This window comes from Cupressus sempervirens, chromosome 5 (genome assembly GCF_028749045.1).
Source record: "Cupressus sempervirens isolate cs-2001-9-10 chromosome 5, ASM2874904v1, whole genome shotgun sequence".
Taxonomy (NCBI): Eukaryota; Viridiplantae; Streptophyta; class Pinopsida; order Cupressales; family Cupressaceae; genus Cupressus; species Cupressus sempervirens.
Genome location: NC_143122.1, coordinates 10,627,976 through 10,700,064, shown reverse-complemented (window position 1 = coordinate 10,700,064; position 72,089 = coordinate 10,627,976). Strand labels below are relative to the sequence as shown.

The window sequence follows — 72,089 nt, the reverse complement described above, 5'->3', positions numbered from 1 at the left end:
CTCTAAAATTAGCTCCTATGAAGCAAGACAATTATGTTTTGAATCTTGCATTAAGAAGTTCGTTCTAATCCCATATTTGGTGGCTACTTCATAGTGAATTCAACTCTTCCTTGAATACTATTATGCCAAAACAATAGGGTGCAACATAGCTTCAGATCTTTTCATTCATGACCATCCATAACTAATTGAATGCTTATGTATATAAACTAAAAATTACTTTAACAAGGTCTCCATGTCATTCATTCTCCAACATTGATGTCTTATTCTTTATTGGTTGATGCTTTAACTTGCACTACCTTGAGTACTTCCATGTAGTCATTGATCCATTTGGAGATTTGTGCTTGTATGGGCCATGTGAATCTGGAAATAATAGGAAAAAACTTATGTATATCTTGCCACTTTTTTCCTATAGCAACTCCAACATTAGTTTAACATTTAACAAACTTGCTCTCCAAAATAATGACCTTATCTAGTAGGATGTGGAAATCATTTATCTATAAGCTTTCTTTTTCCTTAAAATAATTCACAGTCCTTTATGGCAATGTCATCATTTCACCCTTCCATTCCTCCAAGCTTTTGGTCCTCCCATCATTATCCTTCAAAGCAGGTATAACAAAATGCTCAACAGAGGAAATGAATAGTACCTTTTGTTCAATTTTTTTATGTTCTTGCTCCATATAGGCCAAGTTATTTGGTATAGCTTCCAACACATCAATTATACTCTTAAGCAGTCGAGGAGCATTTGGATATCTCTTGGTTATTTTATACAACCAGCCCAATTCATATTGCAAAGGTTTCTAACTCCATCAATTTAGTCTTGTTTTCCTTGAAGAAATCAAGCATGTTATCTAGACATTGAAAAGCTTCATACACTTCATTACATTTTCCTATAATCATTTTTATCCTAAATTTTGGGATATCCTCAAGGTTCTTATTGTTGGAAATTACTATTGGAACAATTATTATGTTGTCATTAATGTCAAACCTTATTGGTAAGACATTTGCTACCATTGTGGAGTGTCATATCAATTGATTAATGAAGAGGATTTGAAAGGAGAGATAACTACATGAACTAGTGGCTAGTTATTGAGTAAAGAGGAGTAAGTATGATAGAATTACAATGGGCACTTGATCAATTAGTCTTTGACAAGAAAATGTGTTGTTTAATCATTATATAAAGTGAGGAAGATAGATGAGTTGAAGTATGGAAGAGATGTTGTTAGATGATAAGAAGTTGAGTAAAACATTAAGCTTGACTAAGTAACAATTTTACTAGGTCAATGAAGAAGTTAAAGTAGAAGATAAAAGAAATGAAGAGGTACCATGTAAATAGTATTAGCTGAGTGATATTTATAGTTTAGCAAGATGAAGAAGAAAATTGAAGTAGTAACCGAGGGTAGTGAAGGTCGAGAAAGTCAGTGTAAGTCGAGCGAGATAGAATACTAGAGACCAAGATACCCAATGATGACCAAGATGAATAACATAGTGATGATCGAGTGTCAACATTTTAACAATTTGTGAAAGAATCAAGTTTTGAGGCTGAGATAATTGTGGATTGGTCAAAATACATAAATGATCAGAATTTCTAAATTGGCATATTTAATTCATGAATTGAGTTTGTTAAGAAATCTAAGGCAAGTATTTAAAGAGAATTTTGTAGAAGTTTCAAGAAAGGAGAAGTAGGATGAAATGATGGATAGATTCATTGAATTTGATCTAACCTTATGATCTACATTGATGTTTAAGAAACAAAAGATCAAAGCTACCTATTTAAGGAGACATAAGAGATGTTTTATGGTTTTTATTGGCAAATTTATGGAGAACTTATGAAGAATAGAGTAGTAGAGAAAAAGTGAGAAGTTGGTGTGTAATGCCCTACCCAGAGATCCTTGGAACACAAGGATAAAACATGCACTAAATAATTTTTTCCTTAAGATAAGTTACTTAACAACAACATAAAAGTAACCAAGTGCAATAACGAAACACCAGGACAAGGTGATGAGAATAGGGAACATGGCAAGAATCACATGTTCATCTACACCAGCAGAAGTCTTACATCTACTTCCAAAGATCTCCAAGCTCAAAACCATAACTCACAAACCAAAGATCACACAAATCATGAGAATATACCAAGGGGATGTTCTTGTCAAACCTAAAGTAAAAGCTCCTAGCATGGTTAGACATACAATTAGTAAATCGCATCAAAGCATAGATAATCCAACTAGTAGTGAATCACATCATCTAACCATATGCCAAACATCATAATAAAGGAATGCATAAAATAAAACTAACATCATCTAAACATGATATCCAAGCATTCCAATTAACGCATAAATTACAAGGAAATGTACTCCAAAAACCCAAAATACCAAGTGAAACATTAAGCATCAGTGTCAACTGGAAATAGACTATCTCTATACATTGGTCCCCAGTAGTGATGTAGGTAGCTATGCCTCCCAACCACATGGAATTGGTAGGCCCACTCCCACTGTGCTAATGGAGATAGTGATCCAACCACAAACACACACAAAGCAAACATCCATGACTAACACTCACGCTAGATAGTAAAGAGAACTGAAACCAAGATCATGAAATAATGCAAGTACAACATGTCTTGGTTAGACACTCTACGGGTCAACCATGTAGGGACTCGATGGAGGGTAAGTTGCTTGGCATCAAGTAGCCCAAACTGAATATTGCACGAAATCAACTCCCCCGGGGAGCCTCATGTACTATGTCCTCGAACCAAACTGAGTGCTCACATTTTAAGTATCCTTGAACCAAATCAGGTGCTCACTTTTTTTATTATCTTATATTTATTACCTAGTAATTTATTTAGTTATCACCTATTTAGAAACTTCTTCATGCCAACCTAGAAAATAGTCACCAAGGTTGCGAGAGAAGCTCCTCCAAGTTGCTACCATACATACCAATGCTCATCACATGATGGGTACTTGTAGGCAATGCATATTCCCAACCCAACCCCAATGAACATAATTCCACCAATAACAGTTGGGAGATCAAGCCTCACAAACACCCAATAAATGCATGTGCATATGCTTGTGTGTGGGTGCACCAACATCACAAAGAACATAAAACAAGGGTTGGATGGGAGCACAAGAAAAATAAAAAATCACTCAACCGACCTATATCTAGGAGCACAGATTCTACATGAATCCTAAAGCATAATAAAACACCAAGCATCATAAACTCACTCAACTAGCCTCAATTCGGGAGTATGGATTCTATACGAATCTCAATGGTGCCACAAAACCAAACATCATGAACTCACTCAACCAACCTAAATCCAAGAGTACAGATTTTACACGAATCCTAGTGTCTACAAAATAACAACAATGATTGGATCAGAAACAATATCACCAGATACAAATTCACTCAATTGAACACAAAGTCGGGAGTGCAGATTCAACATGAATCTCAATGCAAACATAAAGATGTAACAATAGTTAGATTGACATCCTACAGATAATCTAAATTCATGAGCAAAACTATGCCAAGAAAACTTGAGAAAAACTAGGCAACATGCAAATCGAGGTGAAAACATCAAAACTTTAAAAACTTCAAAATTAAACCCTTTTTTTCTTAGGGCACAAAAGCCATGAATATCAAATAAAATCTAGGTTTGGATTCCATATGAAAAAATAACCAACATAACAGTGCAAAACTCTAAACCCCCATCCTAAAAAATAGGGAAATGCTCATACCTACCCAACCAGGTAGAGCTAGCATACAAAAATAGAGGGGAACACTAGTTCTCAACCTCTTAACAAATGGCTACCAAAGATAGATGTAGAAACAAAGCTGAAATAATAAAATGGGAGAGCCCTACCTCATAGCCAAAAGGGAAAATACAAAAACATGAGCAACAAAATAAAAAACTCAGCTGAAACTGCTGAAAGTCACGACAATCCAAGGTCTCCCTGAGATGGATCCAATGAGAGCGATCTCGTGATGATCCCACACCTACAACTCCTATAGCAAATAGAACAATAATTCCTCTTGAAAGGATTTGGAATTTTCTCTCAAATTTCTTATTTCAAAAAGTGAGAAGTAAGGAATAAATTTCTTTTTTGGATACTTATTCACTTTTCAGGTGGATAACGAATTAGGGTAAATAACCAGGTGACCTAGTTAAACCCTAATTCAACTCAAATGAGTAATTGGAATTCATCTACGACAAAGATGTCGAGAATCAAATTAAATTGAATAAAGCTCAAAAATTCCCTTAAACCAAAATCATAGAATTCCTTAATAACTTTCAGAACAAATGTGAACCTCTAAATGCCTAGACACGCTCATGGGTATAATCACATAATACAAATGAGTATTAATTTATTAATCATCGAAGGGTTTAATTTAAACAATTAAATAGGATACACCGACCATACAAGGATGACATTGGTTAAATATGAAGAACTGAATCACTAACTCCATGTGCCACTACATAGACATAAATCCTGCACACTAAACAACACAATAAAATGTAATTACATATTATAACATAGCTGAAGTGATAAATGCATTAAATCACATTGAAATCATCTATTTAAATAACAAATTTTGCATAAATTATCAAAATGAGCAAGGTAAATATCCATAGCACAAAACTAATGAATCCAACATGGACAATTCATTTCTAATTATTTAAGCATTTAATAATGGTTGTTAAACAAAATTAAAGGCACTTAAAACACATAAGTGAACATGGTTAGATGCATGACTAACCACTACTACAGGAACCTAGTTCAGTGTAGCAAGATAATAATACATAGTGCAGTCTCTGCACACATCTTAGGGTAATAACGAAACAATATCATGATACCACATTGGCTTCCTAACTGTTCTTGTAGCTCATTCATTACATTTAGCTAAAATATTAATGTGTTCTATGTCCACATATACATCTCAAACAATAATTTTGTCTAGCTCAAGTTTCCAAGCATTACCCCTAGGTTCCTTTTCATCCTTATTTGCATTAAAGTACTAGAAGAAGGACCTACCATAAATTGGGAAAGTTGCATCCTTACACCCTCTAATTCATCATAGAATATAGGCATAATATTAGTAGTTGAAGTGTCAAGAAATAACTCTAAGATTGCCTTCTGTATGTTTTTTTTTATTTTTTCACCTTTTTCTTTCTTAACTGTTATTTCCTACTTAGCAGTAGCTTCTTCCTTAGGTGTTTTTTGGATATGAGTTCAAATTCAAAGAGAGAGTTCAACTTATTATGTTTCAAAGCTTGATAATGCAGTTTTCACAACACACTCACTTGTTCTCCAAATCCTTCTATAGCTTGAAGTGGTACTTCACAGAGAATGGCTTCTTTATTTAAATAACTTATTGCTTTTATTCATCTTTTAATTCTCATTTATGACTTTAGACATTTCACATAAGTGGCCACTTCTCTATCTTGCACATTCATAATTTCAGACATTTTGCCATTAATGTCTCATACTTTAAGGTACATAAAATGACTTATTTTACCTTTTGAAGTTTTCATTAATCCTTTTTCACAACTTCACTATGTGGTTCATCTTCCTATTCCAAAATGACAAAAATATCCACTTCACACTCCCCTCTCAAGTGTATCTCTAAAACAATGAAGGGTAAAAGTACAAAGTTGTGTCACCTTTCAGGCTAACTTATCAGAATGATTGAATTTGAGCATTTCTATATGAAAATCAATTTTATTCAAACATGCGACCTAGACAAATTCACTCTAGCTAAGTTATATATGGTCTCAAATTTTTTCAATTGGAAATGTCTATTAAATGCATGTTTTATACTAGTTTGTATCCAATTGCTAAAGAAAAAATAATATTTTAGAAAATTGATGTTTCAATAACTTTTACTATTTTTTATGATTTTTTTTTAATAACATATAAACACCATTTTATAAATTTCAAAGTTAAGATATTCTCATATAGAGTTCATAGTGTTTTAATTAGATATAGTATATTGTAATTAAAAAAATCTACAAGTACGTATTTTAACACTTGAGAAGATGTCAAGTTTGACAAACGAAAAAATATTAAATCATATCACAAAAATCTAAAAATCACATGACGTTCTAGAGGAGAGAGTCCTCTTAAAGAATGTATGATTTTTCTTTTAGTTAGAAAATATTTGTTTTCAAAAAATGTGGTGGAGATGAAAACTATTGATTTCAGATGAGTTAATTTTGAATCGTTATAAAAGATAAAATATAGGTCTAAAGCCAACTTATATTTTTTATTGTTCTAGCTATATATGTTATCTATAACATAATCTAAGATTGAAGGGAAATAATTTTATTTCCACTTTATTTTGTGGTGGGAACTAGACCCCTAATTTTTAGCATTTTGCAGCAAGTAAAGAACCATCTTTAAATTTAGGAAAATATATCAATTCTGATTCCAAATAATTATTAAAATTTGTAATCCTAAAATTCATCCATTTCTACACATTTCATTAGTTTACTTCATTATCAAATTCTAAATAATACTACCATTTTTATGTCATTGAAGATGAACAGTTATACTTTTGTTAGCCTTTTCCTTTATAAAAGGATGATACAGGTTTGTGCTTTTACCCCAAAATTCACTATTTTGTGGTCAAATTGTGTCAGTATGTATAATCTAACAAAAAATTCTATATTGTGAGCCTTTCATCCTTAGTTGTCCTATATAGAAATAAATTTCTACTTCACAAGTGCTTTCCTTGTGTCACCTGAAATAGTGAAAATTTTCTATTTTGTGGGTACTCCTAATTTCTTCCTCTAAATGTCAAAAACATATTTATCAAGGTATTATTTTAGGAGAAATTAAAAATTTATGTTATACTTTGGCATGAAAATTTTCAAGGCTTACCAACCTCTGTCCTCTTCTTTCAACCTATAAACTCATTTATAATTTAAAACCATTTTACCTACATGTAACTTACATAAATCCTAAGTTTGGTTTTTCTAGCAAGGAGTCCATTTCTTCTGCCATTGCAGACTCCCACTGAATCTTTGAACCCACTAGCTCAACTTCATCACAACATTCAGGCTCAACAACATTTGTTAATAAAATAGAATATAAAGAGGGAGAAAATATTTTTGGAGGTCTACTTAGCCTTGTTGACCATCTAACATTCACTGGGGTGTGCAATATTTTTTGTTGCAGTTGTTGTGGGGCATAGGGGACTGTTGAAATGTCATCCTTTTGAGTATCATCCAACACTGCATGATCATTTTCTTTCTTCTCATGCTGTTGCTACAATAGATCTTTGTACAATACTTTCTCATTGAATATGACATCGCTGCTTCTTACAAATTTATGATTTTTAAAATCCCAAAGCCTATAACCAAATTCATTAACACCATACCAAAAAAAATACATTTCTTTGACTTAGCTTCCAACTTGGTTCTATTCTCATAATCTATAAGTGCAAGCTTCATAACCAAAAGTTCTAAGAAAAGGATAACTCACTCTCTTACCAGTCTATGCTTCTTTTGGAATACCACAACATAAAAGAGTAGAGGGACCTCTATTGATCAAATACACAATAGTATTGACAACCTCTGCCCACATATTTAAGGGAAGCCCAACATGCAACCTCATGCTCCTTCTACACTCCATTATTGTCATGTTCATGCAATTAACCACTTCATTTTCTTGTAGAGTCCTTGGAATAGTTTTTTACCTATGAATACCATTTGTGGAACAATAATCTTCAAATTCATTGTTACAATGCTCACCACCATTATCAGATCTGAGACCTTTTAGCCTTTTACCAGTCTCATTTTCAACCAAGTTTTTCTATTTCTTAAAAGTTACAAATACATCATATTTCTATTTGAGAAAATAAACCCATGCTTTTTTAGTTGCATCATCAATAAATGTAGCATAATAATGAGATCTACCAAGGGAAGATACCTGAGCTAGTCCTCATACATCTATATGCACAATCTCTAATTTATCATTTTTCTTTTCCTTCCCACTCTTCACAAAACTAACTCTCTTTTGTTTTCCACACACACAAGTTTTACAGAAATCCATATCGACAAATTTTAGGGCCTGGTAAAAATTTCTTTAAATGAAGTAAATTCATACCTTTCTCACTCATATACCCAAGTCTATTGTGCCATAGTGCTATTTAGAATTTATGGAAATTGTTTGTTCTCTCTACTCAACTGCAACAACTATTCTTGCACATTCATTTTTTTCTAAAACAATTAAAGTAGAAGAAACAATATGATATGTACAAATATATAACGTTCCTACTTTCACACCTTTTTCTACTACTAATGAACCTTTTGAAACCTTCCAATTTTTATCATTAAAAGTAACCGTACAACCCTCATCACCCAGTGAAATTAAATTCCTACTAAGTCTTGGAATATGTCTTACCTCTTTTAATAGCCAATGATTCTCATTCTACAGCTTAATCTTAATTATTCCCTTTCAAACAACCAAACAAGGTTCATTATCTCCTAGATAAACTATCCCAAAATCCCCTTGGACATAATCAATAAAATAAACACAATGGGGAATAACATGAAATGAAACCCCTAAATCTAAAACCCATGAATCATCAACATTTTCTAAGGAAAGAAGCAAATAATCCTTTTTGGATTTATTACTTACCACATTTGCCTCCTTGTTTCCTTCTTGCTTATCTCCTTCATTGTTCTTTTGAGTCCAACAATCTTTCTTCATATGCCCTAGTTTCCTATAGTATCAACAATCTCTTGGTCCTATGGATTGAGACCTCTTTCTCTTTGATTTTCCTCTTGGTTTTCCATGATTTCATGAATTGTTTCCTCTCTCTTTCATTCTACCTTTTCTTTGTGTGTTCAAATCACTTCCTGATGTGGATCCACTTGAGCTTTTCCTACGAGTTTTCTCACTCATAATAACACCAATCATGTAATCAAATTATAGGGTATTAGATCCAGAAATAGAATTACTCACAACCATTACCAATTCATTCAAACTTTCAGGAAAAGAACACAAAATCAAGAGAGCCCTAGTTTCTTCATCAAAATTAACATTCATAGAAGATAATTGATTGGTAACCATCTTAAACTCATTTAAATGATCAATAATTGATCCAAATTATGCTATCTTCATATTAAACAAATGCTTCATAAGTAACACCTTATTTGAAGTGGAGGGTTTTCATACAACTTCACTAAGGTTTGCATCAACTCTTCTATTGTCTTAGCTTTTGTAATATTAAATGTCATTGATTGTGCCAAGCATAAATGAATACTTCTAAGTGGCCTTCTATCCAAAATATCACAATCCTTATCTATCATAGGCATCAATTTCTTGGATTTTCCTTACAATGCCCAAACAAATCCTTCTAATAAAGAAAGTCCTCCATTCGCATTTTCTATAAACTACAAGTTCTACACATTAAACTTCTCAACCTTTAGCTTGCCCTCATCCGTCATAACTCCCATTTACCTATAGAGGATAATTGAAACAACTATACTATGATACCACTTGTAAGGATTAATGAGACATAAATAACAATTACATGCAAATATAACTAATATCAAAAAATAATAAATCACACATTAGAAAATACAAGACACAAAGATTTAATGTGGTTCACCCAATTCCTGGGCTACGCTCACCAAACAACGAGTCCAATATTCTTATTATCTAGTGATTACAAACTTATTACAATTTAAAACCCCTTACAACTCAATACTGCTGCAAGAAGCTATAATTTCATCATACATAATGAAATCCCTAACCCTAAGCCATTTTATACAACCTTTTTTTCCACTTACAAATTAGATCTAGAATATGTCAACCAATAGAAACAAATATAACTTCTGACACCCCCTCTTAGGATGATGTCCTAGGATCCCAGAAGAGGTGTTGCCCCTTGACCCCTAGAGCACGAGGCATTGCCCCAAAATCCCCATAGTAAAATCTAGGGGAAACCATGCCAAATGAAGTGGAACAAATTAACCTTTGAGCTTGATTAGGCTCTATATCAAAAAATCATCAACAACAATTCTCCAATGATTAACAACATGAAATATCTTGTTCCTCCCTTAAATAGCTAGCTCCTACCTTTCCAAAATCTTCTAGATTTTCTCGCTTAATTACAATTGTAGATCTTAGATTCATTGCATTTAGTTACTTGAAAAATAGAATGTCTTTTTAAACTTTGTGCCCCATTTTAGATTGTTAAATATTCTCCATTAGATCTTCTTTGAATTATTCCAACCATTGATCTCATGAAAAACTTTGTCCTTATCTTTTAGATTTTTGGAACATTCTTGATTTTCATCAAACTTTGGCTTCAACTTAAACCTTTTCTTAACTTGTTCTTCATGTTCAAGCTTGGTGAACACTACAACCTTACTCAGGCAATAAACACTTGGTTAATACTAAACTAATTTGGTTAACACTAACACTTATTTTCCAGGTTCTTAGTGAAAACTATAGTAACTTTGTTAATACCACATTCCTTCATTCACTATGCAATTCAATCAATGTAACTTGAACATACATGATTTTCTTGTTAGAATGGGGTTGTCGTTGCACCAAAAGACTGATCTGTCAATGCCTAATACAACCACTCAACTTATGGTACTCATGAGGTGGTTAAGCCCTTGTCATGAATCCTTAGGGGAGCACTAAACATTTTTCCAACAATCTCCCCCTTAACATTACCCGAGGGTTTGAGGATTTGAACTTGTGACCAAGCTTTGATACCACTTGTTAGAGTGGACTTGTCATTGCACCAAAAGACTATTATGTTAATGCCTAATACAACCACTCAACTTATAGTACACAAGAGCTAATTAAGCCCTTGTCACAAATCCCAAGGGGAGTGTTGAACATTTTTCCAACACTTCAATACTTAATCACAAACATTACATGATTGTAAAACAATCAAGCCAACATTACACCATCAGAGTCTAACTCATTCAAGTGCCCATTAAATATCATACTTATCAACACACTTTCTTCAAATCCTCTTCATTAATCAAATGATATGACACTCTACTGAATTAGCATGATGTCTTACCAATTAAGGCTTGACATCAATGGCAATATAACAAATTATATGAATCTTTCACATACATTAACAACATTATCAGTTGGGGATAAAATGACCCATAGATTGAAAATACTTTGAGAATCATATATAAGGGAATCATTCATATTTCATTTGAAATTCTCATCTCTACACAATCTACCATTGCAATTCACGATAACATATTTTCTCTCAATCTAGAGAATTTGAGTACAAGGAGTACTTACCTACAATAGTTTATACTCAAATACGTTTGCATTATAGATTTTGATAAGTAGGAAATACTTTCCATAGTATGTCAAATTTGGATATTGTTATTAGGATGCAATTGTGTAGTTTCTTTTAGTCAAAATCACTAACTTATGTTTCATGAGTAGTTCATAAGAACCAATCTCTCATGAAAAGGGATCACTTTTGATATATCAACTTGTTAGTAAAGTTTATTTGCAACAAGGTATAAAATATTTGAACTTAATTTTGAAGGCTTTAGAGGCTTTGCAAAGGGATCAAACCTCTGCTGGCTCGAGCTTGCACGAGTCAAGAATTGTAAAGCTATTTGTGGCATTTCCTAAATGGGGCCATTATAACCAATCATAGTAATTGGCAATGAGCTATGGTTTCTAGAAGCTACACTACTTGAAATGGATGAAAATTAAATTCTATTAAAGTTTATTTTGACCTTCAAAAGTTATTGGGGCCTACTCTGATGTAATAAAATATGGATAATAATTTCTTAGGATTGGTCAACCTTAAGGTTTAGGGTTAAAACTTCTAGAACCTTCTTGGGTAGTGGAAAATTGCCTATATAAAGAAGGTCAATAGGGTTATTTATGAAAATAATGAGGGATGCATATGGTTTCTATGGCATATAGAGAATTGTAACAAAAATTTCCCATGGGGATTTACATATCATATTTTGAATATTGTAATTCCATTTTCATGGAGATTATAAGAAGCCAATTTCTTGTTATTTCTCTATTTTGTTGTATGTGTTTGTGTTAATAAGGGGAGTTCACTTCATCAAGTGTTATTTGGAAAGAAGTTCTTGAGTGCGTGGACATATCATCAAATGTGAGGTGATTTATACCAAGTCTCTAGTTGTGGGATTGAGTGAGAAGTGTAAAAATGTATCGATGAGCGAACTATAGTAGAAAAGCCAGAGGTGTGACAAAAGAGGATTTTAGAGCCCTCTAAAGAAAAGTGTAAGCATTGCAAGAGGTGTTGTGTAGATGAATGAATAATATAGAAAGAGACAAAAGTGAGGACAAATTTTTAGGAGGACATGTTGAACATGAAGGAGCAAAAGCACCTAGGGATCCTTAGGAAGATATATTTTTTCAGGGTCATTTTTAGGATTGGAAAAAAGACCCAAGGTTGAAGTCACCACTTCTTTGAGAAATCTTAGCCTAGAAGAACTAATTGAATGTATCAATGAATCAGAAGAACACTTTTATTATAAAGATATTGAAGATCTCAAGAGGGTCAAATTTGCGAAGGCCAAACTGAAGGGTCATGCAAAACTTTGGGGGAAAGAGATTTAGTTGGAGTTCAAAATAGAAGATGAAAGGAGAAAATCACAAGATGGGATCACATAGTGAACAAATTAAACATATAATTCATCCCTATCAATTATGAGCTTGATCTACTCAAGAAAATGTAACGGTTGAAGGAAGTGAAAAGATCTATTTGGAAGTGTACAAAAGAGTTTTGCCAAGTCCTCATCAAAACATGCCATGCAAAAGAGGACATGAAGAAAGTTTCTCGAATTTGTAATAGGTTAAGACCAAGTATTAATGAGGAGTTGAGTTTAGTTAGAATGCCTAGTATTGAAGAGCCATACCAGTTTTCCTCAGGGTGGAAGTTGAAAAGTTGAACAACAAGTTTGAAAGAAAGCAAGATGGAAATATGGAGGCTAAATGAAAATAAGAAAAAGAACAATGAGGCAAGTAGTAGTCTGAATAAGTGGAGAAATAATTTAAGTCTTTCAAATAATCAAAATAACATAGATCAGAGAAGAAGAGGACGAGGGCAAGAACCAAGAAGATGAGGTTTATGTGGGACATGTTTACATTATGGAGAAGGTCATAGAGCTTACGAGCATCATCAATATCAAGGGAGAACCAACAAAAGACCATAAGATAATGCATGAGTTACATATGTAGACAAAGATGCCAAATCATCTCATTTTGAAGATGTTAAAAGAGGTGAAGTCATAGTTACTAGAAGAGCCTTATTGAGTGATGAGAATGAACCCAAGCAAAGGAAGAATTTATTTCACACCAAGTAAAAGTCTAATGGTAAGGTATGAGATGCCATTATTGATAGTGGTAGCATAGATAATCTTATTTTCAAGTAAATGGTTAATTAGTTGAACTTAGAAAGAAATAAGCATATGAATCCCTACCAAACCTAGGTTGCAAAAGACTCATAAGGCCTTGGTTAATGAACAATGTTTGGTAAAGTTTAAGGTTGGGCTTCAACTATGAAGCTTCAATTTGAGAAGGAAATTGAGAATGAAAAAACTAGATAAAAAAGCTAAAAGCAAAGGTGGATTAGTTAGTTGATCTCGTCCAATAAATTGTCAGTTGTAGACTTTTTGGTAGAACGCATACTATATATCATAGGGAGAGATTCTTGAGTTTTCAATCTATGGAGATAAATTGTGATTTGCCCTATTCTGTGGTTACTCCTAGGGAGTGTTTTGCTACATTTCAAAATTCTAAAATTGAACTACAAGATGTAATGTGTGAATTTCATTTGCATAGCCTATCGTTTCTTATAACTCAAGTTGAAATCCTTTATTTTGCCAGTGACCTTCGAGTATGCTTATTAGTGCTAGACTATTTCCCAAAATCATATCTCCATTGGTATATAGATTCTAGGGTTCCATGACCTTATAAACAAATTTATAACCTTATAGACAAAACCATGCCTCCTTCAGACTAAATCACATGAAGTCACATCTTAATATATGATCCACATAAAAAATAAAAATAGAAATCTAATAATCAAACACAATACAAGATTATATTTACCACATCAACGAATCTAATTTTTTAAAAACTATAACAATATTAAGTCTTTGCTTAATTATATCAATATCAATCTAAACTCAATTATATTTTCTACTTTTTACTATTTAAATTATAAATATTTATAAAATTATACACCAAACTTCAATCTTATTCAACACTCACATATAATGATATCCCTTTATCTCAAGTCTTACCATACCCATTTTTATTGTTTTGTCGGGTGATTGAAAGATTCACTTCACTTTGATATGACCTAAAAAAAATGTAGAGTGGGGGGACAAAATTAACCTTTGGCTTGAGTGCAACCTCAAAAAACGTTTCCACCTTTATGTTAACCTTAAAAAGGTGGCATCTCTTAGTCAAGACTTCATTTTTACTATCATTGGAGGGATACCAACTACCATTGAAAGATCTCACTTAAATGATTCAAATTAGATTGCATAATCCTCAAGTCCTACCGACAATTTGCACCTAAAATTCCCCACAAAGTTTAATTTCGAAAAAAGGAAAACAAAAAACGCAAATGAATGAAAAAGTTTAAATTAAATAGGTTGAAAAATGTGATTATTGGGTAATTAAAAAAGTGGGTAATTAGGGCCTAGGATGCCATTCACGTTGAGCTAAAGCAATCTAACGCCCCACAAAAAACAAGAAGAATACAGGTCTGGCGTGGGACCCATGGCATTGAAGCTCATGCAAAAAGGGGGAGCCCACATTCCATTTTCAAATCTGGGTCCCACACGCTTACAACTATGATTGGCCACGTCTGGAAAGGCCAGAGGACACACATAATAGAACAAAACCTAGGTGGGAAGGAACAATTACAATTAACACAAGCGCCCCTAAAACCCAACTGAAGTTAAGCAAAAGCAAAAGCATTCCTGATAATTAAAGGAAGGATACCCTACGTTGGCCCAAGAATTTACATCTGGATTTATACAGTCAATCAATCCCCACCTCGTGAAACTTACACTTTCCTAAAAATCTACATCTGGATTCATACATTCGATCAATCCCCACCTTGTGAAACTTACGCTCGCCTAAAAATTTACGTCTGGACTGATTCAATCAATACCCCACATAGTGAATTTCCAAGGATGTATATTATATTTTTCATTAAAATTAAAAAATAAGTAGCTAGTGGGAACAAGCTGCAATGGGAAGATATCTAGTTGGAAAGACACAGAGAGACAAGAATTTTATTGAGATCCACCCCCGTTAGCTTCATCTGTACTACACGAGCTTATTAGCAAAGTCCAGGAATATATACATTGAGTATATATAATATATGTTTTCATATTATATGGTTTTTTTGGTGTTCAGACACAGAACAAGATTGTTTTTACCTGGAGATACTACTCCTCCTGGGATTTCAGGTAGATTGGTTATCTTCTTCTTAATAGGATTGTTTGTTGTTCTTGATTTGCAATGTGTGCTTGTACATCTTATGGAATCAATCTGCGTTGATGCTGTGTGTAATCGAGAGTGTTCGCTTGCTCAGTATGCTGACTTGGTTTAATAGAATTTTATTATGTTTTGATTCTGGACTGTAGGAGTTTGCATTCTCTATATGGGAAAACCGTAATATCTCATAATGGTCTGCAATGTGGGTTGAAGGTTTGTTTGGCTGTTTTTGCATTTTTTTTGTGTGCTATATCTGTTTAGGATTTTGGGTATAGCTTTAATTGCCTTGTTTTGTTGTAGGAATTTATATGGTATTCTTTTTGGGTTTATTGGGTTTCATCGAGTGTCTTGCAAGTATTACTCCATTCTGAAGATTTTTGCATCTAGCCCAATAATCAATGCAAGCAGGCGTGTCTTGCAAGAGAGGAGGAATCCGGAATTGTTACCGGAACTCGGTATTTGACATTCTTATTTTATATTGATTTCTGTATGCAGTCAAGATAAAAAAGCCGTCTTTCTGACTTCTCATTCTGATCTCAGGAATGAATTCGTTCTAAAATATTGAAAGACAAACTCGAAACTGTATGCCTTACCATGCTTTTCCTTTGAAGCATGTTGACTCGGGCTTCTTTGGCATTATTCTGAGGTCACGGCTCTCAGAATCATCGTATTGATTCTCGCCTCTTTGTCCAGTAGTCTCAGTTTATTTCTACTCCGATTGCAATTTTTTAATTCTGGTAAAAGCATTTGCTCTTTGTCCTTTAGATGCAGAGTGGAGCACTGTTATTTATTGACCTAACAAGAATGCCCTGTCAATATTAGCCTTTTTACGTCAAATCATGTGCGGAAGTGGCAAATCAAGCATCCAATTGCTGATATGCATTCTAGTCGGTATTAAAACATGCCAGATAAATATGCTTTTCGGGCTGAAAACGTTCACATCCGGAAGTAAATCATTGTACATATTCAAAGGTCAATTTACAACTGCATTACAAGCTCTTTATTTGCCGGAGGAAGTCACGTTATATATGGCCATAATGTGCTACTTGAAAGAGAGCAATTTAATCATTTTAGCCATTTGCTAAATTGTTTGAATTATAACATGAAACAAGAGCTAGCCTAATCGTTTGTGCCGTGCACTGCGGAAAGATTTTTGAATTGTGACACATATTCGATCCAGTTTGGCCGCTATTTCTGCACACATCTTTAATTGCATCTATCAGTGCTATCTGTTGGTTGCTGCTACTTATGTTTCCTATTATCTTCCTCATTGAGCTTGCGAAGAGTTAAGTTCTGTTAAATTTCTTTCATGCAGTGCATGCTGAATTTCAGGAGTAGTTTCATTATTTCATAGACCTGTATATTATTATTTCACGTTATTTCAGATCAATTTATTCCCGTATTTAAATATCATTCTACTTGTCTCGTTCATGACAAATGTTGGCTTAGGCTTTAGTCTTTTAGTCCTAAAATTAAAAATTTTGGAAAACTTGATCTGGAAGCGTTTCTTTAACACGATAGCAGCAAACTCTGAAAATAGTCAGGAGTCGTAGTTGTCCTTGAGAAATGGGATACTCAAATAATTACTATACATGGCTTTCAGGTACTGCATCTACTGATTTTCTAATGTTTGAATGAGACCAAATTATTACTGTGTTATTTTGCGAGATTTAATAAGACTCCATGGATTAAATGTTTATCTCTCTAACCAGTAAACCTTTTTAAAATTGTGCATTCCTCTTCTGAAGCTCTTCTCAGCATTGAAGCTTGTGACGCTGGTAAACAGATTAAAGTCCTCATTCTAAATCGGGCCTCATTAAGTGCCTCATTGTTATTAACATATCAAAGCACTCTATTGACACCAGATTTTCCTCTATATGATTAGATTCAGGTAGGCTATTTGAATTATATATGTGGCCCTATTTTCTCTCTGGTTCGGAAATCGAGACACTGGCAGGGAAAACAATTGCACTGAAACTTGATCTGCAGAGATGACGTTAATGCAGATTTTCTGGGAAAACACAAGGCTGGCTGTAATCTTCACAAGTAAACTGTAAACATGTCACAATGCTTCAACTTTATTATCACAAATTTTATAGCCGAAATTCAAAAGTTTTCTTCCAGGCTCAAAAGAGGCAAAAATGAATAACAACTGCTTCTTGAAAAATGTGAAGAGTATAATGTTTTTGCAAATCATGTTAGCTTCTACAATGTGTTGAGTCATAGAGGAAAGACTGCTTTTTAATTTTAATTTTTAGATCAAATTTAATTTGTACATTTCTTTGGAGATGCTTATCTGGGATTTCTCATGCTATGGCATTGTTTGACGATGAGTTTCTCCCCGGAGACTAAGAACTTAGCTCCAATCAATCTTCTGCTCTGTAATTGTTGACATCATAACATCAGGGCAAACAAACCTTCAAGATAAATTTGACCAAGGAATGCTATTGTGGATATCATTAAAACTTCCTTTTGAAAATTCCTTGATGGAAGTTTGTTTCTGCAATTAATCAGATCATTATCTTCTGTTTCAAGCAGTGGTGGTGCTTCTCTATTGAGCTTTGGCCTTTAGCTCTTGACATTCTGAAGATTTTACAAATTACAACATTGGCTAACCTTTCTTGATAGAAATATCAATTCTGAACCCAAATATTCTAGAGGTGATCATGGAGGTAATCTTGCAAAGTAAACTAATTATTCTTTTAGAATAGCCAATCACCAAAGAGATTCTGGCAAAGGCTCAAAAGATATAAGAATCATTTCAAACTTCAAAGAGTTGACCCAATTGCTCTTTTAGATTAGGCAATAGCCTATCTTTTAGAATAGACAATAACCTTAAAGACCTGGCAAAGGATCAAACGATGTAATCTTTGTATGCAAAGTTTATCTGATGGAAAGGTAGTACGGGCTGGAGCAAGAGTGCAATGCAGAAGGAATGAGTCTTAACTCAAAAATTGAAAATAAAAGTATATCATTAAAGATATTTATGTATCGTTTCTCAAGATACAGTTGCATTGCCAGGAAGATTTATGAAATATTCTGCTCACCAAATACTTAGACAGTTTGAAGCAAGCTTCATGGTACATAACCCCAGGTTGTCCTGTTGTGGCCTGCTATTTCCCACTAATATCATTAAATGGTTTATGCCAATCTTTGTGGGTACACCCTTAGGTCTGTATCATGTTGAAACTCTCTTAATTGGGAACTGCTGATCTAAGTATTGAAATTTTTTCCACATAAATATCTTCTTTGTTTGTTGGTGTATGTGGTACTCTCATATTGATAGCAATTATAGTTAAGGATGTCTTGTGAGGTTTCACACCATTGCTCCATTGCAAATGGCAGGCCCCCTCTTTTCACTTAGCGGAAGGGTAGTTTAATTGTCTTAGGTTTAGTAGTAGTTTGAGTTTAAGTTTAGAGAGTCTAGTTTGGGTGTTATGATCTATTCAGGGAGTCAAGCCTCAAAATGTGACGGAGAATAAGAACGAGTAAGCTCTTGGAGTTGAAAATGAAAATCACCACCAAAGAGTGATGGGAATGGAGGCTGTGATGAGATAAACCTAAGTGGTATTGATGTTAAAATGAGATCCAAGTCAGATCTTAAGTCAAGAAAGGGAAAAATGAATAAGAAAGAGACTGAAATTTGAAATCTGAGCAAAGTTTGAGAACTCATGGGTAAAACTACAGAAAGAAGGAATTGACTTGATGCAACCATGAGAAGTGAAAATGTGAGGCTTTGGGAGAATTGTTACTAATATCTGCCAAATTCGCTCTACCACTCATTCTTGTGTATCACATGGTGAATAATTATGACCCTTTATGGCAGTAATGCACAGTGATCTATATTTCACACTTTGAATGGATTTGATTTCAAGTTATTAAGTAGAAGTTTATTTGAGTAATTTAGATGGATAAGAGTAATTTTGAATGCATCCTTTCTTGACTTGATCATAGACCATACCACTAGCTGCTTACTGATTGTGAGTCTTTCCTTGCATGGTCGAATGGCATTTGAATGCACCTATTCAATCCATACTTGATCTTTGATTTGCATCCATAATTGGGATCAACTAAATGGTAGTGATTTGAAATTCATTTGAACACATTTTAGAAGCTTGCACTAGGTGAGTGGAGTTGACGACAAGACTACATCTAGTAGAGTCCAAGGGTATTCCCTCTTTCTTGCATCCTTAGGTAGAAGTAGAAATAGCCTGAATTTTCAACTTAAAGTTCAAGTTACATTTCATAAGCTGGAAATCAAAATATGTTTTCATTGCACATTGTGAAGCCTTATTGATTGAATCAATTTGACAAACTTTAGTGAACACCGTAAGTCCCCTGGTGATACCATCAAATCACATTAATATCACAGAGTGAGTATCCACATTTAAGAAGGAACCTTGAAGTCACCTTATGATCTTCTGTTGCAGTCTTAGCATGAGAAGTGTCTTTCTTCAAGAGAGGATACAATATTTGGTATTCATCCTAAAACATTAAGTGTCCTATCCTGTACATTATAGTTAGTGGAATAAGAATCACATCAACAGGTGGTATACAAAGCATTGCAGGCGTAAGAATCTTTGCTAATATAGAAACAAAACTATGAGGGTGCAGATCCCTAACTTGTGTTAGTGAGCTTCTTTTCTCTGGTGCTAACAATGTTCATGGATTTGAGTTTCTAATAGCTCTTCCTAATAATTGTTCTCATTGTGATGCTCTCTTAAGTGCAAGCTGGGGGCACACATCTTTTTAATCCCTATGATATAATTTTATTCCACAGTAAGTCCTCCTTTATTGCATTTGTGTCTTCTTCATCCATCTTTTGATATTTTGATCCACCCTCAAACTTGCATTCATTTAGTTTATGGCAGCAGCATTTGAAGGCTCCATTTTCAGCATTCTATAATGACTTTAATCACATTGTTCTAGTGTATGTAGTTCTCCCATGCTTCACTATTGCTATTTGTCTTTCAACATCTCACGGTGGGTCCTGAATATTAGAAGGCTCTTCCACAAACCAAATTGTAGTTTCCTGCAACATTAATGCATATTTTCTGACAATATTAGAAACTCTGGGAAGATAGTAGAATTATTGAAAAATTCACTGTTCCAATGGTAATGACCAAAGTGTGAAAAAAGTAAAAAGGTTCTCACAATGACTATATAAATTTCTATTTTTGAGCCATCTATTCAACTGTGTAGTGTAAGTCAACCAATCCACTGTCAAAAGGAACAGCTAGTCTTCCAATATCCAGCACACTCATATATGATGGTGGACATGCTATTATATTGTCAGATTTTAAATGGAAGCTATTGCCTCAAAGATGACATTGAAGCTGGCTTCAGTAGCATTTTAACTACTATACAATACCATTTGATACGACATGCTCAACACATCTTGGCAGTATTGGTCCTGTTATTTCTACCCATGAGATGTATTATTCTGTATTGCTTGAAAATGCATGTTAGGGCACGTGGAATTAAATGTGTTTGCTTTGTTGGAATATCCATTACTTAGATCCAATAAATTGCTTTATGAAAATCTAGAGTTAATATTTATGCTACACTGTCATTTCATTTTTCATTGTTTGAAATGCATTTTGACAGATCATACAGCTAGCAGATCAATGGATATTACCATTTGTCTTTCTGATTTGTTATGCTTATGGAACTTATTAAAATCCTAAGCAATTGTGCATGTTGTTTGTATTTACAGGTAGTAAAATATGGACCGCTGGGTTTGGTCTCGGAAGAAAAAAAACTCTGAGAAAAATGCGGCAGCATCAGATCCAGTAGATCCATCAGTTGCTCGGTCAGCATCCTATAACGAGGAACAGGTTTATTGAATTTACTTCCTACTTCCTCTCCTATCTTGAAATTTCTGAACGAAATTTAGCCCAGAATTTCTAGCTATTGATTCCTAACAGTCCACCATTTGTTTCTCATTATTGATCTTTCCTTATCATTCTCTTATCATTCTCACCTGCGATTGGGCATTTGTGCAACCCATCTGATTGCAACCAAAGTGTTTTACAAATACAGAAAATAGTATCAGAAGTTAAGGAATAAGGATAGTTGTTCAATTGTAATTCCATGAAATATCTTTAGTTTTATTTGTCAATTTAAACTATTAATCATGATACCTAATTAATATAATGTGTTGAATTATACTTTAATGTTTGCATAAATTCTCTCATGTTGCTTTCTCCTTTATTGCCTGAACCCCTTGTTTGTATTAAGCTTAGTTGCCAAATTATAGGGACATGTACGCCATTGATAAAATCCAGGGACATTTCAGTTTGCCTTAGCATATAGAGTACGACCATAATATTTTGGAAACCAAATTTGAATGTAGGACATTACTTTTTATCTACTTGTGTACAAGGTTTTTCTGTGTGCCAACTTTAAGATGAACTCTCCATGATTTAATACTTTGTCTGCTAGGTAATAACTGCAGAAATGTATAATGGGCCCGAATGATTATATAGCATGCAATTTAAAAGACACTGAGTTTTATCCTCTACTGGATATACGTCGCACACCTTACAATTTATTTGTTTCAAGGGCATCTTTGCCAAGTCCATCAATAAGTTTCTAGTTTGTATGAATTGGCTTTTGTTTTGCAGTTATGGCTTTCTTGCGAAGGCTCATTACCTCATGCAAGTACATTGGATGCCCTAGTTTAGGGTTGATGATATTCTTATGAATACCAAGTGTTTTCTTGTTTTCAATTTGTCATTGTTTCAGAGGTTTCCATTGATATTAGTTTGGATGTTTGATTTCAGGCTATACAAATCTTTTAATGTTAAATCTAAATAATTGTCCCAACTCCCAACCATTTAATTAAATCTTTGGGTGACCTCTTACAACTCATAGATGCATTAAACTAGATTATTGTGCGATGTCGGGAAGCCTATTATGTCTTATCTTGGTCAGCATATGTTCATACGAGTTACAAACATTTTAAGAATTCCTTTCAATGAGTAGGGTAACTGCCTTCATAGAGACTTAAAAAAGGTATCTATCACCCTGATCTTATATTAAAGTTATTTTTTCCACCAATTAATTTTAGTTTGAAGTTTTTATCGACAAATCGTATCTAAATTTGCAGTCTTTTTTCATAGTTTCAGAAATATACTTATGCCCTGTACTTCACACCATTTATATGGCATAGTGAACCATAAATACATTAATACTATGTGTTATTTTCTGTTATAGTGTGTTTGGATCATGATAGAAGGGATTTTACATACAATTATGTTTCTTTTGTACTGTTTAAATTAACTATGTGTCTGTATATTCAACATGGATCTCTGTAACATTCAATCTCGTCCAAACTTCCATCCCACTTGAAAGTGCATCCTAGGGCATTATTACCTTGAGCTTTTAACAGTGAAAATGAGCATACCACTAAATGAGGAATTATTGCTTAAATACAGACAAGTATGCAATTGAGAAACCAATAAACTATTATATTATAATAAGTTAAGTTTCAGAAATTAAAATGAATAATTGTTAATACACTACTAAAATTTATGGCTAGAATGTTCATTGGCAATGGTGATCATGTGCAGAAAGATCTAGATAGTAGCATGCACCATGATATGATTTGCTTTTCAGTGTTCCTGGATGTGTGAATAAGTGGAAATTCATATTACGGGGGGCAATAATAACCAATCTTCCATTCCCATTTCATGCCAAAATGACTAAAGTCAAGGGCAGCTTCCAGTGGCAGTAGTGGTTATCTATGCTAATTGAGATTGAGTGGCAATGATCAATAACCGTGACTACAATTAAGAACATTGTGTTCTTATAGAATGTGTTTTTCAGATTTATGATATGTATGTTGATTTCTATATGACTTCCCTGATGTACAAGCATAGTGGTGAACAAAAGTGCCACAGTAAGTCAGTTCACGGATCTTGTTCACAGCCAGGTTTGTGGGAGGATCCAAAAAACCACATGAGGTAGACAATTGATGGCTTCTTGTTCAAGGTTTGTGGTAAACTTGTGTGAAGACCATGAATGGTTGACTATTATTAAGAACATTGTGTTCTTATAGAATGTGTTTTTCAGATTTATGATATGATGTTGATTTCTATATGACTTCCATGATGTACAAACATAGTGGTGAACAAAAGCACTAGACTAAGTCAGTTCACGGATCTTGTTCACAACCAGGTTTGTGGGAGGATCCAAAAAACCACACGAGGTAGACAATTGATGGTTTCTTGTTCATGTCCAGGTTTGTGGTAAACTTGTGTAGAGCCATATTTTTAGCTAAATGTGATCCAAAAAGTGGACTATTTTAGGCAGACCAGTGGGGTCAAGTGGCATGTCATCTGCAGAAAGCTGCATGGACACCTGTGGTGATGCTGCAAGTGCACTTTCAGAAAGAGACAAAAGCATTTCAGTCTGCTACAAGTTCACTTTAAGCAACATTGAGAGTGATATGTTTCACTCGAGCAATAAGTTGACTATTTTCTAGCACTGCCATTGCTCCAATTTAGTCTGTTAGGACCATCAACAATTTGAATTGCTTCAATTGGGGTGATTTTCTTGTTTGCAATGGTAGTTTGCAAACTTAGACTTAGCTTGGAGTTGGTAAATCCCAAGTATAAAAACTCTAAAATTGTGGAAACATTTAACAAAATTCGACAACTTAAAAAATAAATAAAAAATAAACAAAATGGAAGTTGTCTAGCTTTAATCATATTTTGAACTTAAGTTTAAAATTGTGTTTTGGGGCACGATTTTAAGATATGTAGGCATTTTCAGAGCATGCTTTTATGTATGCAGGTGCCTTTCAGTCTATAGTTGCATTTTAGGGCATATTTTCAGATTTTCAGCATACTAGTGTTTTTGGAGAGCTTTGGCCTGAGTGTTCATTATTCAATCTATAGTCACATTAATAGTAGCCATATTTTTAAACTAAGAATAAACCACTAAAAACAACAGCAATGGCCCAAACAAGGTCCCAAATGCAATGGTAAAATGTCTCACAACCTTCACGTGCGTGGAGTCATCTTGGAGTAAAAACCATATTTCGCACAAGCATATTTGACTTTTACCACTCAAGTTGGAACATGTAATTCCCAATTACCCCCACATGAAGCCCCAATTATACTTCATGCCCACTGAATAAGGAAAATTATTACAAATCTACTACATAACCCCCTCATTAGTACTTTAATATGATTTCCAAATCTTAAAAGAATAAGAAATTAATTACACATGTACCTGTCCTCACATCATTTTATTTTGCCCACTTCATGATTCTTGGAGATACATAACTATCCATCTTTCAACAATAAGGTACTTTGGGCCTTAGGACATGCATGATGAATTTTACATGTACTGATCCCCTTTTTCCCACTGGATAGCCTCTGTTTCTATTTTGGCTAGTGTGGATGTTGAAAGGACAGCATGGAAGGTGAAGTGTTGAAGAGAAGCCTCCTTTTATGGTGCGGGAACCTATTGTTTTTGGCGTTGGTTGCAATGTTTGCTGAAGTCATGTAGGTTGACCGGTTTGTTGAGGCCAATTACTTGAGGGTGTTTTGAGGAGGAACTATGCTGCTGCAAGTGTGGTCAACGCATGTAGTTGACAGGCCACTATTGTCCTGTATTAGTAGTGGTAAATAAGTCATTTAAACAGTTTGCATTCTTAATTAGTGGTGTTAATGGAACCAGTTTTAGTCTACTATAACCGTGAAGTATCATATTCATCATATAGTTGAAGATAGATGTTCATCTCTCTTTTCTATGGATGTTGCAGCACTTCATTATGACTATAACCGAGTTCCTGGAGACCCATGCGATTGCCAGGATAGTATATGGGTGTAATGGAGCTTGATTATGAGAAACAGAGCTTCAGTAAAGCCCAAGAGGCATTGCTTACACATGTACAACTGTGTATAGTGTCATGAGGTGTACTGCTTACTTTTCTTAGAGTTTTATTCCCATTTGATAATCTCTTCAGAGTTAACCAGGGTTTTGTAAGTGCGTATGATAGAGATAGAATCCGCATTCACAAACAAAAGCAACACATTCCTGAATTCTGAGTGCTAGGAACTTAAACAGCATAAGAGCCACTACTGTAGCAACATATCCTCAATGACAAGAACTTCAGAAATTAGAGAAAGAACATTGCTACACAATGAACCTTCCATTAACAAGTCAAATGTCAGTACAGAAAAATGGAGATGCAGAGACTCTGCTTACAAATGGAGACTTATTGACACTAAGAAGATTGAACAACATTCTAATTATTCCTATAACATAACAAGTGTCAACCAGACAATGGCCACCTGCTTCTGCACCTCTTTCCTTGCTCTGCACACAGATTCAATGCAGCCACTTATCTTTCTCTTTTCATTCACTACCCTGCCTTTGCACTTCTTTCTAAGAGGCATCACATCCATTTTCATTCCCTTCGATGCTCCCCTCTCTCTGTCACTTTACTTTCTCTGACTGCACACTTTTTCCCTTCTTTTACCTCCTGTGCAGATCTACTATGTGCGTCTCATCTGCTTGTGTCTTGTCCAAAGGATGGTCTTTCAATGGAAAAGGATTACATGCAAAACTGACCCCCACTTCCACAACTACCTCTTCCTCTTATTTCTTCAATGTCTCTCTTCCCCTTAATGGCAACTCCTATTAAACTCTGATAACCAATATTGCTAACTGCCACTGTTAGTTAGACTTGTCCATGTGTCACCAGAAGATATATCGTGTCTTAAAGCAAATAATGGTTAGCTGACTTAATGCTCCTGCATCAGTGTGTGAACCTGTGTGATTGGAAGGTTGTTTATTTTCTGCATGTTTGAGTTCTTATTTTCTGCATGTTTGAGTTGTTCTTTTGGTTCTCTTGATGTGCATGTTTTTGGATCCATTGTAGGTGGTATTGGTGCATGTCGAGGTAATTTTGACCTTCTCAATCTCTTTGCTAATGACTGAGAGCTGCCTTAGTTTATGTATCAAAATGTGTTAAGCCCTCCAGAGAAGACCTGTTATAGTTTTTACGTGGCTTGTTTGAAGGACAGTGTTGCACTCTATACCTTATTTAAAGATCTCAGACGATTTTTGTTGCTGATCATGAAATACTTGGATAGAAAACATCCATTATATCTATGGTTGCCCTCCCCAACCTAAATGAGACTTCCAAGACAAACCTAACTAGCAAGGTTGTTCTCCAAGCCGTCAAAGACTGATTGATCTAAAAACAACTCTCTTGGGGGAGATGGTGGCTCTTCACAATCGCAATTTCCTTCTCAGTGAGGCTTTGGTTGTAGGCCTGATTTCTAATGAGGAAAAAAACAGATCTGCATAGAAGACATGCAATGGCTTATTACTACCATTCTCATAGAACCATAACTCATTGAAATTTTCATGCCAAACTCCAAAATGGTTGCTACATGAGAAACTGCGGATAGCTGCTCAAGGAGAAGACCCTAACATGTTGATCAATGACAGCTTTCTCCAGAACTAAGACATTTCTTTCTTGTATACGAGTTTACTATAAACATTTGGTTTTGTGAACATTCACATGATGCACATAGGGTAATTTATAGACATCATCTACTTGAAATAACAAAAAGATCAGTCCTTTTGGGGAGAAATGTGGTTAATGAATAAATCAGGGCTCTTTATCTACTATGTCAGAAACATGCAAACTTAAAAATGTCTTGAAATGTTCAATGAATCAGCATATTTGTGATCCTTGGATGGAACCACCTAATATGGGAAACAAGTGTTTTTGGCATGCTTTTTATCTACTATAGCAGAAACATGCAAACTTAAAATTGTCATTAAATGTCCAATGAATCAGCGCATTCGTGAGCCTTGGATGGAACCACCTAATATTGGAAACAAGGATTTTTGTCCTTGGATGCCAAAACTCAAATGCCAAAGCTCATAATGAAATAGAAATGGAAAATTGAAATAGCCTAGAGGTCTTCTCTGTGGCACTATTCTCAAGAAGGGGACATGTGATTTGCCTTACCTGGAGGCTGGAATACTTTGCCCTCAAGGAAGTATGGCTTGAAATGATTAGGCAACACTTTGCCAAAGCTATGGATCATGATGTGGCACTTGTTTAGTTTTGACCTCCTACTATTCAAGTAAAGTAACTTGGGCCAACAATGTAATGACCCGTACCAGTAGGCCACTAAACAAACCCTAAATTTAATACACTGCTAAAATATATTGCTAAAATAAAAGAAATAATAGTGCCAATGTATTCATTCAATGAAAACCAAATGTTTTTACAAATGATATGGCAAATTTCAGCACCAAAACATTATGACATAGCACATTACAGAGAAACTCTAACTGGCTGTATACAATTGAGAACTTGTTGCAACTACAGATTGAAATGAAGAACCTGGATTGATCAAATACTGGAGACTGACTGCTGAAGATGATATGGTGAAAGTGCAACTCCAACTGAAACTCCAAATCAGCAATTAAGCACAAATGAAAGGACTGAAATATCCTTCCCACAGCTGCAATAATTCAGGTGATCTCTCACACCCTCAAAATTGCGTACCAATTGAGAGTTTTCGTTCTCAATGGCCAATTGTGACTATTTGCGGAAACCCTAGGCTCCACAACGCACATAAGAAAAAATCATAATAAATCTCCATGATAGGCAATGAGCCCTCAATGCCTATTTATTCTTTTTTCCTTGATAGGTCGGCCTCCCTTTTTAATTTTTTCTCCACTTCTTCCAGCAACCTCTAGAAGCTTTTTTTATTTAATTTATAAAGTTACCTTGTAATATATATTTTTTAATTGATAACTTTATAATTAATTCCTCCAAAAAAAAGGGACATTACAAACAAGTAAAGCATTTCCCCGTTTCACAATACACAACAAAAGTATGAAAGATGCCAACTGGGATCTTTATTGAAAATACTAAGTTTTTTTTGCAAATCCATCTTTGGCCAGCATATGAAGTGTATTGTCCAAACTTGATAGAACTCAAGACTTTTCGTCCTTGAGCCTCTAATCTGCTGAAAACTCTATCCAGGTGATCTCTTCAATGCTGATGTGAAATTTTGATAACCTGGAATGTGTAAAATGACCTCCAAATGCCTTTTTATAAGGCTCCCTAGTTTGTCACTTTTAAGGTTTCCACGTTACCTTATTTTTATTAAAATATAAGTCTTCCTTTAAAATTTGACCCCTAATGCACTATAATAACTTGGCCATAGAGCATGGTAGCGACCACTTTTCATTGGTTGTTCAAAATTAAATGTTTAAATATCAATTGCTCATTTACTATAATGAATTTGATTATCAATAAGAATATATTGGTTTATATATCTATTTGCAATTTCTTACATACAATTATGCACTTACATGTACATAATCAACTACAAACCATGGTACCATGCTCATTTATTTTATGCATATGTAAATGTATTCCTATACTATGTATATGCATATATACCTATATACGTTTGATAAGATTATAATGAAATATTTTAAAGGAATTTTGGCACAAAATCATCATTAGGATTACTGATATAACATAGTCAAACATGTTGCTAGTTGGAGGCACTGTCATCTAACTACTCCACCATATTGAATGAAAGGCATTAGTGAACACAACCCCTCCCCATGATCCTAATAGGGACCTAGGCCATCAAAGGTTGCACTAGTTAGTTCTAGTTAGTTCTTACCAGTCTTTTGTAATCGAGTAAGTCATTGATCATAACCATATTACTTCCCCCTTTCTTGGTGATACATTTCCCCCCCTTCTTCCTTGGAGGCCAAGTCGATCTTGCATCCACTTGGGCAAAAAAAAGTAGTTAGTTTGAAACCATGGTATTGTAATATTAACAATTATGCATAAATGCCAGAGAAACAATTACATCTATTCTAAATATAAATGAAATTTATGATGACATTCCATATATGCTATTTGAGTCTAATGCATCATGAAACATGAATGAACCAATTATTATATAAGGCATAATTTAGTTTAAAACCACCATTTCTAACATTTGAAGCCAATTGTGGTTAGTGTATACCGAAAACTATTTAGGGCATCAATCCAAGACAACCATTGTTTAAAAGAAACTTGATACTGCTTAGGTCATCAGCATAACCAAAGTATCAAAATATGAGTGATCCAAAGGGATGTGACATAAGTGGTCTATGTTGGTGGAAATCCTCTAATCAAAGGAATTTTGCCACACAATTTTATCCGAATTGAAAATTTATGCCTTGAAGGATATGCTCACAACTTGATCAAGGAGATTAATTAAGGTTTCAAAGGCAAGAAATATGAGGAAATATGCGAGGTGGTATTGAGAGATCAAGTTTTGGTATTGCAATGTAAGCAAAATGAAGTTCTACCAAGCATATTTCCTTTTTTTTGAGGAATACCACCCTAATTAATAATCCTGAGCCTTATGTAACAAGCTATTTTCCTAACCATAAGTAACATTATTAAATTAAAATAAATTACATTACTTTCCACATTTACATGAATGAAAGACAGTTATAACTACTTTACATATTCAACTGAAAGAGATTAACAATTATAACAGATTAACTGAATCCTAGATAATTGAAGGAAGAATAACTAATTAATTGCTTGGAAGATTAAACAATATCAACTATCTTAAGCTAAACATATCTTCAACTGAACTTGCAAGTATGTAAAAGTAAAAGTACTCAATAAAAGAAGATAACTTGAATGCGGATCATCACCCAATCTTGTGCAAGTGCCAACATCTGGTGGAGAGGAGAAGCATTGTCAGTGGCTTAACCTCCCAACCGCGGACTCTAAGTATCCCCACACAATCTCTATTGAGAAAGGCCCTCCTTGCGTGAAATTAGGCATGGACACCACTTGTCCTGCCACTTGAGCATCCTGGTGTTAAGAGTGTCAACTCATAGTCAACTAGGTTGTGAATACCTTTCATCAACCTATCCTTCCGATTGCAAGTTATCCTGACCTTTAGTGATCATAGCAGCATCATTAACCACTAAACCTATCTTGGCCAAGGATTTACATGGATGCTATGTGCCCGATCACCCACCACTCGGCTTGACAACAAGAATTGTATCCTTTGATCACCATGAGCTGACTCAGTCTAAATTTATTTTCTTGTATTCATTTCCTAATTTGTTTAGTACTGATTATTCATCTTTGATTTGCATGCTATTTCACATAATCATTGATTACCAGCCCACACCCTTTATCTCAACCTTGGTGGTCATCCTTGATGAATCCCGATTTGGCTGTCCATGATTCTTGATTTGACTCTGCTTATTATAGACATGATTTCTCTTGCCAACCTGGGCTTAATATCAGAGTATAAAGAGAGGTTCACAATAACATAAATTCTCTGATGGTGCCTCTTCTTATCTCAGAGGCATATGGATTACACCTCTGTATAAGAAAACACATACTTGGTTCCCCTCCAAATTATTTTATGTATTCTGGAATGACTTTAAGATATTGTACAGCAAATAAATCAGTCATGTAGACAGATTGATTTCATGAACATTAAGCTATCATATTCGATATTTTCAGCAAATGAAAACAAACTATGAATCCTAGCCGCTTGGCTCTATTCATTCAAATTCATTCATATTACTAGCTTAAATTCAGAGCTTAAAGATCAACTATGAATGAGAATGCATGACCTGTCTTACTCTGATACCTCTGGATGAAGGCTTGTATAAAACTGGCTCAGCTTCCTTAATTTGTAAGATTCAGTCCTTGGTTGTGTCTAAGTTCGTTGATCAAGAAAGAAGTTGAGAATTGGATTTCAGAAACTTGCAAAGATATTCCGCAGGTATAAAGAGATGAACGTGAGTGTGGTTTGACTTGCAAAGGCTATATAACAGTTGCTGGTATGAAGGCAATTTCAGAATATGGAAGCGAATCACAGAGAAAGAGAATGAGTTATGTTTCATGCTGACCAATTCAAAACATATACTCCTCTAAAGGAGTTACGAGCAACATAATAGAAGGTGGCATAAATGAGTTACGTTCTTGGCTTCATAATCAAGAGCCATCAAATAAAAGGGCCGATGAGACAAATGGCCAATGAAAACAATATCAATATAGGCTGCTGGAAAAATATAAAGGCCCGATGGCACAAAATAATAATAACTTTAACACATCATCAAAAGATGGAAAAAATAATAATAATCTTTTACTCTTCATGTTTTATTTCATAACGATACCTTTATATTTACATGCATTTGTATGTGTATGTTCACATGTACATATGTATGTGCAATATTTTAGATATACATGTTTTGTGTATACTTCATATTGAAGTAACGTGTACATTCATGTGCGACATTTTTGAATATACACATATGCACCTATATATGTGTGTATATGTACATGTAAATACCATGGTATCACTATAATAGAACATGTTTGACATTCCACTACTTAAAGGCAACATATGTTCTTCATTTGATTCATGCTCAAGTAATTATTTTTATTATTTAATTATATATGTTGACTTGGTTAGCTCATGGTGATCACTTGGTATACCTTTGCTTGCCTAGTCCAATTTTCCCTTGACCAAGGTGGTTTAGGACTCATACTTGTTAGCTCAATGGTAGGTGGTGCTCTCATACCCTTTTGCTCTCTGGCAATGCTTCTCCCCTTCATTGCGTTTGTGCAACAAGAAATTGATCCCCGATAACAATATATTTCCAAATCATTTTAATAAAAAATTAATAATTATTTTGCCAACCCATTTCCATTCATATAACAAAACCAATATTCCAAGTTCCCATGAAATTATAATGATAACCGACACTTCCATTTCACATGAAACCATAACAATTAACTAATTAATCCAATCAACTCAACTTCGTATGAAGTCTCAACGACCATAAAGAATATTTTATAATCAAGCAAAAATAGGGACAAAACACCTTAGTGTAAAGAAGATTAAAATCCATTAATGTGAAGAGTTGCAATTGGAGTTCAAGGCCATGGCTTTACAAGTTACGAGGGGAATCTCAAAGTTGGAAAGTAAATTTTTGAGGCATGTTGGAATGCTGGCGGAAATTCTCTTACAAAATTCCTCTGATTAGAGGATTTCCGTCATGGAAATTCATTTATTAGAGTAATCTTTGCTCAGCCTTGAACCCCCTTTTCTTTGTTACGATTTGAAGTTTGAGAAAGGGAGAAAGAGAGTGCTAAGTCTTGGAGTAGGAAGCAATTTTTTAGACAAGATTGATTGCTACAAGGCTGTGGAAATCAGAGTATTGCCGCTTAAAATCCTCTAAGTTTCAATTTTTCACTGCCAAATTCCCCCGATTTTAAAATCTCCGCCCAACTTTGCTCTTTTATTTTTTATGTAATTTTGAGTTCATGATGTTGATGTTTGGTAACTTTAGTAGGATAAACCTGTGTGATAATTAATATAATAATAACAATTCACACACACACACACACATATATGCACAGTGTTGATTAAGATTATTATTATATTAATTATATTAATGAATGGATATGTACCATGAAGGGACATGTCTCCTCTTGGTTTATTCCTCGTAGAAATACAAAGAGATTGCTGCCATTTGAAAAACACATACCATAAAAAGGCAGTGCCAATACATTTGCAATGATCCATGACAATTAACATTGTACTAGAGCAGGTTCTCGTCTACCTTGAGCTTTCATAAATACAAGAAACTGGGAATTTATTTTTTAGCTATGCTAATGTGTTTGAAAAGAATGATTGAATTCTACAAGTTCCAGTCACGTGATCATTCATAGGAGATAGATATGGCTATGGGTGCATAGAAGTCCACTCGCTAGGGAGTAACCGTCGAAGACAACATCTTCCTTGGAACGAAGAATGCCAGCGATGCAAAAACAATCGAAGCTGCTGGAGATTATATACCTCCAAATCATTGACCTGCTAAACGTGATTTGTCTATCTAGCATGGGGCCTATTATCAAGTCACAATGGTGAAATATATATCAATTTTAGGTTTGGCAAAGATGTGGACAGTGGTATTATTACAATAATATACACATTGTTGATGTGTCTATGAAGCTAGATGAATCTATGTATTTTGTGCTTCAGTCAACATCGTTGAAGCTTTGTTAGGATTGTAAATTTTGACAAGAAAAATGGAAGATCGAAGATTTACCAATTATTTTATTGCTATTGTGAATAGTGAGGTGTCGTTTAAAGGTTTTGAAAGTTTCTTTCATAATTGATAAATTTATAATCATATACCCATACATGTTATTGGTAATGAAAGGAAGACACCGTAGTTGTTCAAATCCTTGATAAAAGGTTCCTAAAAGCTTAAATTTGGTGACTTGTTTGAAAAGGTAGTGGCGTGTTAAATGTTGTGTTCTCTGTAATTCTCATTCTAAACACACTAGGCTCATCTGTGACCTCTAATCCACTGTTAAAAAAAATCCTTAGATTGGTGTCTAGTATTTCTGAAAAAGGCGTGGTCACTGTAACATATGAAACACTCACTCATCAAACATTTACCATCTCTAGCATTTCCACAAAGAGTACAAATGGTGGTATTTGTTTTTTGTGAACATCTCTATACACAAACCATAGTCCTTTACCATTATATCCACTTTTATATTGTCATCACCACGTCATCTTTGACTTTGAAGGATATGAAAGAAGTGACAAATTTGGAGTACGAAAAGAGGTTGAACGCTTAGTAGGTGAAAGATCTGAGATGGTTTGGTCCCATCGATCCCTTAAACATAACCTTAAGAGTAAAACTCAATTTTCACTGCCATAGTCAAAGAGGGAAATAATGCCGAAGATGAAAACTGGTTGGACAAATAAGATGATTGGTTAGTTGAAAGGTAAGACAAACGACTTGTAGTTATACAATCAAACTAGAATATACACACTCTATGGTTGTGTGGAGCAACGTTCCTTCCTCCAACAGTGAAGTTGAAAATCTAGGAGGAGATTGGAAAACGGATGGACCTATTATTACTTAGCACAAATATTCTGCCAGGTACACCGCCATGATGGAAATTGTTAGAAATGGAAAAAGAAATCTGTAAATAAGCAATACCAGGAAAGAATCTAAGTGAGTAAATGCATGAAAATATATTACTATAAAATAGGAGAGAGAAAGCTTCAATCTCCAACACCATGAGACAAGATATTTGGAAAGGGGAAAGTAAAGAAAACCCCTTGTGACATTATGAATGAGGCATGAAAAGCCTAAGAAGAAAAAGAGAGCAAGAGAGCAATGGCTCATACAATATTTGATAAGAGGAAGAAACCTCATTGTTTAATGAGAGAAGAGGGTCATCTCTTAAATAGAGATGAGAGAGAGGAGTTAGAATGTAACTCCCATGTCTATGAATGCCACCATTCATAAGTGTGTGAGGCCAAGTGTGAGATTCCTCTTAAGGAGGAATAATCTAAAATTAGAAATTACAATAAATATTTGTCCTCACATATTCCACTAGATGACAAAATAAGATGTAGTGGAAAAAGGACAAAAAAGAAATATATTAGGATACCTTGGCTTATATCCTAATATATTACAACAATAAAGAAAGGAGTTCTAACCTTGGTTTATAAACACACCAAGGAAAGATTACAACTTCTAAGACCCCCCTTTAATCTTTACTTGGGGTAATTACATCAAAGGGTATTAAACCCATAATTTACAAAAATCTGCAACTTAATCTTCAATATGAAATAATTTGATTGTCTTCAAGCCATATGGAACATTTGTAGATCTAAGTGAAGTACATGAGTCCTTTGAATGTGATCAAGTGGAAGCATAGACACATCTTCATATGTGAAAAAACGAGAAGGTTCCTTGATGGATCACCTGAAAAAAAAGAGAACAACAAGACAAATGTCCACAAGTAGAATGCCATCATATATGCAAATTTAAAATCCTTTTGAATAAGGATAATAAAACTCTCATAGAGAAACAATGAGTAAAAAAAATGTACCACAAAACAATGGAGATAACCTGATATCAAGATAAAGTATATGCTCAAAAAATTGTCAACAAGGACAAATTGAGTAAAAAGCTTGATCAATGCTCTCATAAAAAGTATATTATACTAATGCACGAATGACCACAAACAAGGCCAACTAATGATACTTGCATCAATCTTGCATCAATCTTGCATCAATCACGTGGATATAGATAGTCCACTTAATGAATCATCCCGCTGCAAGCTAATGGGGGCGTCCCTCCATAACATGCATGACTCATGATCTAAGCAATAATGTATGTAGATCATTATCACATTAATATATGAAAATAACATAAAGGAGAGACATGCTGATCAAAGTAGAATTATCATGATTTTTGTTAGGATAATCAAAAGAATGGATTATGAGGATATAACAACATATTGCCTTCAAATTGGATGAAATCATTTGAATTTGGAGGGAAAACTCCAATAATAACATCCTTTTCATGGAGGAACAAAAATGGAACAACATGGAGGGAAACTCCATAAAAATATTATCCTATCAAAATGGAACAGATAGGATCAAATGGAGGGAAACTCCATATAAAATGAGTGCATACCAATATAGGATGGAGGAATACTCCATGGGCCAGATAAGGAAACTATGTATCAGTTATACTAAGGGGACCTACATAGTTAACCTTGAAAAAATATTAAGCTCCCTATGCAACTCAAAAAATTATTTAAATCATGTAGATCAATGGTATAAAACCATAAAGTGCCAACATGGCATAGAACAATGCTATAAAAGCATAAAAGTGCAACTATGAGCACATCAAAATATCAAAATGAAGACAAATGTGTAAGATGACTCATAATCCAATTAAGTAAAATGATTTAAGGAAGATCAACTAAATATAGATATCAGGTATAAAACTCCATTAAGGGTAAACATGAGTACTCAATTCATTTGTGAAGGTATAAAGGATGGACCCACCATCAAAGACAAGAATCCTCAAAAAGGAATTATAAATGAGGATATTAAAAAACTTAACTTTTTATGTTAAAAATAAAAATAAAACTTTGATTAGTTTTAATTTTTAATTCTAAGAAAACTTCTCAAAAAAATCTTTAACTTCTCCTTTTTTTACTTAAAATCACGTAAAGGAGTAAGAGAGATTTAAAATAAAATATTGCACTTGTCTGACAATGAATGATTTCATGCCAAATATAGGTTGACAAAAGGCAATGATAAAAGCAAAAGATGCCTCTGTCAAGAACTAAAAAAAGAAAAAGAATCTTGCATGAAAAGACAAGAAAAAAGTTACTAGGAATAGTAGAGATATGTTATAGCAGACTAACAAAGGTGAGAGAGCAGCAATCAGTCTGACTCTGCTTTTAAAATTCTCACCATAACAAGCAATCATCTAAAAAAAGAAATCTGAAAATGAAAGACCAGCAACTGCAATCATTACGCTTCTGAGCTCTGTGGACCAGTGTGGGTAGAATGGCGCTCGGCATATAGCAGCCAGTGCCAGCACAAGCCACAGCTTAGGTTGAAGTGTTCAGCTTTCCGCGCACTCGCGAGCTTCCTCCATTTTCTCACAATTTGCCGCAGGGCGACAACGTGCCTGATCTAGTTACATCTGCCCCTGTTCATGTTCTTGAGTGGGAGCGAGAACTGATAATGATGAGGCGGGAACGACACCGGCCAAATATATATCAGGGGGAAAGTGAAAAAATCCAACCTTGTTTTGTGATATAAGAGCGGGAGCGTTAGATCTGAGCTCCGCTGCGTCCTTGGGAACTTGAGGACTAATTATTGTTGGCGTTAGGGCTTTGGCCATTGCCATTGCCATTGTGCTAGCCAATTATATTTGCGCTGGTCAACCTGTCGTCAAAACATTAAAGTTCTGTTATTAACTGCAATTTGTTCAAGGGCCAAAGACAAAATGGACAGTGGGCACTCATCATTTTGAGAGGATAAAGCGTGCATGTCACGTGTTTGATAAAATGCCTACTAAAAACACCGTCTCCTGGACAGTTATGATTTCAGGATGTGTGCGGAATCGCTGTGCTGATGAAGCCTTGACGCTTTCTCATGGAATGCAACTGGAAGGCGTAATTGCAGATTCAAAAAACTTTTGCCTCTGTGCTCCCGGCATGTGCCAATTCGGCAGACATGCAACTGGGTAAGAATATACATGGAAAAATAATTGAAATTGGAGTTCTGGGGGATTTGGCTGGGAGACGCGCCCTTGTTTAGGATTTCCTTGTAGGATGATGTGTGAAGCAGTGGGCAAACAGCGGCAGGCGAAAGCCCAAATTGGCGAACAAGAGAAGAAGCTCGACATGTTCTACAACCCAATAACATACGGGAACGTCGTGGAAGGAAGCGGGCACTACGATGAGGAGATGTGCAGAGCAGAACAAGGTACGGAAACGTATTCAAGGTCTGTATGCAGGACGGAAGCGAACATGCAGAAATTCAGCAAGAGCATAAGTCCATCCAAAGACTTCACTATTCTCACACCCATTATACAAAATTTCAGAATGATTTAGAAAAAGAGCGATTTCTTAAAGAGAGCTCCAAATGACTCAAACTGAAAAAATAAACAATTCCTTTGTTTATAGAGGCACAAAGAAATGTTTTGATTTGCTAGTAACAAGAGTAAAAAAAAATTGATATCTAGATAGGAAAACCTTTTGGCGGCAAGCCTGCCAAAGGGGGTTAGATGAAAAACTAATATAAAGTAAGAAGTAACCTGCACAAATTAGAGCACACAAAAGTTAATCGGATTTGGCGGTAAACCAACCAAATCCAAAAAAAATTCAATTCCTTCCATCTTAAGAAGATTAAAGAAGAAATTAGTGAAATCTCTCTCAAGAGTTACCTTCGAATCGTACCTTCATGCAAACACTCAAAACAAAGATTAAACTGCTCTGATACCATGTTAGAAATGGAAAAAGAAATCTGTAAATAAGCAATACCAGGAAAGAATCTAAGTGATTAAATGCATGAAAAGATATTACCATAAAATAGGAGAGAGAAAGCTTCAAGCTCCAACACCATGAGACAAGATATTTGGAAAGGGGAAAGCAAAGAAAACCCCTTGTGACATTATGAATGAGGCATGAAAAGCCTAAGAAGAAAAAGAGAGCAAGAGAGCAATGGCTCATACAATATTTGATAAGAGGAAGAAACCTCATTGTTTAATGAGAGAAGAGGGTCATCTCTTAAATAGAGATGAGAGAGAGGAGTTAGAATGTAACTCCCATGTCTATGAATGCCACCATTCATAAGTGTGTGAGGCCAAGTGTGAGATTCCTCTTAAGGAGGAATAATCTAAAATTAGAAATTACAATAAATATTTGTCCTCACATATTCCACTAGATGACAAAATAAGATGTGGAAAAAGGACAAAAAAGAAATATATTAGGATACCTTGGCTTATATCCTAATATATTACAACAATAAAAAAAGGAGTTCTAACCTTGGTTTATAAACACACCAAGGAAAGATTACAACTTCTAACAGAAATAAAAAGAAAAACGTGTAGATATCCAATTTTGACCACTGAGAAAGGTAAACAGAGTATGTCCATGTTTTAATGAGTCTCAAAATGGGCAGATCACATTGAGATATAAGAAGAATTATATTTAAACAACATCCTCGCCATCATGGAGAGTAGAACAAAAATTTATGGGTTAAATAGGAGCCGAATAAGGTAAGAACCAAATGAAGCAATGACCAAGGAGTAAATAAGGGGAGTGTAAACTTGGGCCTATCTCGCCAAGGAACAAAGGTATGCTTTATTGCTAATATCTATAATATATGAATTATTATAAATGAAATATAAGTTGTGATAAATTATATATATATAAGAATAGGAAGGATATATGAATGTTCACTATTATGTTTTACATTTATATACATGAGAGAATGTATAAAATATTGTTATTATATAAATAATGTCTATTTAAGAAATGATTGATATTTTTGAGATCAATCAATAAGATTGATTAATATCCTTTAATTTATTAATTTGACATTATTAAGTATAAAAGGATTAATTAATGTGGAGATAAGTATTTTCGTTAAGTAGTACATTTATTTATTTATTTATTATAGTCTCTCTCATATTTTATTTTCAATACATACTATAAGAGCTATTTGCGTTGATGGATGCTCTTGTAGGAAGAGGGAGATTGAGATTCAGAGGGAGCCTGGCATTTCATTAGAGGCGACCTTGAAAGAGATGGAGTAGATAGAGGATGTGGTTCAGTCAACCTTCAATTATCTTGATCATATTGAATCAGAGGGAGTTTTGACTACTTCTAAACTTTTGGTGTCATGTGTGTGACTGTATGATTTAATCAGTTTACCCTCTGCGTACATCATGAGGAAGTGACGACTTCCAAATAATCGTCACTTGTATTTGCAAAAGTTATTGAAAGGGGACGATCTTACAATAACTTAATTTTCTATTATGATGGATATCTTACGATGACCATGCGGATCATAATAAATAATACTTTGCATGGTATGTGTTATGAGAATGCATGTGCACATACCTTAAAATAGTGTTGAGTACATGGTGAATGTTATGCAAATTAATGTTCTGGAGGGCCATTACACAGATAGAGTACTTAGTGAATATCACGCATCTAAACATTTTGGAAGGCCATTACTCAAAGAGTATTTGGTGAATATCATGATTTTTTGGAAGACCAATACTCATGATATCTGATGTGACAACACACATTTTTTGGTAATTGGTGAATATCATGTATACTGAAGACCACTATTCATGATATCAGATGCAATATCAAACATTTCTTGAGTAATTGGTGAATATCATGTGTTGATATTCTAGAAGACCAATACTCATGATATCAGATGTGATATCAAACCTTTTTGAGTACTTGGTGAATATCATATGTTGATATTCTGGGAAACCAATACTCATGATATCAGATGTGATATCAAACCTTATTTGAGTACTTGGTGAATATCGTGTGTTGATATTCTGAAGACCAATACTCATTGATATTAGATTTGATTTCAAAGTGATGGATATCTTCTTATCAAAGATATTCTTAATCTTGCTGACATGATATTACTTTGAGGTAATACTTGTGTTTATTCTTCCTAGCTAAGAGGGAGTGTTGATGTTTGGTAGCTTTAGTAGGACAAATTTGTGACATTAATTAATATAATTATAATGATTCATATATAAAGATATGTATACACAATTATAATTAAGATTATCATTATCTTAATTATATTAATGAATAGACATGTCCCATGAAGGGACATGTCTCCTCTTGGTTTATTCCTCTTACAAATACAAAGAGACTGCTTCCATTTGAAGATCACATACCATAAAAAGGTAATGTGAATAAATTTGCAGCAATCCATGAAAATCAACACATGAGGAGGGAGCAAAAAGTGGAGGTTGAAATTAAGATCCAATAGTAAAATATGGTGGAGTTAAGAGAGATTGTTGATCGGCCTAGGTGCATATATTCTGGGCAATCATTGAAATCCTCTAGAAATGCTAAATCCCTCCCCATGCAAGTGGTTTGCCTAGGCACTTAAACTGGCATTGATTTTGAAGGGAGATGAAGCATTTAATTAAAATCGTCATCCCATTACAAGTCGGCCTGCATATGGAGATGTAGAAGAATTAATTTTAATTATTTTAATTGGCTTAAAAGGATTAAGTCAAACTCTTGTAGGAACATGTCTCCTCAAAATCTCAGATCGCCTATATAAAGGGGTTGATGTTGGTCCATTTCAATGTTAGACAAACAAATTCACCCATGCTGTTAGGTTTGCTATTTTCTTCCTGAGTTGGCAATGATTGCAATCAATTATCTTCCTAAGGCAACGAATAATTGTGAAGCAGTGAAGTACTTCAAAACTAGTAGGTTATCTTCTTGGCATCAATCTTATATGTTTTTGATAGTTTCTTCTCCAAAATTTGAGATAGGTGGCGAGAAAGCAAAATCTGGGCATGTTGCTTCTTTTCCATACTTTTAATTTAATTTTAGCCCAAAATTTTACAAGCAAATGATAAGGTTGAATCTTACACTTGAAGGAATCTTGGGGAATCTCATCTTGTTGTGCATTAACATCATTTTATGTTTTTTGATGCTATTACCTTTGATGCTTTCGACATTTGCCTTCCTTGTCCTCGGGGAGGATGTTTTGTTTTCGCTCTTGATGTCCACTGCCCAATTGTAAGCATTAATGTATGAGGACAAAGGTGCTACTTTCATATCCTTGTGTAGTGAGGGGATCGGTCCATTGATAAACCAATGCTTGTTTAGTTTGTTAGTGGATTGGTTTTCCAACTTTATTAGAAACTCCTGGAGCATATAATTGTAGCTTATACATTTTCATGCTTCCCTTGTTTGGCATTGTAAATCTTCACAACAATCTCATGGTCATCTCATAACAATTTAAACTTATCCTCAAACGCTTTCGTAAGAACTTCTCAAGAGCCTGTAGATTCATCATCAAGTTTTGTGAACTAGTCTATGGCTATGCCCTGTAGTTATTCTAGAAACACTCTAACCCAATAGTTTTTTTTCTCCTATCTACAGGTCATCTAGATAGTTTAGCATGTCTTGTAGTGCCGGTTAGGTCCTCTGATCTGTTCCCCACGAGCTTAGACATTTTCTCCTTGTCAACATTTGGAATTGCCGAGGAAGTCACCACCTTTCTGGGTTGGTACACACCTTGTGCCTTGTACCTAGTTGGACCAGTTCGATCTTGATGTTTTGGTGCTTTACTTGCACTCATAATCATTCATGAGTCTTCGGCACATCCACTTTCATTGTCCCTTGCACCTTCATTACCTTTTGCATAGTTCCTTAATCTCTCCTCCCCTAGACTTTTTCTTAGTAACCCCAATTGTTGGTTCTTCCTATATGGATAGTTGTTCTATGTAGTGTAAGTTATTCTTGAGTATCTTTATTCACTCTAGAATTAATTATAGAGAAGAAGATGAGAGATGGTCGACCAAGGATTCTAGTTCATCCCACTATACAATACTACCTTCCTTAGTAGTATGCGCCATATTTAAGGACAACAATTGCTGAGAGGAACACAACCATCAACCAATTGACACAACTCCTTGAGAGTGACAAGCAGCTTAATATGGACAATTAATACATTATCATATAACCAATATTATTAAACATACAATAGGCATTATATGCCAGCTAGATTCTCCTCAAAAGAGAAAGTTGTCTTCCAAACAATAGTACACATCAGCTAATATTTGGGAAGACCAATGGCAAGAGTCTAGATAATGACTTATAGCGTGCAAACTCAAAGTTGTAGTGTACTTCAAAAATCAAATGGGAATTTGTTAGCAACACCCCAATGGGGTCAAGGGGAAGCACCTATATTGTGGTCAAGGAGCAACTCTCTTTGTCAAGGACTATGGTGGCACCCTTAGTTGGGTCAGGGGTGAGTGCCCCAAGACCAAACTAAGACCTTCAAAACCATACAAAACTCCATGGTGCACATCATTTTTGTGATTTTTGAGATGCCAAAAATAATGTAACGCTAAAGAAGCCAAAAAATAGATATTTCGTTTCAAAATTATGATGAGGATTTGAAAGCCATATGGGAACAAATTTACAATTACGTGATTGCCACACCCAATGACTTCATTATAATACACTCCTCTTACCAAGTGCTACATTTCTAGCAAGTAACTCAAGTATTACTAGACATTTTACCCTTGCGAACCATTTGATGTAAAGTTGCCAAACCAAGAGTTGTTGTCGTATGGAAGGACAGTATTGAGCCGACTATACAATGTACAAAACGATGGAAACTTGACTTCTTGGTCAATGTTGATGTTGTACGGGTGGTTTGAGGGTTCATGTGACATATGATGTAAGCAAGGCAAAAGAATAAATGAATCATATGCTACACATAGATGAATGTTGGAGATGCTGTACAACTATGAGGTTTTGTGGCATTTGTATTGGGTGTAGAGACTATTGCAAGAAGGAAAAACTAAAGTGTTGTGTGGGTTAATGCACAAGGTGTCGTACAGGGTATAAGAGTCACATTATAGGGTGTAAAGATTGTCGAAGGAGGAAAAATAGAAATGTTGTATAGGTTAATGCACAAGGTGTCATATGGGGTCTTGAAGTGCACACCATTTTTCATGAGTTTTTAAGATGCAAAAGAAATGATGAAGCTAGGAAATAGATATTTTGGAGTTTTTTAGTTAATGTATGCAGCACAATAAAATCTAATGTCTTGTAAGAATGCTCTTTACCATAATAGGAAAGAAAGGCATCACAAAGTGGTGTCTTCTGCCAATGATGTCTATAGTAAACCAAGGAAATTGTTGTATTGTGAATCAAGGAAATTGTCTTACGGAGCAATAGAGAAAATATTGTTTGGTGTAGCAATATTGATGTATGTTGAGAGCATTCCACAATAGCCATGCACAAGATGATAGCCATAGAATGTTAAATGAATGGGGTGTACATCTACTCCACAAGCCATATGATGAAACAACCATATGATGAAATATTTAAGGGGATGTACTATCAACAAGGAAGTCCATATGCTACATGGAAATGATTGCTGCACTATGCTAAAAAGGGTCATATTTTGAAAAATTGTTGTGGTATTTGTTTTTGTACAATTTTTTTTAAATCTTGCTAAGCCCTATGTTTTAATAATGTCATATGATGTCTATCAAGAGAGTCCATAAACTACTCATGGAGGGCTGTATGAGAAGAGAGTGGCTAGTGGGGGGCTGTATGAGAAGAAGGCTATTGATAAGAAAATGGCTAGGGTAGTGGAGGATTGCATGAGAAGAGAATTGCTAGTTGAGGGCCATATGGGATGAAACTGTAAGGCATGAAGTCATGCTTCCATAAAATGAATCTACCATATGCTATGGCACAAATGAAGCTGTACGTTGGAAGGGAAACTTTACTGCTGAGCATGCTAAGGTACTTTTGTCACTGAGGGTTTTTTCTTAACTAACTTCTGATTTGATTTCTCTTTTAACTTTACGACATACTTTTTAGAGGGTGCTAGTTTTTATTTTTTTGAAGTCCTCTTTATTTTTTTGCATACTTACTAATTTATTCTAATATGTTATCTTTAATAAAATTTTCTTCTCGATATTCTAATAAAGTGGTGTTCACACTTAATAGTATTCTCCAACTCTGATATTTTAATGATTTTTTTTTCTCCATATGTCGTAAATTTTCCTTTTAATTTAATTTTTTCCTTCGAAATATTTTTAATAACACCCTTTTAAAAAAATTCTCTTGTTGAACTTCCATACAATTCTTTAATTTTTTTTGCCTCCATTATTTTTCCCTCTTTGCATTGTCCATTCCTCCAAATTGTCTCTTTCCTTGTAAGTTTTGGATAAGTTGATTCTTCCTTGACAATTATTTGTATGATCCATGTTACATAATTTTCTCTTTGTATTGTGAGATGTATGATCCACAACTTTTACATGCTTTCAACAGTTGCTCTTTAGTTGTAGTTGTAGCTTCAAGAAAATTACATGTTGATAGAAATATATCATAGTCCTCCATTTGCTAAGTAGGACTGCAACTCCAGAATCCATTGTCTTTTAATTTCATCCAACTTTGATTCTTTGTCCATTCTTCTCCCAATTTTGAACTTGATTAATTCAGGAAGTTGCTTCTTCATTGATGACTTGGTTATTTAAAGCTTACATATTTCCAGCCCTTGTTTGAAGTGGAGATTAGATCCTTTTTCCTCTTGTGATTGACTTTGACTACTACTAGCCATACTCTCTTGAGTAATGCATCATACACTTTCTTTTGCAATGGGATGACCATAACGCTCAAGTAGAACTATTGGGTCCTGATTGTTACCTTTTGCACCATCATTGTACCACCCGACTTGACTCCATGTTAGTTGGCACCGACTATGTGCAAGGTTGGTGGTTAGAGGGTTGTCCAAGGTGCTTCTAGGTATCTTCTAGTTGTATGTTTCTTTTCGAGCCTCCATCAATCATGGTATTTGTGAGGTTCTTCCCCATGATTTCCATTTGAATGGCAATTGAGCACTTCTTGATGTTTACCATCAACAACATTGAATCAATGACTTTATCGTCCTTGGGTGGTAGCTCTACTACTATTCTTTCTTGGGGTCTTGGTGTTGCCTACTTTGGTCCTCACTAACTATGTTGGTAATTGCTACTCTTAGTTGCAACATTTTTTGAAGAAGGTTTGTCACCTTGATGGGTACGATATCATACTATGTTCTTCTCTGACTTTAACTTTAATGATGTACTTTGCAATCTGTTGAAAGTTCTTCATTCCTTTGCCGTTACTTATTCTAGTTATGATATTGCTTCCTGGAGTTGTTCCTTCCTCATACAAGAGTTTAGGTACACTACCTTATTCATTTGTTGTTACATCCCAAATTTTGGCCCAATTTTAGATGTTCCTTTATAGCTATTGAGGCTTCATGAGAAGTTGAGTGATTGGTTAAATTAGTTATTTGTTATGGTTTCATGTGATAATGAAGTGTTGGTTATTTGTTATGCTTCCATCAAAAATATTGGTCAATTGTTATGATGATATATGAATTGGAAATGGATGGCTAACATGATCATACGCTATGATAATTTTGAATTTGAAAAATGATAAGCAATATGTTGTTAATGTGATAAATTTTCACTTGCAATAATGTGGTGAATGGGGGAAAGCATTGTTAGAGAAGGATTTGGGCACGGTGGGCATCACCTACCATTGAGCTAACAAGTATGAGTTTTGACCACAATTGCTAAGGGAAAACAACTAGGCAAGCAGGGGTATACCAAGGGACTATCTTGAGCTAATTGGGTCAACACATTTAGTAAGACAATAAAAGTATTCACTCGAGTATGAACAAACTAAGAACAATTGTAATTTACATTAGTAAGTAAACCACCATTATAATAAAACATAAGGAGTAAAATTAATATTCCATCCTAAGTCAATGTTTTATTATTATTTCCATTTTATGGCAATGGTTTTAATACTATTCATGTCATCGACCTTTATATTTGAGTGGCCATGTTTCTATATTTTTTCATTGGGCCTTATATTATTTTGGTGACCATTTTAATGTTATTGCCACATTTGAGCCAGTGGCCTTTTATTTTGTAAGTTCTCACAACCTTCACAATCTTGCGCGTAATTGAGGATGCAGCCGAGAAGGCAAAGATTATGGAGTGATAGCTCATTTAAATACAACATTCTTACCTCTGACAGACTTAATACCATCACCTGCGATTAGAATTACTTTCTCACTCTTGCTTCACCTTCTTCCTTGCAAGTTTCATACATGTATCCAGTAGACACATACCATCCGCTATCTCCATTCTATTTTTTAGATAGTACTTCTGCCTTCTTCAGGCATTGTCTTAATCATATTAAGTATTTTGGTGCCGAGTTCCCTGCACCGGAACGACAATAGCCAATTGATACCATTCTTGCTTTTCATAGGAATCAATGATCGCGAATTCCAACATTGCTCAGGAATCATTTGAGCCTTTGCAAAGTACGACCTCCAGTCAGTCATGAAATCACCACTGCTAAACTTTATATTTCTTTTAAATGATATAGTGAGGTGTAGTTGAAGCCTATTTTGAAAAGTTATTATAATATTTTTAGAACCGATCAAGATATGATCCAATGTCTTCTTTCTTTATCTTTGATATTGTAAGAATGCTCTAGATTGAGCAGAACTATGGCATTTCCCATTTAAGAAATTCTCTTCCCAAAATCATGGATAATTGGAGTGCGAGCTTATATATGGATATTTGAAATATATTCCCTTAGATAAGAGATCACACCATTGTGAAGTAAGAATAGATTTTCTAGACTTCTATGATGCCAAGGCCTAGGTTGGGCAGATGCATTGACTGAGATTACAAATGCTTATACATCCAAATTATCTTTTATAATGCCAAGGCCCAGGTTGGGAAGATGCATTGGTCGTGATTACAAATGCTTATACATCCACCTCATGTTTCATCCAGGAAGACCAACATGGTCGAGATGAAGGGTGTGAAATGGAAATCATTGAACTATGATTTATTCTTGTATGATAAAAGAAAAGAACAATCGGTAACTTAAGCAAGTAATAAGAGATGTTTAAAGTTCGTGTCAGCTCATGGTAGTCCATCGTATAGGTCTTGTTGTCTAGTCGAGTGGTGGGTTGACAAACACCAAGATGCTTTGTGGTTGGACAATGATATCTCGAGCCTAATCCCAAGGTACAGATGGTCTTTCTCAGTAGAGATTGGGTGGGGATACTTAAGGGTCCATGGTTGGAAGGTCAAGCCCATGGCAATGCTTCTCCTCTCCGCCAGATGCCAAGACTTGCACAAGACAGAGATATGATCTGCATTCAAATATCTTCAGTAATGGGTGTTTTACTTTTATGAATTTGTAGTTTCAAGTTGAAGATATGATAGGGGGTTAACATTGTTTAATCAATTATTTTATTTCCAACTATGCGGTTATAGCTGTTCGTTCTCTTCCATTTGAATATGTAAAGTAGTTGGGAAACTATCTTCATGTGATTATGCAAAGTACGTATCTTTATTAGCAGAAAATATATCTCTTTCCATTAAGTAATAGTTGGTTACGATGGCAAGTACATTCATCATATTTGTTGAATGAATACTCCTTCAATTGTTAGTTAAGATATTTTTGTTAAACTGATTATAACCGTTAATCTCTTTCATATGAACATGTAAAATAACTGTTATAATTGCCTTCTCATGCTCATGAATATGAAAAAGTAACTAGGTTCAATGATATGATAGTTGTTAGTTAAGGCTGGAAAAATGGGTTTGTGCTCTTGTGGTTGTGGAAATTGCCTCATCTTGTTCTATCGTGTCCAAAATATTAACACCCTTTTTCTATGGGTAGTCAGTGTCTTCATGGTTATCTAAAGGCTAATACACACCACTTGCATGCTGATTATATGTTGTATCTTATTCTATCAGTCTCGTGCAAACTGTCCCCATTCACAACATAGTATGGTAGGACGTTCTTTGGAGTCTTAATGTATTTGGTTTCACCCTCATTGATTTCAGTCTTGTGCAAAGTGTTCCTATTTGCTACATTGTCAACATTATAAGATAGGATATTTTTTGGAGTCATATTGTATTTTTTTCATCCTCATTGATTTTGATAACCACCTAGGGTTGCATTCTGTGGCTTCAATGGATTAGACTGCCCTTGTCTAATGATTACCTACGTACTTCTAGTCTTCAAATTGTATGGGCACTCCTTCGTTGAATGGCCCATCTGTTATGTCCCCCTTTCAAATAATTAAAAAATAATAATCTTTGCTAAGGCAGGCAAGCCCAAGAAAGTGAAGTTTTGGAAAAAGGGGGTTAATCTTTGGAAACCGTTGGACTAATAAATGAAAATTATTATTAAAATATGTTTCATTAATCTCTCTTGGACGTGAGTTACAGTTATGCCCTCTTTTAAGAGGTTTGGAGGCATTTTGGGGGGATTCCAGAACTTGATTTTTGCTAATTTTCTTATTGTTCTTCAGAGGCTGCCAAACCTGTGGAGAAGGAGACCCAAGAACGGGAGTTTGCAGGTTTCCAGGAAGGCTAAGGACTGGAGTTTGAAGCCATTCCATGTGCATGCTCATATAGAGTTTGCCTTTGTGCTGAATAGTGCCGATTTGTGGGTTTTCGGGGTTGTTTTTGGTTTGAGTTTGGTGTTTTCAGTTGAGTGTTTCATATCAGTTTGGGTTGCTGCTGTATTTCAGAATTTAAGATGTTAAAATAGAGCTGAATATATGTATTGGGTCGTGATTAAACTTCTGAGATAGTTTATGAGTGTTTTTGTGGTGTTTCCGGGCATTGTGTGTTAATTTCGGGAGCCCGATTGAGCATAGTTTTGTCCTACATTTGTGAGCTGTTGTGTAAAGGCTATACAAATCTGAAAATGTCATTTTGTGGGCTGTTATGCTGCTGAAATTTCTGTAAAAATGTCCATTCTCAGATTTATTAATAATTTGTGAAGTTGTGAAGCTTTTTGGCACTAATTTGGACATACCTGATTTGGGTTTTATTGGGAAATTGGCAGATCTTTGTAATATTGGTTGTTTGATTTTAAAGATCAGATTTGAGGCTAGAAATACCATGCAAAACCAGTAAAGGGACATTTCAGTGGTATCAGAGCCATGATCTTGCCAGCCTGAAGGTTTGTAGAAGTTTCCATGTCAGTTTTGACAACTACCCAGATCTTGCATTTCAGTTTTGAGAACTACCCAAATCTTGCATGTCATAATTTATGGTTGCATGTTGCTTCTAATCAGCTGCATGTCAAAATTTATGGTTTCATGCTACTTCTAATCATTTGCATGTTAGTTCTTGGTGAATTTGGTGGTTGTAGAAGTTTGCATGTCAGTTTTGACAACTACCCAGATCTTGCATGTCATAATTTATGATTGCATGTTGCTTCTAATCAGCTGCATGTCAAAATTTATGGTTGCATGCTACTTCTAATCATTTGCATGTTAGTTCTTGGTGAATTTGGTGGTTGCATGTTGCTTCTAGTCAGTTGCATGCCAAAATCTATGGTTGCATGCTACTTCTAATCATTTGCATGTTAGTTCTTGGTGTTTGAAGAAGTTATATCCTATTGGGGTTACACTCTACTTTATCCAGAATGGACAGGTATAGTACAGAGTCTCAGAGGACACAATCTTGGACAATTGATATCCAGAGTCAAAACAGTAGAAAGGATGGTTATTTAGACATTCGAGATAAACTTATGAAAATAAGCCATGACATGTCTGAACAGTTGGTTGAGCACCACCGTATAATGAATGACATGTTGTCCGACCCAGCTAAGGTGGATAAGTTGACTGGATTTCTATTTGGAAAATTTTCTCACAGGATAGATGACACAATTCCCAAGAAATTGCATGAGTAGTTTGAGAAACTAACTGATAGCCAGGTAGAGGTCCCAGATTCTACTCTGCCACAGGAGGTGGTGGGAAAGGATATTACACAGATTGATAGTAACGGTCAACTTGATACTCAAATTGAGACAATTGTTTACAGGTCGTCAAAGGGTGATGCCACAGGTATTCAGGATGGTATAGTTACAACAGGCAGTGACTACAGTGTAGTGGGTTCAGATGATGATTATGAAGATGTTGTGCAGGATGGTGAGATACCTGGTAGAGATGAGCAGACATTGAGCATTCATGACTTTGCTGAGAAAGAGTACAAGGCACAGTTAGATGCTTCATCACATGAGGTTGAGGCTGGTAGTACTTCACATGATTTGTCCAACCAGCTGAAGGTGAACAAAGATAGTATTGTGACTTCATTATCTCATCATGACAAGTATGTGGAGTTAGTTGGTATTGGTCATATTACTCAGGTGAGGAGTTTGCTTGAGTTACCAGTTGATTCTAGTTTACGGATATGGACTCGAGATTGTTATATTGGTGTTTGGGATTCAGTTGACTGGAGCTCTTTAACACTTTTTGGTAGCAGTGTTTGTTTGGGTGCTATCATGGATTTGATTAGCAGATTACACGGTGTTGTCTTTTCTTGTGCCAGTATCTTGTCCGATGTTGGTATTAGTTTTTATACACCGATGTTGGGCTTTGTTCATATATCCAGTCGACCATACTTGCTAGAATTTGTTGATGATATTTCATATTTGGCAGTGTGTATAGATGAGTCCCAGGATCATATTGGCATTGATGACATCCAGGAGGATGCAGTGGGCAGTTTTTGAAGACTTAGTTTCCTTGGGTATAGAGGAGTTGGACCACAATGCTAATGTTTTTGATACTCCGTATGTTGATATGAGCTTTAGATTTGATTCACAGGATATGGATGGTAATACTCTAGAGACTAGTAACTTTGAGGATACTCCTTTAGACAGTGCATCAGAGGAGGTTTGTAGGAGACAGTCAAGCCAGTGCCATCATGTGTCTAATCAGTTGAGAGTTAGTGACTGAGACATTGCTATCACTTGCCAGCATTTCGATGCTGCTCGTCAGTTGTTAGCAGTTTATGGATGGGGTTCTCCTACTAGTGATGAGTAGGAAGGCAGTTATCTTTCCTTGATAGAGATCCACTCTTTATGGGAGGCTATTCGAATTTTGAGACAGAATTATATGCAGTTGGTAGCCGACAGAGATTATCTTATGGAGTGGGGCAGTACAGCATATGATGCATTGTTGGCCAAGGAAGATGAGGTGAGTGAGCTTACTGAGCAGCTTGAGGTGACTTCTGAGATTCTTGAGAGTACACGGTTGGCTTTCAAGGAGTCACAGTTTCATTTGGCTAAGGTGACCATGGAGTTAGAGCGACTACAGTCTTTACCTGATTCTATACAGTCACAAGCTGTGGTGTTTGGTGATCCGAGGATGACCATGGCCGAGATTGTCAGAGACAGTGGAGATGGGGATGCATCCATCCTTGATACTAACATTGGCACATCAGGTTCATTCCCACTAGAGTCAGGTTCAATTGAGTTGGGTGTTGTAGTAGATTGTTGTATGCCTAACATGATGGTGGCCTCTAGTACTGATGGCACAGAGACTAGAGATGTATCAAATATCGTGTGTAATGTTGGTGAGTCGACAGTTGGCATGGTTCCTGCTAGTAATACTACTCCCTTGGTGATATCTTTGGAGGTAGTAGTCAGTTCCAACATGGTTAATGATCAATTGCAGTTAGTTTCATCTGGATTACAGTCTGAGCCATTGACTGAGATTGGCGCATTCTATCGGCATTACACTGTGAGGTATGCTCATCAATTTACTTTTGATGACCATGTTGATGAGATTATGATACAAAGATGTACTTTGGTTCCTAGTGCTTATCATCAATTATGGAATAGTTTGATGCCTTGGGATGAGAGTTGTGATGGGCACGACATGGCGATAGGTCCTGCAGTTGATAGCTTGATAATACATGACTTAGAGCAAGAGTTTTGGAGTGATGCTTCAGCAGGTGTTGTTATTGATTCTACTCCTTTGGCTATGACATCTCCTGACTTAGCTAGTGATCAGTCACAGTGGGTTATATCACTTGTTCATGGTGAGCTGTTGACTAAGGTTGGTTTTTTTAATCAACATTATATTGTAGGGTATGTACATCAATTAGCATTTGATCCTTGTTTTGAGGAGTTGATGGCAGGCAAATTTGGTTTGGATTCCATTTCTTACTCTTTATCTTGTAATGTCTTTTCACCATCAGTAGTGCATGGGAGTTATGGTTATGAGATAGTGGCCGGTGATTTGCAGAGTTGTGTTAACTGTAGGAGTTGTACAGTGTGTGGATTCTCCATACTTGGTATAGTTTCATTCGAGAGCGTTCACCATTGTTGCAGAGTTGGATTGTACATTCCGTATAGGCCAGTGGGATGCGTTGATGGTATTTACTATGTTGGTAGTTTGATTTGTCCACTTTACTTGGGTTCTGATGTTCTAAGAGTTTGTGTCTCATGGGTTTTTGACTGTGGTAGTGGTGATTTTGGAGTTTGGTTGAGCTATAATTGCCAGTTTGATTATGGATTCCTCTTGGTCATATTGCAGAGGATATTGCAGGAGTCTGTGTTAATTGGTAGTAGTATAGTTCATGACTACATTTGGGATCCAAGTGGATTGATTGGTTTATTGTTCAGCCATTGCTTGAGGACAAGCAATGTTTGGGAGGGGAGGACTTGTCATGTCCCCTTTTCAAATAATTAAAAAATAATAATCTTTGCTAAGGCAGGCAAGCCCAAGAAAGTGAATTTTCGAAAAAAGGGGGTTAATCTTTGGAAACCGTTGGACTAATAAATGAAAATTATTATTAAAATATGTTTCATTAACCTCTCTTGGACGTGAGTTACAGTTATGCCCTCTTTTAAGAGGTTTGGAGGCATTTTGGGGGGATTCCAGAACTTGATTTTTGCTAATTTTCTTGTTGTTCTTCAGAGGCTGCCGAACCTGTGGAGAAGGAGACCCAAGAACAGGAGTTTGCAGGTTTCCAGGAAGGCTAAGGACGGGAGTTTGAAGCCATTCCATGTGCATGCTCATACAGAGTTTGCCTTTGTGCTGAATAGTGCCGATTTGTGGGTTTTCGGGGTTGTTTTTGGTTTGAGTTTGGTGTTTTCAGTTGAGTGTTTTATATCAGTTTGGGTTGCTGCTGTATTTCAGAATTTAAGATGTTAAAATAGAGCTGAATATATGTATTGGGTCGTGATTAAACTTTTGAGATAGTTTATGAGTGTTTTTGTGGTGTTTCCGGGCATTGTGTGTTAATTTCGGGAGCCCGATTGAGCATAGTTTTGTCCTACATTTGTGAGCTGTTGTGTAAAGGCTATACAAAACTGGAAATGTCATTTTGTGGGCTATTATGCTGCTGAAATTTCTGTAAAAATGTCCATACTCAGATTTATTAATAATTTGTGAAGTTGTAAAGTTTTTTGGCACTAATTTGGACATACCCGATTTGGGTTTTATTGGGAAATTGGCAGATCTTTGTAATATTGGTTGTTTGATTTTAAAGATCAGATTTGAGGCTGGAAATACCATGCAAAATCAGAAAAGGGACATTTCACCATCACCCGACAAATATCACAAAACATCTTTGTAGGACAATTACCTTTCATGTGCTCCTTACTTTTGCACTTAGTTCACAATAGTTCATTAGTTTATATATTGGTTTCCTTTCTTTGCCTTCAATTCTTTCATCATTCTCATCATATCCTGTCGTAGGGATTGAATAATTTTAGGTTGTTTGATGCTACTACCTTTGGTGCTCTCGACATTTGCTTTGTCCCTCGGGAGGATGTTTTGTTTTCAATCTTGATGTCCATTGTCCAATTGTAAGCATCAACATATAAGGATAGATGTGTGACTTTCATTTCCTTGTGTACTGAGGGGATCAGTCCATTGATACATAAATGCATTTCCAGTTTGTTGGTAGATTGGTTCTCCACTTTTACTAGAAATGCCTGGAGCCTATACATGTAAGCTCATTCATTTTCATGCTAACTTTGTTTGGTGTTGTAAATCTTAACAATGATCTCATTGTCTTCTCATAACAATTGAAGCTTAGCCTCAAAAGAGTTTTTTTAGCACTTCCCAAGAGATTGTAGACTCATCAAGTTCTATGAACTAGTCAGTGGCAATACCCTATTGTGTTGCTAGAAATGCTCTCCTCCAATAGTCTTTTTTCTCCTAATTGCTTGCCATCTAGATAATTTATGTTTTGTAGTGCCTGTCGATTCCTCTGATCTTTCCCCGCGAGCTTAGAGAGTTTCTGCTTGTTGAGATTTGGAATTGTCAAGGAAGTCACCACTTTTCTTCGTCGGTACACACCTTGTGCCTTGTACCTAGTTGGACTATTTTGCTCTCGATGTTTGGTGCTTTACTTGTACTCATAACCACGTACGAGTCCTCTACACATCCTTACACCCTAGTTACCTTTTGCATAGTTCATAAATCTCTCTGCTCCCCTACTTTTTGTCTTAGTACCCCCCACCCTTGGTTCTTCCTATATGGATAGGTGTTCTATGTGTTATAAGTTATTTTTGAGTATCTTAGGGAACTTGTTCTCAATGTTTCCTTCTTCCTCCTCTTTGTCTGATGCTGACTGTATGGACAAACTGTCTGTTTGGTTTGCAAGGCCTTGGTATATATTGTTACAGAGTGTTACGTGCTCAACAAGCTCTTCCTTCTCTCCCTCTAAGAGATCTTTAGTGAAGCTTTTCCTCTCTTCCTCTCTTCTTGTTCTTGGGAAGGGCTTTGAATTGAAAATCGTTTGATTGAATTTTCCTTGAATGCTTCTCATAATCTTCTTCTCCATTCTCTTTGTTCTTTGATCCTTAAAGATCACCAGATTGCTTGGTCTTGACCACCTTGTGGCCTCTTCTCTCCTTTATTGGGATCTAAGGGCCTGTGACTCTATTTGCATATGAAATTAATATAGAAGAGTAAAAAGGATGATTGGCCAAGGATTAGAGTTGATCCGGCTACATCATACTACCTTACTTGATGATACACAATATATTTGAAGGACTTGATGGTCGCCAAGAGGAACAAAAACATCAATCAACGAATGCTTACACCTACCCAAGGATGGCAAACAACTTAATACAAACAATTAATACATAGTCAGAACCAATATTATCGAGACATAATAATAGACATTATACATTGATGACAAAATCATCTACAGGGTCAAGGGATAGTGCCCCTGGTGCATTCTTGTTGTAGGTTGGGGTTGAGGGCCAAAGAGCCTGCAACTAGGCTCAGAGTAAGGCTTCCAAAATCACATGGATTGCCATGATGCATGCTATTTTCATAATTTTTATTTAAGAAAAACATTATATTTTTTAGTAGAAGTTGCATTTTATCCATATATTTTTCACATCTTCTGTATTTCTGAAAAAGTCTTGAAGTTTCATGAAGACCACCATCTTAATGTATATCTTGCTGTCATCATATTCCTTGACACCACATATTTTTTAGTCAATTGTGTCAAATAGTTTTTGCACCTTGCATATGGTTTCACATGTTGCATGCATATTTGCCAGTCATTTCCAACTAAAATATTTGATTAAAAACCCCTTTCTATTATGGTTTGATAGACGTATATACCATTATCCAAGGTTCTTACGTTGGCACATGTTGGAGCATTTTGGCAAAAGTGAACTGATTAGTTTAGACATTTGGTAGTTGCAGTTAATAAGACATTGATCATCCTCATGATGATACCTATATTTCTGATTAGCTGAAAATAAGCCTAAACCAACAATAATGGATGATGAATTAAATTCCAAATCAGAAAAAATTGAAAAAATCACAAAAACAACAGGTTTGTAGTGCCAGAGGGAAAATATGTGAAATTTGGCCAGGTTTTCTTGTTGAGGAACTCTGTCCAAATCCCCCACTGAACTGAACTTTGATATGTATCTAGGTTAGATTGGACCCAAATTTGCAAGTCTAAGGGTTGAACCATTAACGTAGCTTTTTATGATATTGTGGTCCATTGCATCAACCGCATAAGTAAGGACTTCCCAAGTATGGCTATAATTTGGATAAGAGTTCCACTTCTCCGAATTGAATATTTTTGAGGCAGCATTCTCAAGAAATCATTTATATTGCGGTATACCAGACCATTTGACTTTCATTGAGTGTTAATGAGTTGTTCTTAATTATATATTGATTTGGAGAAGAAATTGATACATAAAATGCTTTTTGAAATGGGAGGAATTGATTGAAAACAACCAATAGATTATGCAAATATACCTTCAGATGTCAGATTTCCAATCAGCATAGACATTTGGCTAGCGTTTGCCCCACCTTGCAATGTCAAGAATAGATGAAACCGATATATCAAGAAAAAACCAACCTTAAGAATGTCAGGCTCAAGATTCTAGTAGAGAAAAGATCAATGGATGCATGGGACTTGGACAACCATAAAATATTCCATGAAAGCTCTCTTGATTCAATCAAATTGTACATATTCAACAATATAAAAAAGATTGTTTAATTCATCTTCTAGATGACTATTTAGCTTATTACGCACCTAGGAAATATGAAATATAAAATATCATCCTATTTCTCCTATGATCATGACTCCTTTATATTACTGATTCATGTCCCCCCCTCCCTAAATACTTAGGGGTAGTGATAGAACCATTTTTTGTGTTGCATAGGCAACTTGTTTATGGTGCTTTTTTTTGTTGATTCTAATTTCCTGCGTTTTTCAAAAGGTTTTGTCCTAGTGATTCTCTTTTTCTTTAAGAACCAAGAAATAGACTAGGTTTTCAAACTTGAGTTTGTTTCCTCAGGTCGAGTCAATTTTCCATGGTGCTGTATCCATTTTAAAATAATGCTGCACCCGTTTGTGGTGAACATTTCCACCACTTTTTTCTTGAGTAATGAAATTTGCAAAAGAAAATTGATCAAATTTTGCTTTTGTCACTTCAGTAAGTGAGAACTGGATGCCCTAGGTTGATGGTGCCCATGAGAAGTCTAATAGTGTACCAGCTACACCATGTGACCTAAAGAGTAGATAATTGAAGCTGATTTTGCCCATTAGCAACACAAAAGTGTGTTGACTTATGCATCAGATGACCTTACTTTTGTCAAGCTGCAAATGTGGATTTTTTGTCAACAATAGCTACATGAAAAACTAATCATGTGGTGAAGAATACATTTTCTGAAAGATGGAATATGATGATCTTGCTCTATGCATTGTCATCAAAAGAAAAAATGGAGTATGCGATCATAGGTGTTTGAGTGCTGATTTGAGCATTAGTTGCTAAATATTATGACAATATGTTGGGATTGACAAGTTTTGAATGGGTAGTTTGAGGAGTCTTTTAAGTACCATGCTTAAAGAATTTGAAATCTTGATGTTTCTCCAGGTACCATGTGAACTCAATAATCTGAATTTTGATGTTGTCTCCAATAAAATGAGATTGGAGAGCTATTGCAAAGGCTTCCTTAGGACACGAGTGTATGTAAAGATGCATGAACCTGTGATGGCTTCTTAGATTTTTGTCACGATTCTTCATCAAGCCGCCCTTTTAGGTTTCCAACTTTATGGGAAGATTTTGTAAGACATCCTTCTTTGTTAAATTCACAACTCAAGTGCAAAAGAAAGAGAAACAAGATGTACTTTAATTGGCCTTGAATTATTCATATTGAGCTGTATACTTTGTGATTTCAGTGCCCTCATTATAAATATCCAAATGGGAAACTATACATATAAATAATCACCACTCCTATCAACTCTAGTGAGACTAAAAATATAATTATGCTCTATGAGAATTGGGTGCAACTCTACTGTGTTCTTAGTAGGCTGTTAATAGAATTAGTAGTAGTATCTACATTGCTTATCTAATCATCAGTTGGATCAAATTTAGCATTTGCATCAAGAGTTGACAAACTTTATAGGCTTTTGTACCATTTCTCATCAATATTTGTAATGCTGAGTTCATTATTGACTAGATGGACAACATCTGCATTAAGAGTAAATCAGTAATCATATGAACTGGTGGATTGGAGTGTCTTGTTGGATTTTAATAAAGATGATTCTTCTCCAAATGGAATGATCTGTCCATCCAAAATGCATATGCTTAATTAGTTCTACTGGTGGACCCTTGATATAACATTGCTTTGTTGAACGTGTGTGTTGGCCTTATAATAGTCAAGGATGTAGATCAAAACAACCATGGTAAACATGTCCTCATTGTCCACAGTGACAGCATAATTTGGCTTGACAGTTATTAGTGCAGGTTGATTTTGATTGACATGGCCGCTTGTTAATTTCACTAGGTTGACTGATAGGTGAAGGTTTGATTGTTATTTTGAATACCTCCATATACAAATTTGATTACCCTTGACTAATATGATGTTTGTTGGGTCTATTGCTTCCAAGACATGCACAATAGGTGTAGACTCAACAATTGAAGGATTAATAGGTATTGTATCCAATGTCCATGATGAGTTTTGATTGTGCACGTTTTTCATCTCAACATTGTCTTGTGGTGTATAAGGGGGCTCATTATTGCTTTAACAAACATGAATATATTTCTACGTCTTATGAGGAGACTTATAATTTTTTTTAAAGGGATTTTGGTCTTTAAAAGTCTTTTGAATTGAACTGCTTGAAGAAGGAACAACATTGTTGACAACAAATTTCATCTTTGTTGAGGCACTGGATACCTGTTCTTGTAGTTGATTTTGCAACCTATTGATTTCTTGTTGCAACATTTTTCATTGGTTGCAAAATTGCATGAAGAAAGGCTTGTGTTGATTTTATCATTGAATCTTGTTTGTTACTGACATCAATTTGTAAAGATAACATGCTGTTGGTGTAATATGCACATGATTACGAAGATTACACACTTCCATGTTGGGTTCCATTGATAATGCTTGAAAAAAATACAATTCTCAAAACGTTATGGCTTTTGTTGTCAAGTGGAAATAGATTGGTTCCCGATTAGTCCAAGAGGCTACTTTTTCTATACACTGTTAGATTGATATACTTAACTTTTGATATTCTCACCCTTTCGATATTTCCAATTATACGTGGAAGAAGCTCATCCTTTTGATATACGGATTGGTACACAAAAGTGATGTTAAAGTATGTAAGAGAAGAGAGGTGCGCAGCACATAGGTAGTACTTGAAAAGGATTTTACCTATTAATGATACCTGCCTAGAAAGAAATAAAGAAAATTTCAGTCAGGATTTACATTTTAGGACAGTGCCAAATGGGTAATGGAGGGGAAGAGTCTGAATGGAAATTTATTTATCCTTGATGATTTGTAGGGACAAAGCCACAAACTCTTTTGTTTCTGCTATATTCTGCATTCACCTGTGATGGATTGACCCATGAATATGAACTAGACATACCTCAAATACCAAATGTGATTGTTTTAGGTTTTGCAAAACAATTTTTTGGCTTTTGACTTTTGATTTCCAAAAAATAACTTATCGGTGCATGTATTTGATGATCACCTATTCACACTATACTAGAATGGGTTATGATGACAATTTTCAAAACATCATTACCATTTAAAATACTCCCCAGAAATGAAATTCTTTACTTAAAACCCAAGTCTAAAAGGTTTGAAGAAATAAAACTTATAGTTTGAACAGCAAAGAAGCTTGACTTCAGGAAGAATTGACCCAAGTCTAAAAAGGTTTGAAGAAATAAAACTTATAGTTTGAACAGCAAAGAAACTTGACTTCAGGAAGAATTGATCATTTGACCATGTGAAAAGTAAGGTAGAAAAGGTGGAAGAGTCCAGATCAGTAGTAGGGTTCTTTACGAGGTTGACATTATAGTGGGACTACATGAGGACAAGTAATATGATTGATATTTGTTTTTGCCAAATATTCTAGTGCCTTTCTTTCTTGACACTTGAACTTTCTTCACTCTTCTCCACGGTTATATCCTTCTGTGACTGATCTCTTTGTACCAAGGAAGGATCCTTAGTCCTTACCTTGGTTTTCCTGGTTTCATGTCTTATTTTGTTTCTTCTCAGTCACCGTTTGGTGCTCCTGCTTTGGCTGGCTCTTTTGTTTGTATGCTCAGTCCCACAAACCCTTGTGGTTTTTTGTTGGAAATTAATAGTATTATCTTATCTTATTATCTCCTTCAGCAAAAGCTTTTCATCTTGCTCAAATGCCAATTTCAGGCCTGAGAATTTCTATATGAAATAATTGATTTGGACAATTGGAGAATTCAAGAGATATCTTTTCATTCTATCAAATTGTACATATTTAAGAATATGAAAATGTGTTCAGCTCATTTTCTAGTGCAGCCAGGAATAGTAAAATATGAAAATATTATCCTACTACTACTAGGATTATGTACATTAATATAATTATTATACACAAGAAGATATCACCATTGTACAAGGGGACAGCCAAGGAATTCAAATATTGATCCAGGGGAAAAGCCACCCAACTACGAGAGGCTTATTTATCAAGGGGAGAATGACATGGTACAAAGGGATAGCTAAGGAACTCAAGTATAGCCAGGAATTCAAGTATTGATCCAGGGAAAAAGTCACCCAACTACCAGAGAGGCTTAGACATGGGTAATTCCAAAAAGCATTTAAAATTTATCAAATGTAACAACTCAGCCAGGTAAACAAATGAGCACTTCAAATTCCTTTGAAACATTCAACCGTCTTGAGATTGATGAAACAGAAATACAGGAGGCAGGCAAAATTGACATCTAACCCCTGCCTTTACAATAGGATAAGAAGGTTGAATACATCTTCATAGACCATCCAAAATGACTTGAAGAAGCCACTCGAAATCTACCTTTAACACAAGCATTGGAGGAAGATGAAAAATGATTTAATATGCCAAAACATACAGCAGATAAGGTAGTTTTCACATCATTGGCAGTGTCTTCTAGATCAAATTTACAAAATCTAGGGCCCCCAAAGGAAAGAACAGGACCACTAAAACATTCCTATAAAGGGAAGAAATTGAAGGGTCAGAAGGAGCAGATCGGAATTGGGTAGGCATGGAGTCTGAAGAAGCTCTTATCACATAAAAGGCTTATCCTACAGCTTATAACCTCAAGAAGAGCAATGTAATTTCTGATCTTTCTATTGGATCTGGTAGTTCTTTTAGATAGATTTCATTAGACTTTGTTTCTATTCTGTAGGTGCTGCAATGGCTATTGCTGATGGACAATCATGGTCTGATACAATCTGTAAATATTTAAACCTTAAACAAGTTCAACATTAATACATTGTTCGTATGATCAAAGTGTATTTTACCTTTTATTTAATAGAATGAAATTTTATCAAATTATGGTTATAGTAACAATCACACAAAAGAAGGTATTGAAATCTTCTTAAGAATGTGAACTGCATACTCAATGTTAAAGAAAAAGTTGTCAATATGTTGTTTTTTGGTTCATTATCTCAACTGCAAAACTTTGATGGACTGGATTAGTTTCAACTAGAAACACTATTGCCTTGCTTGAAATTAGGATGGAAATAGGCGTTTGTTTCACAGCCTTATTTCCTTATAATATGATGAATATTATCTTTCAAGGAGCACCCTGGTTCATGAACCTTGCAGGTTTGTCCATGAAACATAGGGATCCTATATTTACTCCTATGCATTTTTTTGACTTCATGTTGTTCTACGAATTGGCAATGCAATATTATATACTTTCTAGAAGATCTTACCTTCCATTATTATATACTTCGATGATTTTGAGCTTGAGAGGTCTTCACCATACATGATTGAATTTTGAGGGAATGGTTTGGGATAACCTCTTGTTTATGAGAATATACCTTTTAAACTGCAAATGTTACTATTAACGCGGGCATGTGATTTGAGTGCTACCCTGTTCAATGCCTAAGAAATTAGCTGATGTCTAACCCTATACCTTTGCTATTACTTGGGGTTAAGATCATGGGCTGCCATATTTTTATTGTGTTTCATCTTCATGTCATGATCGGCTTAATTAATATTTTCATAAATTCCTATTAGACTTCTTAATACAACTTGCTTGTGTTGTTGGATCAAGCATGCTCTCAAGCATCATGAATCTCTTTGAGGCTGGTAGTGTCTATATCAATATTAATTACCTTTATAGCAATTAGATGATAGATAATCTCTATTTGCAAGCAAAGATTAGATTAATTATTTAATAGTGAGTTTTGAAGACTTTCAAAATTAAAAACAAGGTTTAATAAAATTACAAAAAATAAAACTTAATATGTAAAATTGACATCTGAAGAAAATTTTCAACATTTTTAATTTGTAACCTGATACACAATCACAAAGTTGCTTGACGACCTTTGGCTTCACCTTCTTCCCTCATTTGACTTTGCTTGAGCCCACATCTTCCATCATTGCAAACCAACATAGATTTTATTACCTATTGTACTTCCAACATCCACTCCAACAAAATAAAATAGCAAGCATTCTCTGCAACATCCTTCTAGTTACTAGTGGTTTTAAGAAATTTATTATTTGAAAAAACCTTGAAGAGTGCAAGTCATTTGTGACGACTTCTTGCAAGCGTCTGCATGTCTTTAGTTTTGGCCACCATTTTTGTCACCCAAGGTATCTTCCCATTGTCTTTCAATGTGTTGGTGAATGCATGAACTTAAAACGGGCAGTATAAACTGTCCTTGTAAGAACTCTCCCCCATTAATCAAACATGCCATTGCAAACATGAGCTAGATTTGTTACTACTTGCTGCACAATCTTTGAACCTCCAACCTCCTCCGTGGCTGAGCTCAGAAGTTGAAATTGGAACTCAGCATCCCTATGCTTCCTTGAGCAACTTAAATAAAATATGATAGAGTGGAACATGTAGCAATGATATTAATGAGTGGTTGGCGTTTAATATCAGGCCTCCATTCCATGATAGTGAAGTGACCCTCCCTTATCTAGGTTTGTCTGATGTTCTCCATCAAGTACTTTAGCTTTAAATATTGTTACTCAAAGATATAGTATGTACTAAAATTTCTCCAAAGGGGCAATTAAAGGATCCAGTTGTGTTTTCCCCTTTTCAGCAAGTATGGATAATGTCTTACTTGAAAAGGAATGGCATGGGGATAAAACAGCTTGGCTACATTAGCCTTCTCACATGTTTGCATGTTGAATAATCTTGAAACTTTATTTCAGTTATCAGCTGCACCCTTTCTCTTCCTTCTTTGAGGTACTCTTCACTCAAGAAATCCATCTATAAATGATACACTTGAATGATCTATCATAGATTGCAGAGGTACAACACTAGCTTTTGCCTCTGCGTCGTTGACTGACCTAGTCAATGCTCTCTTCTTAGGTCATTTTCAAAAACCCCAACATGACGTCTAACCACCTTAGTAATATGACTAACCTACTATAACTCCATGGGAATACGCTTTGCACAAATTGTACAACTACTTATTTACCCCCTTGAATTTTTGAATTTGTTTTTCTAAAATGGTCACATCTTGCAATAAGGGTTTAGTGGGTTTAAATTAACTTTTTGAATGAGCTATGACAATGGCTGAACCTAATTAAAAAGGTCCTTGTAACGTGTGCATTTTCCAAATAACCACTAACACTTATTGACATTCACTTCTTCCCTCTCATATTCATCAATTGAAGAGCCCATGTTAGTTATTTTTCTTTGTAAAGAAAAAGGGACCAACATACTAAAAAAGTCAGCAGAACAATGGCCTAAGATCTTTGGCAAAATGTGAGGAAAGATTCCGTTTTCAGCCACAGTGATTAAAACTTACTTGAAAGTGAGTGATTGATCACGTAATTGTGACCAGTGCTGACTTTTTCCTTTTGATATCTGCAAAATTGTAAACTGATTTTGGTTGCAAAAATAATTTGGCTTAGTTGGAGGGAGGTTTTAGGATTTGATAATGGACATGGAGCTCCTTAAGGCCCCCTATGCTGTTTTCAATTGGATAAATGCATGGAAATCGAGAGAGAATTGTGTGAGACATACTCCAATATGTGTATATTCCATTTATTAATCAGAATCTACAAGGGAATTACTTTGGTTGTTGGAACTTACATTGTTCAAGTTACCTTATTTGACATATCTAATGTGTGTTTTTACATCATTATCATAGATTCATAAGTAATAAATGCCTAGTAGTTTAAACACTATACCATATCTAATAGCCTCTTTTCTCTTTCCCAATTTAAAAAAAATATGAGTCTCAAAAAAGTTAAAAAACACAGCAAGGATGTCTAGCATTGTTGGGAGATGTTTCATGGATGTAATATATGATAGAAAAGGGATGATTCCTGCCGTGCTTGTGTGCTGTAAATTTCAGGGAGGACAAAGATAAGAGGATATGTGTTCCTGTGTAAATCTAGAGATTATCAAATCATTAGATTCAATTTTTCTCAGTCAATTAGCATGGTAGCATTTTTTTGTAACTTTATGACACTACTATAAAATATGCTCTGTTTTATTCCCTTTTTTGATGCATCTACACGAATTTCAATAGTGCATAGCTCTGTTGTGCTACAATAATTATTTGATTTGATTGAGCAGGCTACCATCAAGACTCTCGCAGATCATGTTCGGATGTCAGAAGAGGCAATGATTCAATTTCATGAGTCAGAGGAGAAAGTAAAGTATTTAAATGAAAAACTTTCTGCTGCAATGTCAGAGATAAGTACCAAGGAAAGTCTGGTGAAACAGCATGCCAAAGTTGCAGAAGACGCTGTTTCGGGTAGGATTCTTTATTGTTCTCTTCTACTGTTTGTGTTTATATTTCACACAATTAATTTAGATCTTTGTGGTGACAATTGGCCATTGAGCTTGAAGAGAAGTACATATATTAGGGAGTACGTAGTGCATTAATTGAGACACAACTGCAGGGAAAATAATATTAAGTAGTAAAACAGTAAAAGAAGCACAATAATGAAGCAGGCCAAACAATTCTTGGAATCTGAAAGTTAATCAAGAAACTACTCTCCTGGTGTTAGAGATTGGGAAGAAATTGGTGACAAGGCTGATGTAATAGAGAAACTGATTTGAATGTCTCTTGCAAATAACTTGTTTCACAATCTTTAAGCTTACATAATATAATCCTTTTCTGGATGAAACTGTGTGTACCTTTTTCATTCCATGTTTCAAATCACTCACAGTAATTCACCATCAGGAAAAGAATTATGTGGGCAATGCTGTTTGACTAATTAGCAAATTGTAGACATGCCATTTTTCTTCTCTGAATAATATATCCCTGTATAAATGTTAGTTAATATTCTGTTTTCTTATATCATTTATCTTCATGCTCTGAAATTTGGTTAATTGTCTTGTTTTCATGGCAGGTTGGGAGAAGGCCCAAAAAGAAGCTCTAGCTTCAAAACAACAAGTTGAGTCTCTAATACAGCAAAAGGTTGTTCTTGAAGAACGAGTAACCCATTTGGATGGTGCTCTAAAAGAGTGCATGAAGCAGCTCCGGCATGTTAGAGAAGAGCAAGAGCATAAAATTCATGAGGTTGTCATCAACAAGACCAGAGAATGTGATAAAATCAAATTAGAATTTGAGGCCAAATTAGTGGTTTTGGAACAGCAACTTATTCAATCAAGTGCGGAGAATACTGCACTATCCAGGTCATTGCAGGAACGGTCAAGATCATTGGCAGAATTAAATCAAGTTAGATCTCAAGTTGAAGCTGAAGTTAAAATACTCCAGGATAATATTGAGTCATATCAAAATGAGAACTCTTCTCTTAAATATGAAATTAGTGTGCTTAGCAAGGAACTAGAGATCCGTAATGAAGAAAGAAATATGAGTATGAAAAGTGCAGAGGCAGCTAACAAGCAGCAGTTAGAAACTGTCAAAAAGATTGCAAAATTAGAAGCTGAGTGTCAAAGACTCCGGGGTTTGCTACGGAAAAAGTTGCCAGGGCCTGCTGCACTTGCTCAAATGAAGGTGGAAGTTGAGAACTGGGGAAAGGAGGCAGGAGAAGGAAGGAAAAGGAGGTCACCTGTGAAAACTTCTGGTTTGTATCTTTCAACTTCATATGATTCTAGCTATGATGATTCCCAAGAACAAGGTCAAAAAGAGTCTGAATTCCTAACTGAACGCCTTTTTACCATGGAAGAGGAAACAAAAATGCTAAAAGAGGCCTTGTCAAAGCGTAATAGTGAGCTTCAAGCCTCAAGAATGATGTGTGCCAGAACAGCTAGTAAACTTTCCAGTTTAGAGAAACAGTTGGAAGTTTTAAACAATGGTCAGAAACCAATAAAACCTGCTCTTGAACTGCATGTAGAACAACCACGAGGTCAAACTACAAGCAACCCACCAAGCTTAACCTCAGTGTCTGAAGATGGGAATGATGATGAGATAAGCTGTGCAGAGTCATGGGCATCTGCACTAATATCAGAGCTATCTCACATTCAGAAAGAAAAGAGCTCAGGCATGAGTACTAAGGCTCTAGACTCACGCAATATGGATCTAATGGATGATTTCACAGAGATGGAGAAGTTGGCCTCCCTCCCTTCAACCAAAATGAACCAGACAATTGGTAAATTGGATGGCCCAAGTGAAAAGATTGTGGTGGGAACTGAAGAGAAGATATCCCTGGAAGAAACTCTTGCAAAAAGGGATTCAGAGCTTCAATCTGCAAATCAGCAATGCTTAGATCTGTCCAAAAAGCTAGCTTCTGTGAAGGAAGAGTTGACTGAATTGCAATCTAAAAATCTTGCCAACGAGAATACTTTAATCAGTCTTCAGACAAGATTGGATATGATACTTGAGGCACAAGCTGAGGGTGGGGATGTGCAAAAGGTTTTGCAGGATGTTCAGTGTGCTATGGCAGAAGAAGTTGAAGCACTATCTACTTCTCATGCTTGTGATAGGAAGCTGCCAAAATGTCCTGTACCTTCACATGATTTTGGTAATCAAGAAAATGCTTTTCAGTTCACCAAAAGTTTGATAGCAGAGGGAGAGATTTCTCCCTCTGATACTAAGTGTGCTATTGATGTTACTGACCCTAAGCTTGAAAGTACAGTTTGTAGAGTTGTTACTCTTGTAGAGTCAATTGCCAATGAAGCTAGAAGTTCACATAATTTCCCAGCCTCCAAACTGCATGATCTAGATGTCAGCATTGAGATGTTTAGAAAATCCATAAATCAAATTTTGCATGGTACACCGGATATCATAGAGTTTGTTTCTGAGCTATCATCAGTCCTGATCCAACTTTCTGAAATTAGTGCTCCTGCTTTTGGTAAATGTGATGCTCACAATGAATCAAACATTGCTGACGGTATAAAATCTGAAATAGGTAAGTCTAATGACATTGAAAATGGGAAGCTTGATCCTAGTTCATTGAGAGAGGATACAGCTTCTAGCTCTCCTTCTATGCCATCATATACAAGTAGTACAAACGCAAATACTGAGCTCAGTATGATTCAAGAGGAAAAAGCAGCTTTGGAGTCCGAGGTGAAGGCTGGAATGGCTAGATATGCAGGTCTACAAGAAGAGCTCACACAGGTGAAGGCAGAGAAAGCTGAGTTAGACATGGAGTTAATGGCATCCAAAGAGAAGCTAACACAAACAAAAGGCCAACTCACTGAGGCTGAGAACACACTGGTAAGCTTGCAAGAACAACTTACTTCTGCTTTGGAGTCAAATAAAACAGCAGAGAATGAGTTGGAAATCATGACATCATCCAAAGCAGATTTAGAGTTGCAGTTGAAGGCAACAGAAGTGGATATCAAGCATTTGCATGAAAAAGTGAAAGCTCTAGAGTCAGAACTTCAAGAGGAACAGAAACACCATGTGGATGCTGAGGCAAAGTGTCAAGAGCTACAGGAATTGTTGCAAAGGTTAGAGAAAGCTACAAGCATGCAATCCATATTAGTTAGGTTTATTGTTTGGTGTAACATGGAAAAATTTAAAAATGAGACACAAATGTGTCGAGCACTTTTCATTCTAGGGATGTATATCTAAAGCATATTGCTTGCGAGAATGGACATGATATAGAAATTTCCGTGGAAATTATTGATTTTAAGCTATGTAGTGTTGGAAATCCATGCTAATTCTGAATGTTGTGTTGTTGAATCTCAGGAAAGAGGAAGAGTTGGAAAGCTTGCAGTCGATTGCAGATAACAATTCCAATATTATACAGGTATGGATTATTAATGAATTGTATCAATTGTTTTTCTGAACTTGATAGGGATTATATTTGATTTCAAATGGATTATATCTGAACTGAACATTTTTTTATACAGAAACGAGAAATAGAAGCCGCTGCACAGAAGATTGCTGAATGCCAGAAAACAATACTTAATGTAGGGAGACAGTTGAATGCCCTATCGTCTCCAAAGCATTCTGTAGACTGGTCTTCTGACAATGAAAATGGGCTGTTCACCAGTTCATCTTCTGTTCGACCATCCCAAAAGGAATCACATGACATAAAACGTTCCAGACATTATATAGAAGATTTATCCAATTCCACTAGCCAGGAAAGTGAAAGGAATGGAAAAATTGAACAGGGTGCTTCCTGGAGCTCATATAGCAACCATGCCTTGGTAGTATACGAACCTGATATTTTAGTATCAGGAAATGGCAAGCAGGAGACTGGCCAATACACCGGCATATCATCTGGCAGCCCTGCTCATGAGTTGCAGAAAAATAGCGAATCCATTGTACCTATCCATGAAGATTGTATAGAAGGCCACCCGACATTGCCTAGCCCTTCGGATACTGAACCAAGTTCCCCAAGTATGGCCCTTGTAGTTGTGAAGCCTAATCGAAAAATTAAGATTCCCCGTTCTTCGACAGGAAATGTACTATCCAAGTCTTTGACAAAAGATGAGGGAAAACTACCATCTTCAGTTTCCTCATCAGAAAAGCATGGAAGTGGTTTCAGCAGGTTCTTTTCAAGGACAAGGACTAGCCATTAGACAAAGACAAACAATCTAATGTCCATATATGTGAATCGGTAAACTGCGTAGTAGCTTGGCTATTCTTTTAATTGCCTACCTTTGTGATAGGCTTTATAATAGTTAAGACTAAAACCCAATCAACGGAATTCAGTGACTTATAAATGATGTCAATATTACTACAAACAGCTGCTTTCAGTCTCAAGTATAACACCTTTGTAAATTCCAAGAGGTGTGTGGTTTGTTTCTTTGCCAATCTTGTGGCATTAGGAAGTCGCCCAGCTATATGCTGGAATTTGTAAATGTTATGACTCTTTGACGGTGCATCACACCAATCATCATAATTCATTAATTTATATGAGCTCAAATTCATCCTTTTTGAGATCGCCAAGTTAATTATATTTCTATCATGGAGTCGACCATACTCACCATAGTCCATAAACTCAGTAATTTCAAAGTTGGTGATTATTCTCTATTTTCATTGCTGGATGAGTTATCACAAGTGAACTCTTGCATTTTTATAGACAAAAAAAAAGGTGGTAAAATTGGCACCGCATGTTAAATGCTGCTTAAGATGTGTTTTCGAGAGGATTTTGCTTTAGAAGTGTGCATTTTCTCGTTTGAATTGTTAGTATTTAATTTAATACATTTTGTAATTGAATTGAAAAAAAAGGTTTTTTCAAAAAATTTAACTTTCCATGTCAAGTTGAAATTTTTGGGCTTGCTGAATACTCTCTATATCTAAGTTTATGAATTATGACATGGACAATAATGCCTAAAAATTTAACGGTACAAAGACCTTTTAATCAATGTAGTTTAGGCACATATATGGTAGAGGAAACCAATTTAGTATGGTTGTAATACCCTTCCTTTGCTATCATTGTAGATGTACTTTTTAAAGTTCTATATGACTCTTCTATAGATGTGTTAGTCTCTATTTGATATTTGAAATTCAATACTTTGATATGTTGGGTAATTGATTATGTTGGGTTGTAACAATTTTCTGTTGGTAGTGATGATGCTTTAATTTCTCTTGGTTAGTTAATGAAATTACTTCTATGATGCTGTCATATGATGTGTTTTAGAAATATGTTTATTATGTCCTAATGATGATGAGATATTCATGTTATAATACGATGTTATTTAATTTTAAGATTTATTGTTATACTTATCTCATACTTGCATGTGTATGGTGTGTGTGTGTGTATGTTTTGTATTTATGTTTGACATGCTTGATATGGTTGAGGGAGGGAGATGTAGTCACCTACTAGTCGAGATTTACATGATGTACCGCTTTCTGTCATTGTTTGTTTAGCTTAGATATATGTATATGTACATGTTCATGCTCGTCTTTTATACAGATTTGTAAGTATCGGGCATCAACTTTTCTAAGTTGCCAAGATGAGCGTGTCCTATCGCAATAACTCAATGGTAAGAATGTGGAGATAATGTTTAGGTTCAATTCCAGCCATAGCCTAATTACTTGTCCTGAGAAGGACATGTATTTGACTTTGCATCCTTTTTAAACCCAGGAGTTTATCTTTACATGTGTTTGATTTTGAGTTTTGCCAGCTTTGGTAATGTTTCTTTTATGTGAATTTGGCTGTGATTTATTTGGTAAATGATTTAATTATATTATTGGGGTTAAACATATAAAATCAAGAATTATTAAATATTATTTGATTAAAAGTAAAATATTAAAATATGAGAATATTTAATTAATTGAAAACTAATTAAATATGTGTTTTAATTTAAAAGACTTAATTTGGAAGTCTAATTTGGAAAATTGATTAAAGAGAAATTAAAATATGATTATATTTAATTAATTAGAAATTAATTAAATGTGCTTAGTTTGAAATATTTAATTTAAAAGTGTAAGAATTTGGCTTAGGCCAGAATTCACCCAAGAACTAAAGAACTCAACACAAGCACACTGTAGACCAAAATAGGCAGAGTATGATCAGAATGACGATATTCATTCAATAATTGGATACAAGAGTACACTAGGAGTGCCTGAATATAAAGGCCTTAGGAGAGCTTCTAGAATGCATAGAAGTCAGCACCATGATATGTCATACAACCAGACACATGTCCACCAGATATGGATTATCCTTCATTAAGCACGGGATTAAGTGCGATGATGTGAGGATAAGCCTACAATGGTGTAGCACGCAAATTAGTGGAGTAGACAACATGTGCTAAATGAGGAGTGCGGAAAACTGTGTTGTCATCATGACAGCTCAGTGAATGATGCATACTCCTATGTTGTAGACACCATGTGCATAATTAGAATTGCATAACTCAATGAGAGTTCACAAATTTCTAAGTGTCTCACCTAAAACAATAATAAAATAACGCAAAATAATTAAATAATGCATTAACCTAAGTAAAACTTAATTAAGTGTAATAAGTAAATACTTATTTACACCAACACCCCCCCTTAAGTGCAAGTTAGGGGAATGCCCTTAAGCTTACTCAATCTAGGATGAAATGCAATATGAGTCCCGGCTACTAGGCCATGTTAGGTACCCATGTACATAATGATATGCAATCTCTCATAAAGCGGGGAAAGAGGGAAAACCTCATGGGAAAAACCCTCCCCCAAAAAGAGAGATAAAGCAGGATGCATTGATGGATGGAGTAATCAGGACCCCCCCATTATGACATACATTCAATATATACATAAGAGAATGAGAGGAAGAGAGACAGGATAGGTTCCCCCCCAAAAAGAAGAATGCCGAACAGTG

The 72,089-nt window shown here is 35.3% G+C and overlaps 1 protein-coding gene across 1 annotated transcript; it reads left to right on the top strand.

Annotated features, from left to right (window-relative positions):
* The first annotated feature begins 14,903 nt into the window (after positions 1-14,903).
* LOC149554346 (filament-like plant protein 4) lies at positions 14,904-69,719 on the top strand. The gene is made up of 6 exons (XM_089828447.1): positions 14,904-15,460; positions 21,205-21,325; positions 64,996-65,176; positions 65,778-68,283; positions 68,525-68,585; positions 68,689-69,719. Exons 2-6 carry the CDS (start codon positions 21,215-21,217, stop codon positions 69,361-69,363), a joined length of 3,534 nt encoding a protein of 1,177 aa, XP_089684573.1. The 5' UTR covers positions 14,904-15,460; positions 21,205-21,214; the 3' UTR covers positions 69,364-69,719.
* Positions 69,720-72,089: the final 2,370 nt, after the last annotated feature.

Coding starts and splice junctions, on each gene's coding strand:
- LOC149554346 (XM_089828447.1), top strand. CDS start 21,215: ATGGACCGCTGGGTTTGGTCTCGGAAGAAAAAAAACTCTGAGAAAAAT. Junction 21,326..64,995: donor CATCCTATAACGAGGAACAG/GTTTATTGAATT, acceptor TTGATTGAGCAG/GCTACCATCAAGACTCTCGC. Junction 65,177..65,777: donor TGCAGAAGACGCTGTTTCGG/GTAGGATTCTTT, acceptor TTTTCATGGCAG/GTTGGGAGAAGGCCCAAAAA.